General features: G+C 45.6%; 1 long non-coding RNA gene across 1 annotated transcript; it reads left to right on the forward strand.

The window, feature by feature from the left end:
• Positions 1 to 26419: 26419 nt before the first annotated feature.
• LOC308640185 lies at positions 26420 to 33079 on the forward strand. The gene is made up of 3 exons (XR_014020193.1): positions 26420 to 26535; positions 29703 to 29915; positions 32672 to 33079. It is a non-coding gene; the product is annotated as an uncharacterized lncRNA (long non-coding RNA).
• The last annotated feature ends 39010 nt before the right edge of the window (positions 33080 to 72089 follow it).

Below are 72089 nucleotides of genomic sequence, written 5' to 3' on the forward strand. Positions count from 1 at the left end.
GTAGGGATCGGACTTCACTGATTTGCATGTATATATCCAATTACCCCAGATCCAGTTGTTGAGAAGACTATCATTTTCCCAGTTAAATTGTGTTGGCCTGCTTGTTAAAATCAATTGAGCATAAGAGCTTGCTTCTGGGCTCTAATTCTGTTCTGTTGGTCTATGTGTCTACTCTGTGCCAGTACAGCACAAACGTGGTCGTTTGGATCTGAATTGCCTCCCAAAGCTCACATGTCAACGGCTTGGTCCCCAATGCAGCATGTTCAGAGGTGGGCCTTAGGGAAGTGATTGGATCCTGAGGTTTTAACTTAATCAGTGGATTAACCCATTGATGGAGCCAAAATTTAGTGGACTATTGGGAGGTAAGGGAAATTTAGGAGGTTGGCCTGGTTGGAGGGAGTGGTCCCTGGCAGCATGCCTTTATGGCCTATATTTTGTAGGGACAGCTTACTTTCTCTCTTGCTTTTTCTGCTTCCCAGCCACCATGAGGAGAGAAGCTTTGCTCCACCACGTGTTCCACTCCAGAAGATTCTGACTCACCAAGGCCCAGAAACAGTGGAGTCAAATAACCAGGGACCGAAACCTATGAAACAGGGAGTCAAAATAAACCTTCCTGCCTCTAAAATTGTTCATCTCATGTATTTTGTCATAGTAATGGAAAGCTGAGCACCGCTGTAGCTCTTTGAAGTAAGATTTGAAATCAGGATATGAGTCCTCCAACTTTGTTCCTTCAAATTATTATTATTTTTTGCTACTCTTGAGTTTCTTGCATTTCCATAGGAATCCAAGATTGTCTTACCAATTTTTGTTAAAAATAAAATAAAAGTAAAAAAGCAGCTGGTATTTTTTCAGAAATTACACTGAATTTGTAGATCACTTTGGATAGTATTGCCGTCTTCATGGCACTGTCTTCTAATCCATAAAACATGGGATGTCTTTCACTGATGGAACTTCTTTCCGCCATGTTTTGTGGTTTTTAACTTAAAAGTCTTACATTTCTTTTGTTGAACTTATCTCTAAATATTTTATTGATTTGGATGCTATCCAAAATGGAACGACATAAGCAGTTTTAAATGGAGTGATACTGCTAGGCATACATGGTAAATAGAATTAAAGTTTTAAAAGAAAACAAATAATTCCCTTAGGGTGGCAATCATTAAATCTTCCTCACAAACTTTTCCTGTGGGCTTTCCATCCCTTTGTTCTCCTTTCCCTTTCCTTTCTGTGCACAGCTTTGCCTGGACAGACTTACTTAATACGTGTAGGAACAAGCTCTATCAGCCTCTCCGAGGCGAACAAAAGAAAAGGGAAGCTGAGTCAAGAAGCAAGGAGACCAACTGATCTGTTTGTTGAAGGCTGGCTGGAGAGGCCTTTTCCACTGGAGTTCATGTATTTGAACCACCTAATATGTTATAACCCAAGTGTCTTCCTTGAAAAAGGGGGAAAATGCTTAATAGAAAAACCAACCTACAGAAAGGGTGTCCTGGGATTTGCCTTCATGCTAGATTATCCTGGTGCTTATTATGTCCAAGACTAACCTCAGGCATAAGCAGAAAATGCTCCCAGCTATGCAGCCTGCTTTCATGGATTTATGGGAACCTCCCAGCTCAATAATTACCTGAGAGAACTTGCTAACTACAGACCCCAACTTCTGGACTTAAAGGTTGATTCCTTTAGCTTGAGGAATAGCACTAAGAAGCACTTGCCTCTGGGATGGTTTGTGCAGGAAGGCTTGGAAGTCCTTTGTACCTGAGTGTATTTACCTCTCTGATCAGGTCTCTAGAGCATTATTTCATGGAGAAAAGGGCAGGAGGGTATCTGGCCAGGTGAGGGCACAAAGTGAGCCAGATAGAGCAAACTCCCCCACTGCACCTGAAGGCCCTGCTCATCAGATTGTAACTCCTGTGTCAGGAACAGGCTTGGGGAACAGAGCACAGGGTAAGGGATTGTTTTAAGGTATTAGACCCAACTTCCTCCTCCTCATATTCTCCTATGGATGAGTCACACTTCTAGCCTGAACTGACTTTCCACAATCCTGCCCTTCCTGGCCTCTGCATATGTTACATACAAAGAAACTACACACCAAACAAGAGAAAGAAGGGAAAAAAAGTTAGGAAAAAACTGTAACCTGGGCAACCTGTCTCCTGGTACATGAAGTCTAGCTGCTTGAAGAATCAGGACTGTGTTGTATTGGAGATTTCTCTTGGAATCCAGGTGTGTGGTGTTATCAAGAGAGCCACTTCTTAATCATATGTTAAACTATTCAGGATCACAAACCCCTAACTAATGTGCAACTTGGAATTAGTATCTAGACTTAACCCAGGCTGTCCCAAAGTGTCCTTCTTCTACTACCAAAATTCCAATACCCCAAATCGATCTCCAACCTGTAATAGAATTTTGGGGAAAGACCAAACACTTGTAAGTAAGGGAAATGCAAAAACTCCCTTAAAAATTACTGCAGGCTTGAATATTCAAGACTTCTTCTAGTATTGCACAGATGAGCTATACATGAGGCTAAGATGTCTGAGGCTGAATGAGATCTAGAATATTCCTGACACTCTCTTGGGACAAGCATATTTGAAGTTTTCATATCACCAGGTTGGGCTACAACTTCTTTGACAGACACATAAATAACATTTCTGTATGGCTGGTGGGAAAGCTATTTCTGGACTGCACTTTCTTTAACTGGACTATCCCAATTGATCCTGATGCCATCAAAGAAGAACTTGGATTTAAAATTAGACACACAGAGGCTCATACTTGATCCAAGGAAATAACCTCTCATATGCCTCACAGCTTGTGATTCACAGCTCCAGACTCCCTCCCTGGGGCCTGGGGGAGGAGCAGACCCCAGAGTGAAAGGCTGCCCTCTAAGGGATTGGGGAATTCCAAACAGTTCTGGACATATGGGGACTGAGATGAACTATGAGGTCTAGTTTTCCTCTTCAGATGTCCCCATTTTGACTGAAGCCATTATGACAGACTGCTGGCTGTCTATCAGGGGCTGGGCCTTCTCCCTCTCTGCACTCAAGGTTAAAGCACATTTCCCAGCCTCCCTTGGAGCCTGGAGTGGCCATAAGATCAAATGCTCAGTGGAAGGAAGGAAACATGATAATGCCCTTAGCAGTCCTGGGCTGTGAAGCCTCCTGGGAGCTCTTTTCTATGTCCTTGACCTCCTTCCTGACACCTAGGGTGGCCCCAAGTGGAGACTTTTGGGATGCCAGAGATGGGACACAGCAGACTGCCATGAGACTGGACCCCTGATTGGGTGTGTGGAGCAGAGACCTGCTGACCTGGAACCCCAACATGGGACTGTTACACATAGGTGTCTGTCCAGAGCTGTCACTTGTTAAGGTCTCCTTGTTATAGTGTTTGACTTGAGCACCTGTCCCTGTGTTTTTGTCCCATTAACTTTTTTATCCTCCTTGGTATTTCTTAACCTGCTCCCCTCTAACCCTCCATTGCCCCTGTTATTCAAGCCATTCACCATCTCAACAGCCCCCTAACTGGATGGCAGAGCCTGACCCCCTGGCATGGTGAGTAGGGCCACCCCCAGTACACCCTGCCCACCCCTACAGCCTCATCTCCCCATGCTCCCCCATCCTGGCTTCGTGTCACACTGAGAGACAGAGACCCACAGGCAATTCCCGGGCCCTCTCCGACTTTGTCACATTCACAGAGCGATTCCTCTCTCCCCAACCCTTTTCCTTCTCTACACCTGCTAAACTCCTACTCAGCTTCATGGGAAGATGCACCTGATATCCTCAACTGGACCATGTGGCTGTCTCTGTCCTGGGAGCCCTGCCCCTTCTGGTTTCCTCTCCAATGAAACAAGTTTCTTCTGTCAGCTTAAGTGCACAAATTTGCAAGGGACAAAATGATAGATACACATTAGGAGCTTCAAATGTAGAGTTATGAAGCCACTCAAGTTCCCCTAGTCAGAGTGACCTTTACTTCCCCCCTCAGTCTCAGTTCCTGTGGCCGGGCCAAAGGTCAGTGGGTCCTCACAGCAGGTCTAAAACTGTCTCTGGCAGAGGTGGGGCCTCCCACACTGAGCAGCATCAACCCTCAGGCGCAGCTCCCCATGGCAGGCCTGTGCTGAGCGGCTAGGTTGTGTGGCATAGGGACTCCATCAGCTAAGGGACTTGCCAAGGTGACCCACAGGCTTGGGGTGAACAGAGAGTGAAACTGAGGCCTGACCTCCAGCTGTCCTCATCCCCACACATGAGGCCCTTTCATGCCATAAAAGGGAAGAGGCCATGCTGCCGCGTGACGTGGGGATTGGGATAGAACAGCCTCATTCTGTCTTATTGAATGGGGACATTCCTGGCCACTGGAGCTCTTCCAGCATGGGCTCATCTGGGAGAGGAGCTGTATGCAGTTCAAGCTGCCCAAAGACAGAACTGAAGAGAAACAAGGAAATAGACGTGTCCTATGACAATGACCTACACATTGCAGCACCTCCTTCCCATGAGGAGGCCTTCTGTCTGAGTTCACACACCCTTTTTCTGTTTAACCATAACAAGATATTTTTCTGATGTGAAACGGCCCATAAGTTATTTTTGCCAGGTTTGGTGATTATATGGATGGAGAGTGGGTCATGACAAATAACCAGAAAGAAGTTCAACAAACAAAACTCACTGAGCATAAACCCTACCTTTATAGAAATACAGCAAAATTTAAGCACTATGTTTTAAAACTATTATTGTTCACAAATAATTTCAAAATGTTATCCACAACTTCAAGTCCTCATGTTCTATAGCACAGCAGGGTGACTGTAGTTTAAAACTATTTATTACATGTTTTAAAAAGAGACACCCCAAACAAAGGAAGGATAAATGTTTAAGGAGATGAAAAGGATAATTATTCTGATTTAATCGATACATATTGTATACATGTATCAAATTATCACACTGTACCTGAGAAGTATGTATGTTTATTAGGTGCTGATTAAAATTTTTAAAAATAAAATTCAAAAAAAAATTTTTTAAGAGAGAGTGAGAGAGGAGAGAGAGAGAGAGAGAGAGAGAGAGAGAGAGAGAGAGAGAGAATTTTTAATATTTATTTTCTAGTTCTCGGCAGACACAACATTTTTGTTGGTATGTGGTGCTGAGGATCGAACCCAGGCCGCATGCATGCCAGGCGAGCGCGCTACCGCTTGAGCCACATCCCCAGCCCCCAAAAAAATTTTAAATAAATATTATTCAGAATTTTAAAATGACTTCTAATTTTCCCCAATGAGTCAACTTCCATCTATGCAGTGGGTGGCCAGGGCAATGCTTACCCTTGGACTGGATATCAGGAAACAGGGGCTCCAGCTCAGCCCTATTGCTAATTTGGACTCGAAGGAATTCACAACCTCACTCAGGTTATTTATGTGTATCTGGGGCCTTTTGCAATTCTGTAGCTTGTATTTCTCCCACAAGGGAGGCTGGGGGCCTTCTCATAGAAGATGATGGACACTGTCCCAGTCCAGGCTGAATACACATAAGAGGATGCCTGACCCACAGTGATGTCATCCAATGTCATAAAATATCAAAGACCAAAGAGGGAGATCAGTTAAATTCTTTGGGGGAAAAATAATGCTAGATCCCAGTCTTCTGTACACTTTCTGATTTATTCTGAATGTAATCCTTGACCTCTTTTCCCCACCTCCTGACCTTGAAATATTTCCATGGTTACTGGAGCTCTCCCTTCCTCCAGAATGTCTCTTGAAATTCTTAAAAGTTGAATTTCATGGTCAGTCTAAGGTTAAATGTGGGATTATCTTACTGCCCTTCTTTCCCTACCTCCTCATTCCATTTCAGAGGAAAACTACACTTCCCTGATTCCCCCACCATCCACAGCCCAGAGGACAAAAAGACATTTGCATAATCATCAACTTTTAATGATTCTGCTGAAATTGGCCTCCTTGGAGGTCACTAATGGAGAATGTGTGTCTGCTTTGAGATTCATGGCCTGTCCCCAAGGCGGCTCAGGTTCTTACCTGGCCCCTTTATTAGATCTGGTCATCAGATCCCATCATTGGATTGATTTCAACTGGGGCTCTTTGGCAGAGGAAACAATCAGAACCGGTTAGCTGAGGTTTCAGGGTGCTGAGCTCTGGAATCTGGGAGAGAGGCTGGTTCAAAATTTATAGCAACACTGGATGTTACAAGTAAATGTTTGAGTCCACAAAAGAAATGTCATTGGCTCCAAAATAAAGAAGAGAAAAAAATGGCAAAAAGCAAATCAAGTTAATATTTATTTCTAATGTCAAAATATAAATTTATTATTATTTTTGGTACCAGAGATTGAACCCAGTGCTCAACCACTGAGCCATATCTCTAGCCCCTTTTATTTTTTATTTTGAGACAGGGTCTCACTAAGTTGTTTAGGGCCTCATTAAGTTGCTGAGGCTCGCCTTGAACTCGTGATTCTCCTGCCTCAGCCTCAGCCTCGTGAACAGCTAGGATTTTAGGCATACACCACTGTGCCCAGCAAAATCTTTTTAAACTTTTTAAAAAAAATTATGAAAAGTGTTTTGTGAGGACCATCAGCTACTTGAGTGTGCCCCATGTGCTCTGGCAGAGAGGGCCCTGGACCAGGAAGAGGGGAGAACTCCAGATCCTACAGAGGTGCCCAGGCTACTTTAAGCCTCTCATGGAGGCCTCAGCAGGCTGGATTAAGGTGTGGCTGGTGATACCCAGAACAGGTGTGGCCCTTCCCTTGCTCAAAATGTAGTGCCTTTTGCCAGGGTGCACCCTGGGCATACCCATCTCCAATCTGGGTCCAGCTTTGAGCTCTATGACATACCCATGGGACCCGTTAATTCTCTCACTTTGATTAATCCAGATTGAATTAGTTTTGTTACTTGTAAATAAAACTCTTAGGAAAGAATCCAGCCTTCTTGGTCACCCCCCCTTCCTGTTTCTATAACTGGTAAATCAGTTAGTTGGCTGAAATAAGAAGTAAAATATTGAAAGCATTCAAATCCACCTCCATAGTTGTAGATTGGTTTGGGGTATCTGGATAGGTACTTCTTTTGGAATTATCCAAATAAATAATTTGTTGCTTATTATATGTTTGCTTTTATTATGTTTATCATCTAGGGTTTTCCTCTGTCTGCTAGGTATGAGTTTTAGTCAAGGTGGGGATCTTTACTTTTTCACTGCTTTACCAAAGGCTTTATAAGTAGGTGCTTTATAAATGTGACTTAGAAGAAAGATAAGCAGTTTTGCCAGAAACACTCAAGCCTAATATTATTAATCTTATTACAGCATTGCTCCATTAACTATAGTTTCACTTTCCATAGTTTTAGTTACCCAAGGTCCAAAAATATTCAATGGAAAACTCCAGAAGTAAATAACTCATTATTATTATTATTATTATTATTATTATTATTATTATTATTATTATTATTCTGGTGCTGGGGATTGAACCCAGGGCCTTATGCATGCATGGAGCTATATCCCCAGCCCAACAACTCATAAATTTTTAAAAAATATATTTTGTAGATGTTGATAGACTGTTATTTTATTCATTTATTTATATGCAGTGCTGACAATCAAACCTAGTGCCTCACACATGCTAGACAAGTGCTCTACCACTGAGCCACAACTCCAGCCAACAACTCATAAATTTAAAGTAAATTTATTATAGTATGTTGTTATAATGATTTCATTTTCTTACTAATAATTGTAGTTAGTTTCTTTACTGTGGCTAATTCACAAACTTTATCATATGTATGAATACAAATTAAACTTTATCATAGGTATGAATACATGTATACAAAATGATAGTATGTATAGATCAGGTTGTTCTACCTGTAGTTTCAAGCATCATGGGGGTGTGTGGATTGTAATGTGTCCCCCAAGATAAGGGGGGGACTACTGTATTAGAAATAACCCTGTTAGGTTACTATCAAACTTTTTGTATCACTTTCAAAGAAATTGAGGAACAAAAGATTTTAAAAGGGGTAAATTTGATCTGTTCCCTTTATTTATATATTTGATACTGCGGATTGAAGTCAGAGCCTTTACCACTGAATTACATCCCAAGTCCTTTTTATTTTTTATTTTGAGACAGGTTTTTGCTAAGTTGCTGAGGCTGACTTTGAACTTGTGATCCTCTTGCCTCAGCCTCCCCATTGCTGAGATTACAAGTATGTATCACCACACCTGGTTGGTCCCTTTATTTTATAGATGAAGGAAAACAGTCTCAAAGAAGGGAAATGACTTGTCCAGCATCTCCCAGCCCTGAAGTGATAGTTGAAGACTATAGCTTACCTCTCCCACTCAGATATCTTCCTGTAATTCCACAAAATCTCTTATTCCTATTACTTATAGGAGAGTCATTGGGCAGGTTTTTTTTTTCTTCTGCTATGAGGTGACACATACACACCACTACAAGCTTGTAATTACTAGATGGTAGAGGATTTGGCTTTCCTGTCACCAAAGCACCAACAAAGCAGGAACATCCACCTGCAGGCTGTGGCAATAATATTCTTTCTACTCTGGCCAATAGACAGGTATTATTTCACTGGCCTGAAATTGTTCTGTACCTACTAAGAGCAGGGATCCCAGGCAAAGTCCAAAATGATCACACCTTTTTCTTAGCCCTGACTTTCCAGATTCTTCCATGAAGCAACCCTTCTCCCAATCACTTTGTCCCAGGCCAGGACCAATTTGGATCCCCTGCAGACAGGTAATAGAAGAAATTCCCATATATGTGCAATATTGTCCACTTTTGTATTCCTGAAACCTCCATGGTTCAGGATGGGGGATATAAGATGATTCCAGCAAGTCCTGATTGTTGAGCCCCTGAGCTTCCCCTAGATTACTAAGGTATCCAGGAATTGATGGAAATATCCAAATGATTGAATGATGTACTCCATTATCAAGTAAAAGTGCATCTATTCAAAATGTCCCTGCTGAGAAAGTTCAATGTGCTGTTAAATTGCGATCATTGTAGAGTATTTTCATTTTATTTGCCATCTACGATTTGTTAGATCAAAGAATAGTAATGTATATATAATGATCATGTCATAAAATGAAGTTAGAAATAAGATGTAGCAATAATGTGACAAATCTGATAATGTGGCATGAAACTAGTTCTATACATGAATTTCCCCCTCTTAATACATTTAGAAAAGAAACTAGACAAAGCTAGATACTCGGAATTTGGAGAACTCTGGGAATGGAAACCTGATCCTAGGCATTGGAATATGAACTATAACTCTAGAAATTAATTTATTCTTCATTTGGAGAGGTTTTGCCTGAAAAAAAAATCCTAATTTGTCACCATAAGAGAGTAAATTTTTCCAAGGCAAGGGTTGTGGCTCAGTGGCAGAGAGCTTGCCTCACACATGTGAGGCACTGGGTTCCATCCTCCGTACCACATAAAAATAAATAAACAAAATAAAGATATTATATTCATATATGACTAAAAAATAATTTTAAAAAGAGGGTGAATTTTCCTACAAAGGAGTCAGTTCCAGCTGAATGTGGTAGTGCACTCCTGTAATCCAGCAGCTTGGGAGGCCGAGGCAGGTGGATCATGAGCTCAGGGCCAGCCTCAGCAATTTAGTGGGACTCTGAGCAACAAAGAGAGACCCTGTCTCTAAATAAAACATAAAAAGGGCTGGGGATGTGGCTCAGTGGTTAAACACCCTTAGATTCAATCCCTGGTACCAAAAAAAAAAAAAAACAACAAAATCAGCTCCACAGTCCTTGTCTGAGACAGCTGGTCAAGACTGCTCTAACTGTGGGCCCCGGTGGCTGGTTAATTATTTGGCACCCACCCCTTCAAACTGACATTCTTTAAATATTTTTTTCAGCATTTTCTTAGTTGGGGTAGAAAGAACAGATTGTCTGCTAATAAAAACTGTATACCTCTTTCTGTACATTAAAAATAAAGGAGTTATTATATGCCTCTGAAAGAAAAAATGCACTGGAAATTAAGGAGCTGATTATTCAAACTGTTGCAAGAGAAAGAACGTTCGTGGATGAGGAACTCCTCAAGGTAAAGGAAGAGGACCTTTATTTATTGAAGCAGGTAGACCAAGAGCCAACCACAAGGCCAACAGCACTGGGAAAAAAATTGGGCAATAAGTCTCATCTAAGTCACTCAGGAAGGGGGAATATAATCAGTTAGCCTTTTTTTCCAGGACACAAAAGTTGGGGGGATTTCAGAAGACAGCAGGATGGTGAACTTCTTCATTATTGCCTTTTTCCATGAGCATGTGGCTCCATTAGATATTGTCAGGTCCTATATGGCAACATTCACAATTTTTTTTTGTGTGTGTATTTTATCAGAGATTGAACCCAGAGGAGCTCTACACTGAACTTCATCCCCAGTCTTTTTTTTTTCTTTTTTGTAACAGGGTTTTGCTAAGTTGTCAAGACTGGCCTTGAACTTGCTATCCTCTTGCCTCAGTCTCCCAAGTAGCTGGGATTAGAGGAGTGTGCCATCATGACTGGCCATTTGAATGTTTTAAGGGAGGTTTTGAGTGTGTCTGTGTGTGTGTGTGTGTGTGTGTGTGTGTGTATACATGAACCAGGTCCTTCTGAATGCTAAGCATGTGCTCTACCACTAAGCTACATCCCCCCCGACATTTAAATTTTTCTTTCATGTCACCATTTTTCTGCCATTTGTTGCTGGACAGCGTACATGGCATACACTTCCAAGGATATGCTCAAAACATATCTACATGTTCTTTCTTCCTGTTTCCATATGACAAATACTTCCCTACTTTTCTGTGGTTCTCGTTTTTCAGTTTTCATCTGTTAGTTTCTGAATTTGGCAATTTACTGTCAAAAATACTCAAGAGTTTACAGTTTACATAATAAAATAAATCACTCATCTCTATTATTAGCGCTAACCCAGGCAATGCTTTGTCTGACATTATCCTTGGGGGACTGTCAGCTGGTTGGTCTCAGACTCAGGGGTGTGTCCGAGGTTGCTCAGAACACTTGCTTGAATGCATAGAAGAAGACTGTTCAGTGGTAACACTAGTATTGTTGAGGAATGGTACATTTGTTGATTTTTTTCCCTTTGAGGACATTTTGCCAGTTGTTTGAAGATTCTTGTGTGGATGCTGGTGTTAGGGCACCCTACTTCCCATATATTCTAATGACTTTTTTAAAAATTAGCATCATCAAGACATAATTCTTATATCATAGAAATCACCCTTTTAAAAATGTACAAGTCAATGTTTTTGGTACATTCATAAAGTTGTCAAATCACCATTTCCTTCTAATTCTGGAATCTGTGTTGGCGGGGGAGGTGGTGCTGGGGATTGAACCCAGAAGTTCTCTAAAACCGAGGTATACTTCCTGTCCCTTTTTATTTTTTGAGACAGGCTTCCCCTAAGTTGCCCAGGCTGACCTTGAATTTGTGATCCTTCTGAATCCTGCAGCTTCCTGAGTTGCTGGGATCTTAAGCATGAGCCAGCATGCTTGGCTCTATTTCCAGAACACTTTGATCTTCCCACCAAAGAAGCCCTGAACCCATTAACAGCCACTCCCCACTCACCCCTTCCTCAGCTCCTGGCAACCATTAATTTATTTCTGTTTCTATAGATTTGCTGATCCTGAAAGTTTCATATAAATGGAAACATAACCAATATGGCTTCCTTTCATTTGTATCTGGTTTCTTTCACTTGGCATGTTTCTAAGATTCATCCATGTTGCAGCACAATCAACACTTCATTCCTTTTTATTGCCAAGTAACGTTTCATTGTTTTGCTTTTTTCACATTTTATTCCCTCATCAGTTGATGGACATTTGGGCTGTTTCCACTTTTTAGTTATTCTGAATAATTATGTTGGGAATGTTTCTATACAAGTTTTTGTGTAGACATGCTTTCATTTCTCTTGGTACCTAGGAGTAGAATTGCTGAGTCGTAAGGTAATTCTATGTTTTGCTTTTCGAAGAACTGATAACTCTTTCCAAAGGAGCTACCTCAATTTGCATTTTACATAGTGATGTATGAGAGTTCCAATTTCTTCATATCTTGTTCACTTTGCTACTGTCCATCTTTTTTAATATGGAAATCCTCGTAGTAGGTTTGATTTGCATTTTCCTAGTGACTAATGCCTTGAGAATATTTTCCGGTTCTTATTGTCACATGTATATCTTTGGAGGAAGAAGATTTGGGGTCATATTTCTGAGTTGTAAAAGTACTCTTTATATTCTGGATACTAGTCCCTTATCAGAGGTACAATTAGCAAATATTTCCTCCCATGCCTGGTTTGTCTTTTCACTTTTTTGACAGTGTCCTTTGAATCATAAACATTTCAAATGCTGACAAAGTCCAGTTTTTCTATTTCATTCTATGACTGCTTGTGCTTCCAATGTTTTAGTGCCACATAGAGCTTACGGCCCAGTTAGCCAGTGGCCTGACCCTTTCCTTGGTCTGGTCCAGGTGAGGCCCTTGAAAGCTTTGAAAATACTATTACACATGTGTTAAAAGAACAACTTTAGACAAAGTAAATTTATCAGAATTTATTTGAGCCAAGAATGATTCGTGAGCCAGGAAGCACTCAGAACAAGAGAGGCTAGAATGCTCTGCCTGGCAGTGTGAGCAGTGAGCTTCCATAGGCTGAGTGCAGAGCAGACTGTGTAGGACATCACCTGATTGGCTAATGCCTGGGCATTTGCCACTTGGGGGGAATAATTTGATCAGTTAGCTGCTTCCATTGGATGAATCTTGGGTGTTTGTGATTGGCTAAAATCGTTATTTGTTACAAAAAAGAAAGAAAGAAACAAGTAAGGTATCCAGGTCAAGTTAGATCGGGGTCCATTAAGTAGGAACTCAAGTATGGAGACAATCTCAGGCTAATGGCTTCCTACTTATTGCATTCAAGAACAATTTATTGCTGTGACTACACTTTTTCTCCTTCAAGACAGCAATAATGGCAGTGTCCCTGAGCATTGTCTCAGAAATACCAATGATATACTATGGAGCAAAGTGCTGACACCTTTTCCTATTCAGAAGAGTTTGAGCATTCTTCAAGCCTTTGATAAAGCATTTCCCTCTACTGCATTCCTTGGAATTTTCTTTCCATGAAAGAACAAAGGCCTTAGGTCAAATTTGAGTCTTCCACATTGCTCTAGAAGATTCACAAATAGATATTATAATAAGTTCTCTGAAAAGTTCTGTAATAAATAAACATGTTTAAACTAAAGCTGCACAAAATATTTCACCTTGAAACTATTCCAATAAGGACTTGATAGTTTTTCAACTAGTTCATGCTTGATTGAGGAGAAAGGATGGATGTCTTAGGACATAATCACAATTTATTTGAGATTCTCATCAGAGTCTGTGAGAGATGAATGGGCCTCCCCTCTCTTATAGCCACTCCCTCTGGGATATGTGGATTCTGAGTTATCAGGGAAAGGAGAGAAAAAATGGGTGGTCTCAGATGGAGAACTTAAGGACTAGACCTAGACATCACTCTCCATTACCCTCTGCTCATCCCATGCTCCTTTGGCCTGGACAGATGGTCCCCAGTTTTTGATGATCTAACTTGTGAAATTTTTACTGCTCCAGTAAAAACCATAGTTAATTTTTGGATTTGGGTCTTTTCCTGGACTGGTGATGTATGGTATGAACCTCTCTTGTTTTGCTGGGCAGCAGCAGCAGAAAGCCACAGCTGACAGTCAGCCCGTCAGTCATGAGGTGAAGCTACTAACACTCTATGGTGTGCTGCGTTGCTAAGCTAGGAAGCTCAGTAGGCCAGTGGACTGAATGTATTTTGGACTTAGGATATTTCATACTTAGCGATGGAGGTACATGGATATAACTCCATCATATGTTGAGGAGGAACAATTGTTATTTCTCTAGATGTAATGTGGTCTACCTGTGTGACTGAGGGAAAAGGGTTTTGACACCTAGTGTTGTATGGGCCACATACTTTTGGAAGCACTACTCAACAGGCTTATGTGCCTACAGAGTAAGTGCATGTATTGACTGATGTTATGGGAAGAAGCTTGGTGTCTTATGTGGCCTCCACTCCTGGATGCCTCCTGATGGTGATGCTCCCTCTGAAACCAGAGAGAACATTGCTTATTCTGACCTTGCACATATCTGTCAATAATGTATATTCCTACAATCAACAGAGAAACATTTGGGAAATTATATGTCAAACACTTTCACATTTATATTTAATCAGAGGCAAAATTGGAAAGAACAATTGAGAGCAGTACTTTAATTACACCACCAAAAACCAGGTGGGTGTGATTGCTAATGTAAGGATATGTCTCTGTGGACATGAAGACCAGACAGAATTCTGAAAAATGGAAATAGTTGATGCGTTTACATGGCCAGCCTTTATCTATTATTATTTAGTGTCTGGAGATGCAGTAAAAAAAAGAAAACAAATGACTAGTGCTAGTGGTAAATACTTGACATTTTCCCAGAAAGAAAAATAGATCTTTCTGTGGTTGGTACATCGGTAGATACCATATGCTGTGTTCTAGACAACCATAAATAGCCCTGAAAGACACGTTAATATTTTACACAAGAAAATCAATAACCCCCTACTGTATGCATATGATTGTTATTATGCCTCATTAAAGTGTATTTAAAGCCTTTTCCATATCAAGTGGGATTGGAAAAGCAATGAGAGTCCTTGAGCATGTGGTGTTGAAAAGGAAGAAGTGACACAAAGGCTTAGAAAAGGTCCTGTGAGTAGAAGTTGAGGGGCTTCGGAGTGTCCCCAGATGGGGCACAGGCCAGGAGCAGCTGGTCCCCGCTGGCCAGCCTACCTGACACTCTCAAGGCTCTCCAGCATTCCTCTGCCTTCCAGTCTGGGCTACTGCTGAGGCCAGCCTGTGTCCTTTCCTGCTGAAGGTGGCTGCCAAAGAGGACGCCCCAAGGTGATCTGTCCTCCAAGGTTCTCCAGGGACCAGTTCTCAGCATCTAGACAGAGGCAAATCTTGTTTTGGGTGCAGCCTGGAACAAAGGTAGAGTGCTGCTTCTGTTCAAGTCCCTGACCCTCCCAGCCAGGCCTGCTTCCTCCACAGTTCCCAGGGGCTGCCACTATGCCCCTCCCTCTTGGGACTACAGAGAGGCCTCCAAATACCAGTGAGCCCTGACGCCTCCATAGTTTTCAGGATAGTAGCCATCCCTGTTGCTGTTTGCTGGTATTTCGTTTTCCGTTTTAGCACCCCCACCCGCTTTCTGTACCCCAGAGCTACACCCTAGCCTGCCTCACTGTGATTGCTCCCTTTTACATGTGCTCCCTCCACTGTGATGTTGTCCACCACAAGTACTTAACTACAGTCTAGCTCTTAAGTGTCCCCAAAAGTCATGTGTTAAGGGTTTGTTCCATGTCCTATGGTGCTACTGAAAGGTAGCACCAGACCAAACCAAACCAATATGAATTCACTCATGTTAAATGCCACATTATACATCTGCAACTTAAAGGAAAAAGATTTCAAACAGACCAGATTCCCCCCCCCCAAAACAAAAACAAAAACAAAAACAAAAACAGGAAATTCCAGTTTACCCAAGTCAATCTAACAAGAAAGACTCTATGCTTTAACCATTAACAACAACAACAAAAAGGTAACCTGAAATAATCTGACACTAACTGATCACCTTTTTTTCCCTCTACTATTTGTTTTTCAAAACCCACAGTTTATAAAACCCACTGTTCTACCATTGCCTGGTAGGAGTGCTTATTCTATCCTATAAAATGAAGGCTTCCCAATTCATGAATTGCAAATACAGCTTCATTATTAGTCTATTTCTCATTGCCATAACAAAATAAATATCTGAGGCTGGATACATTATAAGGAAAACAGGTTTATTTGGTTCACATTGCTGGAGGGTCAAATTCATTGCTGCTGGCATTGGTTTGGCTCTGGTGAAGGCTTATACAGTCAGCTTATGTTAGTCATATAACAAATACCTGAAATAGTCAACTTGTAAGGAGACAAGCTTTGTTTTGGTTCATTTAGAAGTTTCAGTCCAAGATCAGAAAGTGCTCTCCTCACAGTCAGGAAGCCAAAAAGAGAGGCTGAGGAAGAGACTTGGGTCCCACAATCCCCTCTGAGGGCACATGCCCAGTGATTTGAAAGTCAAGCACTAGTCCCTACTTCTTAAAGGTTCTACCACCTCCTAGTAGCACCATGGAACATGGAACAAACCATTAATACATGACCTTTGGGGACACTTAAGAGCTAGACTGTAGTTAAGTCCTTGTGGTGGACAGCAACACAGTGGTGGGTGCACTGTAAAAGGGAGCAATCACAGTGAGGAAGGCTGGGGTGTATCTCTGGGGTACAGCACCTGCCTAATGCAAGAAAGGCCTTGTGTTCCATCCCCAGTCCCACAAAACAAACCAACCCCACACACGGAGACGTTGAGGCAGAGGAAGCAGGAGGTACTGGACTTGCTCCTTCGTAATAACTCTCTCGAGAACTAAATTAGGGTACCACAAGAACTACCTGAATCCCCTCCCAGGATGACCCCCGTGACCTAAGTTTTTTAGGTTAGAGTAATATTTACAGGCTGTTTGACTAATTTTCGAGAAAGAAAGGAAGAGAGGCAGGGATGGGAGGGTAGGAGAAGGTCAGAGAGATCCTGCTTCTGAGGTCTTTTTGATTTCCTGCTGTTCAAAGTACTCAGCATACTAAAGGAGGATATTTTGGAGATTCATTTTCTGAGCCCTAACACCCAAAATGAGAGACTCTATGGAAACTATTCATAACAGAAAAGAGAAGCGTCAAGAAGGCCCACCTCTTTCCCCACCCGGGGAGTCTCTGCTGCTTCCCCAAACTAACCTAACCACAGACGTTGCTGGGTTTCCCCATTTAGTCTGTTACCATTGGATCCTACCCTTTTATCCAATCCCATTCCAACACAGCTGCCCATGCTCACTGATCCTAAGGATAAAAAATGGGTCTTTTGGATTTTTATCTGAAGATTTCTGTGTAATATAAGACTTTAAGTAAATGTATTATGTCTTTCTTTTGTTAACCTGTCTTTTGTTATTGAAGCGTCAGTCATGAACCTATAAATCATCAGGATAGATCACACCTTCCTGGCCCTGTAGAAAACATATACTTGATTGCTCACTTACTAGAAGTTGAGAGGCCCTTCCAAAAAGTTAAAATAAATAGACACCATTTATAATAATAATAATAATAATAATAATAATAATAATAATAATAGCTTCTGAAGTATACTGAGTTTTAAATCTAGTTCTTCTGTTTTTAAGATTTGTGGCTTAATTTTTTTTAAATAATTGTTTTTTAGTTATAGGTGGACACAATATCTTTATTATAGTTTTATGTGGTGCTGAGGATCAAACCTAGTGCCTCACCCATGCTAGGCGAGTGCTCTACCTCTGAGTCACAACCCCAGCCCCAAGATCTGTGACTTTAAACAAGCTATATTACCTCTCTAAATTTAAGTGTCTCATTCTGTGAAAGAAATAGAAAAATTTTACATGCCAAATTTTTTTTTCTAATAATTAAACTAAGTAAAATAATTAACTTAGAGCTCATAGCACAGTGCCTAGGAAATATTACATGTTAACTTTTTAATCAGATGTAGTGACACACAATTTTAGTCCCAGTAACTCAGAGGAGTCTGAGGATTGCAAGGTCCCAGCTAGCATGGGCAACTAGGTGAAACCCTGTATAAAATAAAAATAAAAATGCGTGGGTATATAGTTCAGTAGTAGAGTTCCCATGGTTTCTATTCCTAGGACCACACACACACAAAAAAATGTCTTTTTTTCCCCCATCAAAACCAAGATCTTCTTAGAAGACTTCACTAGTATCAATAGTATCCATCCTTCCCTTTCTGTATTCTCAACTCCATTTTTGTTTCTAACCTAACCTCAGCTCCATGGTTTGTCCTTCAAAAGGTACCTCAATTGGCAGGCCAATCAGAATCACTTGTGATAATTCATCTCAAACCCTAAAATTCAGGAGGGCTTAGAATGATTTGTTTCAAGCCCTGCAAGAAAATAGCTGTTGACCAATATTGCTATGTTCAGCAAAGCTATCCTTCAGATTTAAAGAAGAAATAAAAACTTCCAAGATAAGCAGAAACTTAAAGAATTCATGAATGCTAAGTTGGCACTACAAAAATTACTTGAAGAAATAATATGCAAAAGAAGTCAAAATATGCAAAAGAAATCAAAACCAAACTCCAGAGCTCACAAATGGACAAATCTCATTGAAGAGTTGCTACACAAATGAGATACAGGACCAAATTAAATATTATGAATAAATCAAAATGGCAAAAATTAATAAACACCTCTTTTTAATAATACTGAATATTAATGCCCTCAACTCTCCAATTAAAAGACATAGGCTGCCAAAATGGATTAAAAAATAAGAGCCAACTCTATGTTGTTTGCAAGAAAATCACCTTAGAGGTAAAGACATCTAAAGGCTAAAAGTAAAAAATGAAAATTGATATACCAATCAAATGGAGCCCCAAACAAGCAGAACTAGCTACTCAAGGAGCCCACAAACAAGCAGAAATACAGATTCTCATATCCAAAAAAAGAGAACTTCAAGCCAAAATTAATTAGAAGAGACAAAAAAAGTCACTTCATACTGATAAAGGGAACAAACCGACAAGAAGATATAACAATAGTAAATATTTATGCTTCAAATGTTGATGCACTTAAACACATAAAGCAGACACTACTCAACTTAAAGAAGGCTTAGACCTCACTACAATACTGGGTGATTTCAACATACCCTGCTTTAATAGATAGGTCGTTCAGAAAGAAAATCAGGAAAGACCCTTCAGACCTAAAAAATTAAATGAAATGGACTTAACAGACATCTACAGAATATTTCATTCAACAATAGCTGAATTCACTTTCTTCTCAGATGCTCATGGAAACTTCTTCAAAAACAGGTTACAAAGTAACTCTAGTAAACACAAGAGAATTGATATAATTTCTTGCATCCCATCAGATCATAGTGGGATGAAATTAGAAATCAACACTCCCCCAAAACTACAGAAAGTATAAAAACACAGAAGATTGAACAATACACTTTGAATAACAAATGGAAATATTTTTAGAAATTGTAGTATAAAACAGTAATACTGATACACATTCCAGACCTCTAGGACACAATAAAGGTAGTCCTAAGAGTAAAGTTGATATCTATGAGTGACTACAGTAAAAAATCTGAAGATCAAGGCCTTAGAAAAATGATAACAAACCAATTTTAAAAAACAGTAGAAGTAATTAAAATCAGAGCCCCAAATTAATGAAATAGAAAATTTAATAAATTGTAAAAAATCAATGAAATAGTTAGTTCTTTTAACAGATAAGCAAGATAGATTAAAAACCCTTAGCCATATTAACAGAAAGAGAGAGAGAGAGAGAGAGAGAGAGAGAGAGAGAGAGAGAGAGAAATATCACAGTTATAAAAGTAGAGATGAAAAAGATGAAATCATGACAGATATCACAAGAATCCAGAGGATCATTAGGGACTATTTTGAAGATTTATACTCCAATGAGTTGGAAACGAAGAAGTAAACATGTTTGTAGACATATATGACCTGCCAAAAGTGAATCAAGAGGACATAGAAAACCTAACCAGACTAATATCTAGCAATGAGATGGAAATACTAATAAAAGCCTAACCAAGAAAAGCCCAGGTCCAGATGGATTTTCTGTTAAATTCTACCAGGACACATCAAGGAAAGAAAACTATAGGTCAATATCCTTGATGAAATTAAATGCAAAAATTCTTAATAAAATAGTAGCAAACCATATTCAATGACATATTAAGAAGACTGACCATCATGACCAAACTGATTTTATTCCAGGGATGTAAGGAAGGTTTATCATATGCAAATCAATAAATATATGACAGAAGATTATTATCCAGATACATAAAGAACTCAAAAATTTACCATCAAAAATCTAAATAACCAAATCAGTAAATGGGCAAATGAGTTATACAGAAACCTCTCAAAAGAATAAATACAAATGGCCAACAAATATATATACAAAATGTTCAACATGAGAAATTACATTTGATTTGCAGTTTGCAAAACAAGACTACATTGAGATTTCATCTTCATTTATTTAGAGTGGCAGTAATCACAATTACAAACAATAATAAATGCTGGAGAGGACGTTCAGAGAAAGAAACACTTTTACACTGTTGGTGCAATTGTTAATTAGTACAACTGCTATGGAAATCAGTATGGAAGTTACTCAAAAGACTAGGAATGAAACCACTAAGTGACCATTGGTATTTATTCTAAAGAATTAAAGTCAGCATACTGTATTATTACATGCATGCCATGTTTACAGCAGCACAGTTCCTACTAGCCAAATTATGGAATCTGCCTATGTAGCTATCAATGATAAGTAGATAAAGAAAATGCGGTATATATACCCAATGGAGTTTTATTCAGCCCTAAAGAAGAATGAAATGATGTCATTTGCAGGAAAATGAATAGAACTTGAAAGCATTGTTTAGCAAAGTAAGCCAGACTCAGAAAGTAAACACTCATATGTTTTCTGTCATATATTTCTCGTATATAGAAGCTAGAGAGAAAAAAATGAAAGAAAACATACAGAGGCAGGGGAATCTCATGAAAAAGAAAGGGAGACCAGTGGAGCAGAGGACAGGGACCAGGGGGAGGAACAGGGGAGGGAAAAGGGAAATACTGGGGAACAAAATTGACCAAATTACATTGTTATATAATGTGCATATATGAATATGTAACAATGAACACCACTACTATATACATATATACTTATACATTTATAACAATATAAATATATATGAATAATTATATACATAATTGTATATATATATATGTATAATTATAATCCACGAATTAAAATATGGGAAACCAAACAAACAAATCCAAAGATGAAAACAACAGCAAAAAAACACCCAACAACAACAAAGTTGACTCAGTCACCATGCTGGAAACTCATTCCTTTACCATTCTGTAGGCCCATTTTGGGAAACTCAAAAACTGCACAGTATCCTCCATGTCCCCTGGCCTTTCAGCTATTAAGACTTAAAAATTATGCTGTTGAGCCTAGGACTGTCTTCTATTTTCAGACAGAAAGTTTTTGCCTCTTTGTAGCCTTTTCATTTTTCATTCATTGACTCCCAAAACCATGATCAGTGGGGACTAGGAAGTCTGATGCAATCCGGCTGTCAAAAGTCAAGAGGTGGACCTTTGTGGGATTCACTGGAAATTTCCCTAAGCAATTATATAAAGCTGGAATACAGGGAGAGTGCACCATCCTTTTCCTAAGAGGACCCACTCTTTCCACTGAGAATATGCCCATTTTCTCTTCTTCTATCCCTGCTAAAAAACTTTTTTCTTTTACTAAGTCTCCTGTGTTGCCTGGAATCATCTTAAGCAAGAACCTAAGAATCTGGGACAGAAACATCCATATCTGGCATGCTCTGCCGCCACCTGCTGGTCTCCTCTGCAACACCAGCTGTGCATGCATGCAAACTGACTAGATTCTTGCTGCATGGGAATTTTGAAGAAGCCCCAGCATAGGAAGAAAGAAGTACAGCAACACAGATATGGCAACATGTTATCAGATTGTTCCTGAGAAGAGAGAGCCAAAGTCTGAGTGATACTGGGGGTTTCATGAGGGGCAGAGAAAATGTAAGGCAGAAGGGATTTGAGTGACGTCTGTCAAGAATTGAGGGTTTGAGATTTTTATCCTATTTACAAGTTAAGCAAGCTTGCCATAATCTCATGGATACTGGTAGAAGAGATCAGACTCTGGGACAGAGAATTTTTTAATTCATAAACATAGAAGTAGTCAGGGTAACAGCATTTCCCTAACAGCCAATTCCATGAAAAATGTGAAACTTAATTCTTTTTTTTTTTTTTTTTTTTTTTGGTATCAGGGATTGAACTCAGGGGAACTTAACCACTGAATCACATCCCCAGCCCTTTTAATATTTTATTTAGAGACATGATCTCACTAAGTTGCTTAGAGTCTTGTCAAATTGCTAATGCTGGTCTTTGAACCCTTGATCCTCCTGCCTCAGCCTCCCAAGGCTTTAAAGGCATGCACCAGCATACCAGATGTGAAGCTTAATTACAGTTACCTTCTTTTATGAGAGGTAGAACCATAGAAACTCAGAAAAAAATCACCCCATAACAGTATATAGGAAGTACCGTATAAAATTACTAAAACTTGAGTATGTACCCTAACTCCCCTATTTTGCCCTGGCATGAGATTTTGTTTCACTTACCTTTGATGCACCCAACACTAATCATAACTTTAATCCATGAATGGTGACACTTTACACACACACACACACACACACACACACACACACACACGCCCCTACCTTCCCTGTTCAAACTTATTTAATCTCAGGCTACACAGAAACAAGCAAGCTAGATGACAGACTCTGGGAGGCCAAGGCCCAGGTCTGTGCTGTATCCCAGAATATTGAACAGTACCTGCCACCTAGTAGGACCTCAACATATCTCTGTTCAGTGTATATATGACCAGAAATACCTGTCTGACTTCCCTGTAGAGCACAGTGTTCAGTAGGATGCACCATTTAAAAGTGAGATTTCCTGGGGCTGGGGCTGGGGCTCAGCGGTAGAGCACTCGCCTAGCACGGAGGAGGCTCTGGGTTCCATCCTCAGCACCAGATAAAAATAAATAAATAAAATAAAGCTATTGTGTCCAACTACAAATGAAAGAAGAAATATTTATTTTAAAAAGTGAGATTTCCAATCCATGAAACTACAAAAGGCCTGAAGGCTGACAGCTCGGGGAAAACGTCCTATAAGAAAGGGTGAGGGACAAAGGTTTGCAGCTTCACAGATGTGATGGTTTGTTGCTGTCCCTCAAAAGTTCCCGTGTGAGACAGTGCAAGTTAGGAGAGCCTTAACCTAATTAGTGCATTGAACCCCTGGGGGGGGACTAACTGGGTGGTAATGTATGCAGTAGGGTGTGGTTGGAGGAGGTAGGTCTCTAGGGACTACCCCTGGGGTTTCTTATTCTGTCCTGGTGAGAGGAGCTCTCTCTCTGCTTCCCAGGTGTCCTGTCCTGAGCTGCTTCCCTACTCCACACTCTTCTGCAGTGATGTTCTCAACCCTGATGAGTTGTTCAAAAATCAACTCAAATAGGCTATTGGTGGCTTACCTTATCTTTGGTCTGTGCATCTTGCTCAAGCAGTTGGTCACTAAATGTAGCTGTCCCCAAAAAGAGATCATCTCCTCTCAGATGCATCCTGGGTAATGATCAGGAAGACCAGTTTGGCAGTTTCTTAATAAAATCAAACACATACCCATCACAGAACCCAGCAAATCTCACTCCTAGCTATTTATCCTAGAGAAATAAGAACTTAGGCTCACACAAAAGCCTGTACATGAATGTTTAGATGACTGTCTTCATAATCACCCCAAACTGAAACGAATTCAAAAGTCCCTAAACTGTTGAATTGTGGGGAGCTACTCTGAATGATTCACACCTTCCATCCTGGAGTGGAAAGAATTTGACTGGTCACTACATCTTGTAGTGATCTGGACATTGCTCCGGTCCAGGAAGTTTGAGGGCGTGTCTTCAGACATAGGCATGTAGCCCCATGGATTGAGCTACATTCACCTATTCCTTCGTAATATTAACGCTTTGCCCTGTTTGGGACAGAATGTTCCATGTAAATGATTCTTTGTGTCCCCTTCTCTTGCTCGGTCTTTGGGTGTGGCCTTCCTAGATGTCAGTCAATCTCTGACAACAGACATCATGAAGCTAGACTCAACCTCCTGAAACCTGACCTCTTGCCTCATTTGAATGGCTTCTCCTTAATAAAAGGGTTCAGATCCTGCTCTCTCTCTCTCTCTCTCTCTCTCTCTCTCTCTCTCTCTTTCTCTCTCTCTCTTTCTGTGGACCCTTAAAGTCAGAAGAGCCATCACAGGACCCCGAAGAAAAAGGTACCTCTGTCTCTTGTGTGGTTATTTCGTGCAGCCCAGTTCCCCTGGAGTGACTCTGAGTGTTTTAATTGTGAGGAACACGACATTGAATGGATAAACAAATTGTGATGCATTCATACAATGACTAGTAGGCAGCAATAAAAAAGAACAAATTACTGATAAATGTAACATCTTGGATGAATCGAAAGGCATTATTCTGAGAAAAAGAACCCCGGCTCAAAAGTTTACATGCTGTTTTCCTTTATAAGATGTCTGTTCAAAACTATCATAATGAAGAATAAATCATGTTTGCCAGGGATTAGGCAGGGGACAGGAGTGTGGCTACCATGGCATAGGGTGGAGGAGTTTAGGCAATAACAACTTTCTCAATGTACGTTGAAATTCAAAGGACTGTAAGCCAAAAGGAAAGTTCATCTCATGGTAGGTCAACTGAAAAACAAAGGTGAGGAGGACTATAGCTTTCAAAAATGGTAATTTTATAAAAGACCTAGGAAGGCTGTGGAGATGTCCAAATAAAGGAGCCTGAAGAGACATGACTAATGCAATACACAAAACCCACAGTGAAGGGGAAGAAATGACAGAATATCCTATGTATTAATACATAGAAAAATATCCCTGAAGTTTCAGTTCTAACCTTTCTCAAATCCTGGAAAATGTTGATTAGTGCTCTTGAGTTCTATTCCTATTATCTTTTTTTTTATATACATATACATATTTAGTTGTATATGGACACAATATCTTTATTTAATTTTTATGTGGTGCTGAGGATCAAACCCAGGGCCTCAAACGTGCTGAGTGAGCACTCTACCGCTGAGCCACAAGCCCAGCCCCCTATTATCTTTTTCCACAGTAACTTATTGATTCAATTAAGTGTCCATGTATACATATAATATGTCCTGTTACATAAAAGGCAATGTATTTGTGGACATAAGACAGGAGAAATTCCTCTTTTCCTTTAAGACATTGAATATTGATGCCAAACCATTTATCCACTCTTCTTTAATACTATTTACTGTCATAAACATATGATAAAATTTTGATATCTCTTAGGAGTTAGTTTTCTAAATAATTGTTTGAGATTATTTTTCTAGTCCCATAGATAAGTGACTTATTGGATGCACCACATAATAGCAAGCCTTATGAACAGTTTTTCAAACTATCTCACTATTGAGAGATCATTGTTTTCCAAATTGGAAAACTCTTCTTCCCAAAACATTTTGTACATGGAAACAAATAACAGCAAATCCCAATGCTAACTGGCTTACTTACCAAAAGGAATTCATTGACTCACTGATCATAGATGGACCAGGACTGAACCTTCATGCCTCTGTGGTGGCTTGGGCCTACCTTATTTCTCTTAGCAATTTTGTCCTCAGACTGCATTCTACCATAGGGGTAAATGTCTGCCACTGCAATCAGAGCTGCTGTGTTTCTTCAATCATATCCCAAGGGTGGGGGCATTATATCTAAATCAAAACATTAACCGAAGTCTTGAATCTCAGTGACTGTACACCTTAGAGCATGTATTATCCCCGAACCAACCACAGCCAAACACTAGGGGTGCTACACACTGAAGAAGAGAAATAACACACAATATTAAGGAGGGCACCATCATATCTGCAGTGACAATTCTTTCACTTACTTGACACTTCCTTTACTTAATATAATCAGCTACCATCTATTTGATCCATACCTGTGCTGCCTCTTTGCATCCTTTTGGCCATTCCAAACAACAGGGAACTGAGTTCTCCTTCCAGGTTACCTTAGTTAATGGGAGTGCATGGAAACAGTAATGGAGTTCAGGGTGACAGCAAACGCTTCAGCAGTTAAGCAGGAAAGCTTCTAGGAGGAAGCACATCAGGGCACAGCCGCCCTGGGGACTCCAAGGCCCATCTCCTGGGCAGCCTGGGAAGCGAGGTTCCTGGGCTTTCTTTTGGTGTGGTTTCTCTTAGGTGCTTAGTCCCAACACCCTGGGAGACTGTTTTCTACCACATCGCTGACTGCACAGCACCACCACAGGGCAGTGCTACCCTGAGTGTCGTGCCTGCTTGAAGGAAGGTCCCACTTCCAGACCTGAGGCTGGGGCAGACTCACAACATATGCCCAGGAAAGCCCTGGCCAGCAGCTGTCAGTCCAGGAGGCCCTTGGAGGAGGTCCCCTAAAGCAAGGGGAGTGGCAGGCGCCTTTTCAGGAGCCCTGTCCTCCTGGGCAGCAGTCCCATCCCCCTGGCTGAGGCCCATTTCGCACGGGAAAGCCCAGCATCCAGGGCCGCGTCCACTCGGTCCCACGGCCACGAGGGGCAGCCGCAGACCTCACTCCTAGGAAGTTGGGGACAGGTGAGGACGCTAGTCAGTTGCTGTCCCACCCTAGCTCACCAGCTGAGGTGAGAGCGCGGCTGGCGGGGCGCCAAGGACCCCGCCCTCAGCACGCAGAGGTTGATGCAGAAGCCAAGTGGTGCCGTCGCCAGGGAGACGGGGGCGGGGCCTATGCCAGGGCGGGAACTTGGAGCCGGGGTCGTGCACAGCTCCGTGTGGGAGGAGCCCGGAAGTAGCGCCCTGGAGGAGGGGCTGCAGGTCCTGGTGTGATGGGTCCAGCTCCCGGGATCCAGGAGCGGAGGAGGTGAGCTGGCCAGGAGCCGCCCGGGTCTAGGCGCCCACGCGAGGGTGGGACCCGGGAGTACTCTGCCGCCGCCCTGGAGCCAGGGTCCCGGGCTGCCTGTCCCCTGGAGCCGCCGGGGCGGTCCCCACAGCGCCCACCACGGACCCCGCTGTCCCGGTTCTCACCTGAGGGCTCTCCTCAGCAGAGCTGCTGGTCACAGTGGGTGGATTTTGATTTGCAGGGTCCTGTTCAGGATGCGGTGGCCTCAGCCCGTGTGGCCTGCGCCCCGGACCTCAGAGGAGAAGAGGTGGCCTGACCCGCAAATCTCCTGGAGAGTGGGAAGGTGATGGAGGAACCCAGTGTGACCTGGGGAGCAGGAGGCCAGTTTAAAAGACAGACCCGCCCAGGTATTTCAGATCTCACTGACTCTGTGTCCTTTTGTTTTCCTGTGGCACCTGTGGATTCTGTTTTAAGTCCTCGCTTTAAAAACCCTCTCCTGTTCACTTCTGTGTACCTGACCCATCATTTTAAACCATGTTTCAAGGTCACTTTTTGGTGTATGTGTGGTTCTGGGGATTGAACCCAGGGCCTGAGCCTGTTAGGCAAGTGACCTACCTGAGCTCCACCCTCAGAGACCCCTGTAAACTTTTTCCCACTTGGCCACAAGGTCTAATTGCCAAGGCTGACCTCGAAGGTCAGCCTCCCTGGTGGCTGGCATGACAGGCATGCATCTGGGACTGTCACACTCTAGCCTGTGATGGGAAATCTCCTGCATCTGTCCAGGGCTGAGCATGGTTCTGCAGAGCTGTGCTCCAGGCTCCCTGCAGGGCTGTGGAGGCCTCTGCTGCCCAGCAGCCCTGGTGCCATCGCCAGTGTCCCTCCCAGCCTAGGGCAGGCAGCTGCCCATTCCTGTTGGCTTACCTTATTTTCTTCTTATGGCACTCGTACATTCTCTGGAATAAGTTGGATGGTTTGTCCATTAGGAGTCTAACAGGTCCTCTAGAACCTTCAAATAATTAGTAAAATTCCTTACACAGTAAGTGAGCATGCACAGAATTTGGGCTAATGGGAAGAATGATGTTGGATGATATTTTCATGGCTTGAATATATTATCCAACATGAAGTTACATTTTATTACTTACAAAATAATAAAATAATGAAGCAATACCATGGGCTGCGCCAAAATATATCCTCAGGATCTTAGGCATTCTGTAAGAAATTTGCATCATTTGAAGTATAGAGTTGATCATCTCTGGATAATGAAATGGAAGTAAATGTATCAAAGCCAATGATCATCTGCTTCCAATTTTCTGTGATTTGGTTCAAGTGGTAAAGTGGTGATATTTATTAATAATGGATCAAATAGGTTTATAATTGTTTTAGAGTACAATTAGATGCCTTTACCCTTTAGGCTATATGGGCACATTTGAGAACAGTTCCAGCCATTCTCTCATCCTTTGGGTCATTCCCCTCAGATGTCCTGTGAGACATTTTCTATGTGAGGCTTTAGGAAGAAGAAGAGAATATTCTGTAAAGAAAATCTTGTGATCTGTGCATTATAAAATTGAATGGGTTCATTCAGAAATCAGACTTTCTATTGAAAGATATTTGCATGAGCCAAATAAAACCTATTTCTAGGCGTCCTGGTGAAGGCAAGGTTTTATCTTTATATGTCTCATTGTTTCTGCCTTGCCACCAGATCGAGCTTCATGAAAGAAGGTTCAGTTCATAAGAAATTGCTAGTGAGTTTTAAATTAAAGAGACAAGACTCTCATTACCTTTCACACAGCGCCGAGACGGCTTCTCCTAGCTCCCACTTCTAGCCACCTAATGTGGTGGCGAGGTTTACACAAGAGACTAGGGAGAGAGGGAGAGCACGCAGGGAGTGAGCTTTTATTGGGGAATAAAAAAATTCAAGGGAAAATCCCATCCAGTGAAGGTTAAGGGGGGCAGCATCCCAAGGTCAAGGACAATGATTGGGTCTTCAGGTCAGTGGCCAGGCACACCTCTGCATGGACAAGCCCTCGGACCTGGGAAAGGGTGGGGAATGGCTCTGACACAACTGTGTTTGAGCGCCTCTCACCCAGCCAGGGAGGTAAGTCAAATCACGTGCGAGGATGGCCTCCCACAATTGTCTGGTTTTTCTTTTCTTGTTGTTATTGTTAAAATGAAATTCATAAGTTGGCAGACCATTTTTTCAGATGTGTAACTAGATGCCATTTAAATTACCCACCTTTAAATGGTAGACATTTTGTACATGAACACTGCCTGTCTGCACCTTTTTTAACAACCAGTCTGGGCTCAGGAGCCCAAATACCAATGTTAGCTGGAACATGTTCTTCAGTTTGGCCTATTTGCCAGTATCCCCTGAGGTCACCTGTTCAGCTTTGTTACTCCTGCTCCCTCACCAGCTTTCATAGAAACCATATGCTATGCATGAATCAGGGACACCAATCCCACACATTGCGTCCTTTGAGTACCCAAAGTCCCACTTTTTACTTTGCCATGTCTGGCATCAGCAGTAATATTTATCAGCAAATATGAGATTTTCAAAGATCCAATTCTATATGATCCTTTCCCAAAGAGCCTTAGGCAGGGCTATAGCATACATAAATATTAAGTAAAGGCCATAGTTTTTAAAATGTCATCCATTGATAGTTGACACATGTCTGAGATACTTTTTATTTTGGAGGAGGTATTGTTTAATCGGGAATTCCAACAGCTAGGTAATAGTGAAATGAGAAGACTTGCATCCATTTTATTTTTTTTCTGATGATTTTTATGACTAAGGATAAGATACTTTCTTGTTCCAATGCAGACGTTGTCCACTTCTGTGAATGGATGCGGGGGGTCACCTGCTACTTGGATGTCTGCATGTTCTGGTTGACAGTAATATCGTACTTGGTAGGTGGCAGAAAGTCAATACTGAAGTTAAGCTCTTGTGTTCTAGCAGCTGTGCTGAAGATCCTTGGTGTGCCACCTTCTGCAATCCATGCTGCTCTGTTCGAGTCCTTTAATGACTTCCTGGTGATGAGCATCATGGTCTCCTGGTCTTTGAAAATGGCCAAGCATTGCTCTGTGAATGTGGAAGATGGGCGTGTGGAAGGCTCCAGACAGGATGGATCATTGAACATGTACTCTAATCCATATGCCTCTTTAATGACCTGTTTTTCTTCTTGGGTTTTAAGGGAGACAGTGCCCTCAGACACTCTTTGCAGCTGGGAATGCAGGCTTCTGCTTCACCTCGAAGGAAGCATTAATGAATCCTTTCCAGAAGACATGAGAAGAGAGAAGTGAGCCTCTGGTATCATGCAGGTTCCTTGCATTTCCCATGGGCTAGAAGAGAGAAGAGTTGCTTCATGAGATTTGATCCCCTTTTTCCTGAAGAGTTCCACACAGAGGTGAGTCCCCAGAATGTTTAGACACCATTTCAGACCCCTTTGTTGACGGAATTGAATCAGAGCCCCAGATGATGTGGAAGAGCTAAAGATGGGTTTGCTATGAATTTTCTATTTCATTTCTCAGGGCCTGAGTCAAGCCAGCCACTGTGCTGTCAGCGCATGCGCTGCTGCTCAAATGTGAGGAAGTGGTCTTGCTTTATGAAAACACCACCCTGATTCAGTGAGCCAGAGGCAGCCTGCAGTCCCTGTTTTCCTAAAAGGCAGATTGCTGTGGATGCCCTCTGGCCTCATCATGCAGCCCTGCTCAGAGTAGGGGATTGAGGGTCCAGGCAGATCCCTAGTTCCTTTTGACCTTTATTGCCATTGGGCCACCCCAGGATCCTTGGACTCTACCTGGTCTTCTGGCCTGGGTCAGTGGATGTGAGGTTTGGAATCCCTCTCTGTGGCAGGATCCCAGTCACCCCCATCCCCCAGCCACTTGAGGGCAGGCACAGCCTTCCCTAATTGTGTTAGAGTTGGAGACTTTTCCCACCCATCCTAATCCATGCTGATTTCACATTTTGTAGCTTGACACCTGAGCACCTTTATTCATTGACTTAGTGGTTAGTCATGATGGTTGCTAAGACTAAGTGACTATTTCAAGTCACATCACTTGCATGGTAGGGCTAGAGCATGGATCTTCCTAATTGATTTCATGGGACTCTCTCATGGAGACTGTTACTGCTTCCTAAACACACACTCTACATTTGGAGTGTCAAAATTCTTGGCACTGCCTCCTTGGCAAGTGTAACTTGTCTTCTACGTGGGAATTTCACAAATATTTTCCTTTGGTTTTTGGAGGTCATGCAGAAGGGATTTCATTTGAAATGGCCCAAACAAGAAATACCAGTTGTCTTTTTCACACATGGATGTGTGTAGTGAACACCCCTTTCTGTGTGCTTGCATGAGTTGCTCCTTTGAATTTGTTGAAGAATGGTTGGCTGGGGAGCAAGGTGACGAGAGATGGATATCAATGCTTGTCCAGTATTCTGAAGTGAAGAATGTATTGAGGATGTGAAGGCTTTTCTAGCCAGTTCCTATGGCTCAGTCAGGGATCAGTCAGAGGATTCTGTCTGGTAGACTCTTTGGAACAGATGTCAAAGTGGCCTTGACTTACGCTGTCCAGGACTGAATGCTGAGCTTGAGTGGGAGCTTCTTGTCATTTCAAGCATTTCCATTAGTCTGTCCTCTGTTCTCTTGTATCCAAGTGGTTTCTAACAGGAAAGCAGAACAAAAATTGAAAGTATGGTGATTGATTATTTATACCAATGTTATTTCAATCAACTTTCTATAATACGAAATTAACTTTCTGCTAGTAAGATTTCATATGTGAGGAAATAATGAAAATATTGGGGTTAGGGGATGAGAATATGCAAATCAAACATTTTTGAGCACCAAGACCCGTTTTTTGTTTTTGTTTTTGTTTTTTTAACTTAAATAATAAAGTGCCAGAGGACTACACCTGCCATTCAGCCTTAACAACCTCCAGGTCCAGCCTCCAGGTGGCCCATTTCACCAGGGTGTGTGGGACCACACTGTGCTGGGATGAGAGAGCACTACCCACAGATGTTGTCATCTCACAGAGTAGATATTGCCAGAGGCAGTGGGAAGGTACTGGCACATGAGGAAGGGAAGAGCTCTCAGAATGGGAAGAGGGGGCCACTTCGAGACTCATTGGGCATGGCACGAGGCTGCTGGGTGTGGTGTTGGCCTGGGCCCACTGAGTGGGGCAGATCTGTGGTCTGTGTCCCTGTACCCTCCTCTGTAGCCTGTGTTGACAGCAGATCAGGGAATTGGGATCAGAAGTACTCCCAGTAACACAGGCACCAGCCCCCAGAGTGTGTGCCTAGCCGTTTCCACACCTGGCCTGACTTAGTGCTTATCTTGCCTCAGGGCTAAGACCCTACAGTCTCTGATGAGGGTGTCTGCGGTCCAGATCCAACCTGCATGGCCAGCATGCTCAGACCTTCAGCTGGGTCCTAGGCTGCTGCAACCAAACCCTGTTAACTGGGTGGCCGACAACAGAGAAAGTGTCTTCCGTTGAGCTCCAGAAGCTCAACACAGTAGGTGTTGGGCTGTCCCAGTGCCATAACCCCTCCCAGGTTTCAAGGGGACTGTCCCCCCAACTCTCCCAGCCCTTCCCACTCTCCTACTGCTGCCCACAATCTGTGGTTCCCATATGGGCATCCCCTCCTGACTCCATCCTCACTTAGGCTGTATCCCCAAGTCTCCCTGGTCTCTGGGTGCAGACTCCCCTCTTCCTACAAGAATATCAGATATTGGATTTGGTCCCAGTTGATGCTGTGTTCCATCATGTGAGCTCTTAGCTTCATCCCTGTGCAAAGACTCTTTTTCCACACAAGTTCGCATGACTTTTGGCTGGCTAAGAATTTTCAGCGGACATTTTTCTAATGAGTACACTTTCCTTTCTTCAGATTCTTCAGATCCCCCCCCCAGTGAGCATTCCTCGCACCCTTGTCCTAGTTCCTTTATGGCAGGTTCCCTCCTTATGGCTGAGAGGACCTAGTGACCCCTGGATTCACACATTCTCCTTAATCACCAACACACTGCAGAATTCTCCATGGGACTGCGGTGTTTTGCATTGGAACCCACCCCCTGACCTCTAAAAGTGGTCTGGACAATTGGGTTGGTTCCCTCCCTCCTGAACCTCTTTGATGCCCTTTGAAGTAAGTTATTCTTTTGGATTCCTTTCACAGTAGGCAAGTCCTTGGATCCCCTGCTAGAAAGTCTTCCAGCCTGAAGGTCAGATGTGTCCAGATGTTGACTTGAAGGATATCAGCTCCTAGAAGCCCTCATCCTGGCTGCAGTGTTTCCTCCCCTCAATGCAAAGCAAGAAAGTGCAGTTGGCCCTGCACCCATTCTTCTGCATCCATGATCCCCACCAGCTGGAAATCCAAACTATTAGGAAAGAAGTTGTGTCTCTCTGGACAGATACTTCTCTCCTCATTGTTTCCTGGATCTTGCAGTGTTACAGAGAATGACACTGCCCTTTCATTGTATTAGGTGTCAGAAGTCATCTAGAGATAATGGAAGTGCTACAGGAAGAAGATATGCAGCGTTTAGATGCAAATACTCGGGCAATTTTGTAAGAGACTTGAGCCTGTGTGGACTGGTGTTTTGGGCAGACTTTGAACAAATCTCCCTTGGATTTCTTGTAATGTTTCTGGTTTCTGGGCTTGGGAGTGTTCAGGACTTGTGTGTGAGTCGGCCTCATGGGGATGTGATGGGGGGCAGTCGGAGCTGTTGTGCAGAACCTCAGTGATGGCTTGTAAGGCCACATGCAACACTGCAAGCAGCAGCCGAGAAGGGAGCCCTCTCCCCATGTGTTCAGCTTAACTCTTGTCTTATCCAAAATCATGACTTGTGAAATGTTGCAGAAATGGACTCATGCCAAAAGTTGGGATGTTCTGGGGAGCATGGGCTGTCATTCTATTCTGTCTCTGCATTATGATGTGTTAGTGGGTGGGAACTTGAAGACGTGCTTAGGCCATGGATTCTCCTTCCCTGGGAAAGGGCTTCTAAAATCAGCCCTTGTCCCTGTTTCACCTGCTTCTCCAGGAGGACACAACAAGAACGTTCTTACAAGTTGGCCCCCGGTCTTGGTCTACCAGCCTCCCAAGTTTGAGAAATAAAATCTGTGCTATGAATTACCCAGTGTCTTGTATTCTGCCATCACAACACAAACTATGCTAAGATGAGTCAATCAGCAGTCTCCCAAGTGTTTACATTGTGGTAATTGACACCAAACATCCGTTTTGTAATTAAACCATTTTGGAGTACACAGTTGAGTGGCATTAAGCATGTTCATGTTGTTGTATAGGCGTCACCACCATGCATCTCCAGAACTAACGTGCCATCAATGCTGAATTCTAGTGCCCTTGAGGCCCAGGAAAAGAACATTGTATTTACTTTTTATGAACCTGATAATTGAGAATCTGAGATAAGTGAAGTCCTATAAAATTTGCCTTTCTCTGGACACGATCATTTTCAAGGGATGCAGATCACCCCCACTCGTGGGCATACCAGGTCCACTGCTAACTCTGCAGGTGTTTCAATTGCACTCTCAGTGACAGTGGTGACTGTGTGCACATGAGCTGTGTGTCCAGCTCAGATCCCAGGATCTAGGGTCTTTGGTTCCACGCAGCCTATAGGTTGCCTGCTCCTCCAGGTCTCTGCAGGCCAGTGGCATGAAGGCCCTGGGCCTGGTGGTTTCTTTAGGTGAGTGCAATACGTGTCCGCAGTGCCGTGGGTCATCATGGACTATAAATAGAAGCAATGCCTGGATACTCCTGGGATCTCAGTGGGCTCAGCCTGTGTGCTGAGAATTGTTGTGACTTCCTAATTAATGGGCCCCCAGAATCCCAGAGAAAAGGGCAAGTCCAGAGCCAGTAGAACCTCAGTGTCTCTGAGAGAACTTTTGGGGGTGGGGGGCCGGGATACATTGATGTGATGACTCTAATGCAGAGTCACGTTTTTCGAATCCAGGTAGAGGTGCTCAGGAACAGCCTGGGCTGGCACGTGGGTTCCCCACCTCCACACCTGTGGAACATCTTGGGGCTCTGAGAAGCACAGCAGCCTGACCACGTGAGGGCATCTGCTGTCTGCATACAGTGAGCTGGGTTTTCTTCACATCTCTCAACAATTCCACATAACACCAGCTCTGAACCCAGAGTCCTGGGCACTTAGTTGAGGCTCAGTCAGCTCCCACCTCTCTCTACCTGACAGAGCCCTCCTGGCTCCCTCTGCACTCATTACATTGAAGATGAAAACCTGGAGGGTGGGACTTCCCGTCATCCAGAAGTTCCCAAACACATTCCACTGTGTCATTTGTTCCTGGAACCCAAATGGTTGGGGTGGGCCACAAGTACCCTGGCATCCATGTGTGGGAACCATGGTAGTATAATCAAGAAACAGGAAGGAGAGGGGTTGGACTGATCAGTACAGATGGCGGGGCATAGTACAGAGTGGAATGGAGAGTTCTCAACTGGGGTGATTGTTGTGATGTGCATAAATGCTCTGCTGGTGCTGGGGTGCCCTCATGGTTTCTGGGGTCTTGAAAGGCTACAGATGCCCACAGAGTGTTCTCAGATGCACATAGTGGGAGGCCCATTGCAATATGTACATGTGGAAGAAGTAGGAGACCCCCTTAGTGTGGAGGTGCCATCTAGAAGGCAGCCTCACTTCTCTGAAAAACTTGATTGGAAAAAAAGGGTATGGGCCTGTGCCCAAAAGGCCATATATGCTCCTGGAAGTTGGTGGTGGAAATAGTTCTCCATCCATTAATCACTCCCTCACTCACTAATGTCCTTGTGTCCTTGAGAAAGGCTCTCCCTTTCCTGGTTTTCCTGAATAGAAATCCTCTTGCATCTTGGGTGAATAGGGTTATGCATTGTGCAGAGGATGTTGGTACACTGAGCATCTTAGAGACTGTCCTTTATGGAGCCTAATGATCCTCATCGAGGAATGAGGCCAGGGTCCTAACTGTGGTTAGTGTGAGGACACCATGGGTTCAGAGAGGGAAAGAAGGACAAGGGAAACTCAGATGTCCCTTCATGGCCCCTGGAGTTAGAGACTTACCCCTTTGCACCTGGGATCAGGAGACCTCATTTCCTCGAGGACACGCATACTCAGACGTAAATTTTGAGTGTGGGTTCCTTTCTGGGGTCCAGGGCTGTTGTTAGCCACCAGGAATGACAGTGCTCTCCATGCTGAGTGGAGCCATTTTTGCCAGGAAAGAGAGCCCATGGTCACGCCTTGTCCAAAGCATCCCACGCCAAGAGCTCCCATCCCTACATTCCTGTCCTGAAAAGAAGCCACTCAGAGGCAAGGTGGGTCCAACTACCTCCCATGTGTTCACTCATCACTGTGTTCCAGCAGTCACCTCAGTTAAGAGTCCTGATGGGATTGGATGTGGCTCAGAATGTCACCCTCATGAGCTCTACCCTGCTACAGCTGCAGTTCTGCAATGGGAGAAACTCAAAACCTCAAAACACATGCACATGAAAGAAAAGAGCAAGAGCAAGAGCCCAAACAGGCCAGGTGTGGCAAAGGCAGCTGGAGTGTCTAGGTGGGGACTCAGAATTATGTCAGTGGGGTGGAATGGCTGTTGGCACCAGCATGATAACAGAGAGCCAGCCCTGCTCATTTTGGGGAGCAGTGTGTTGGGGAAGGCAGCAGAAATTGAGAGGCAGGATTGAGTTTGGCCCTAGGAGGAGGTTGGGTAAAAGGCCAGTGTGAGTTGGAGGGCCTGGGCAGATAGAGAGAGGCCAGTGCACACACCAAAGCCTGGAGATTGCACTTGATGTCCAGGGTTGTGGAACACCATCTCCCCTCTTCCTCACTACTGAGAGCAAGGGGCATTGATAAGTTCAGGTTGTGTGTGGCTGCATCCAAGGTGGCTCGGCTAGGCACCTCTGTTTCCTTTACTCAGGAGGCTGGGAGTCCAGGCTCCACTGAGGCTTGGCTGGGAGGATCGGAGTCTGAGTTTATGCCTGTGTTCCTGGTAGGATCCATGTTGGCTGAGCCTCAAGGCTTTTGTAATGCGAGGATGGGTAACTGTCATGTCTTTATCCCAGGACACACTTGCTAAACGGACTTGTTTGCTCCGAGGAGGAAAGAGAGAGGGGGGAGTGGTGCTGGAGACAGGGATGCAGACAGGGGTCATGGTCTTGGCATAACTCAGTCTTGGAGATGATATCCCATCACCTGTACCCAATTCAATTCCCATGAATCCAGAGGCTGAGCCCCCTTGAGGTGAGGGGTAAACTGGTTCTGGGCGGCAGGATGCTGTGGTACCTTGGAGACTCTGTGAGACCCCGACACAAGACACACTTGGCCCTTTTGAAATCTTAGGAGAAGCCTTGGGAAGTTGTATGGCGGAGGGGAGCAGCCTCTGCATCTCAGTCACCTCCAGCTTGCCATGGTATAGAGTGGGAACTGCAGCCACGATGGGACGGACATTGGCCACGTCCCTGTGTGGGACACAGGCTTGATTGAGTTAGGGTGCATTCTTTGTCTCTCCCCTTCTTGTGATTGTCCCATCTCTACATTTGCGCTTTAGCCACCTGTGAGTCCCATATCTAGTTTCAGAGAGAATAGAGGGTGTTATGGGCCAATAGACACAATAAACCCTAGATATTAGATGCTACCCTACTTTCCAGAAATGACTGGGCACACCATGAGTTGCACAATGATGGGACCAGGGTCCAAAAGCTGCTGAGAGGGAAGGACTGGTTGTGAATGCATTTTTGAAGGCTCCAAGCTGAAACTCTAGTGGCACCAAGCAGGGCAGATGCTGGTGGGGGTATTTGGGTAGTTGTTGGTGAACACCTGCGCACCGAGATGGGTAGGCATGGAGGAGAAATCAGCGGCCCATAGGGCTTTTGAAAGTGGTCTTATGTGAAAAGAGGCTCAGGTATGGGCTCAGGAAATGACATCATTGCCTTGACAATGGATCAAACAGAACATGGAACCCTGGTATCCAGGCACCCACTTCACTGACCAAGCCATCCGAGCTCATTTGGTTGAAGACACTGGAGTGAGAAGGATGTTCCCCTGTGGTTGCAAACAATGCCGAGCCTCAGGCTCCCAGGAATCTCAGTGGGGCCAACTAGCCCTTTTGTGGATACACCGTGTGAGGCTTCATCTTAGACGCCAGAGCCTCTGGCGATTGTCGCAGAGGAGCTCAAGAGTAACAGTGAGTAGCACAGGGCAGGTGAGCCCAGCAGGCCCTCTAGTCTGATCCCTGATTAATGGCCCAGGACTCCTATTCTGACTGTGTGTGTGTGTGTGTGTGTGTGTGTGTGTGTGTGTGTGTGTGTGTTTGTACTGATGGGAACTGTCCCATTGTGCTTTGACTCTAGTGTATTGGCACAAGTCATTTTTCTGTTTGTCACCATTTCCATTTTGAACACACCATTCTTGGTCCCAACCCAGGGTGAAAATGATCAGAACACGGAGGAGCCCTTCAGGGTACAGAGCCTTAAACCTTACAGGCAGGACCAGCTTAGGAATGAGCTCCTGCCTGTCATTTGTGGGAGGAACCTACATTTCAGCAGCAACATGGGGTTAATCTCCTGGGATTCCATCCCCACCCAGCAGGTGCTGGATCTCTTGATCCAAAGTTAAGCGCCAGACCACCAAGCCCAAGTGTGTAGCCCCCTCATGCCTGGGTCTTGGGGCTGCCATGTACCTCTCAGGGACCCAAAGGTTTGTGATACCTAATGAGATAGAGGACCACACTCATAGTGGAATGTCAGCCCCGAATGGTACAAGTCCTGGAGGTGCCTTCCACAGCCTTGCAAGGGGAGTGAACTTCCCCTCTCAGGCAGAGAAACCATCCTGACTCCAGCTGATCCGCAGAGGTCCGTGGAGCAGTCCCCACACACTGGGCACCACAGCTCAATGGTGTGCGCTGAGCTCATTCCCAGGTGGACTCAGTGAGGCCAGGTGGTCTTTCTGGTTGATGTTGGCTTTGTGAAGAAAGTAGATCTGTGCCAGAGGCGTCTCAAAACTCGGTCCTTGGGAAAAGCACTTTTGGGGTAATAAAGACATGTTAGTTTCCATAGTGGGACAGAGCGTCCTAGCTGGGACATAGCTGGACAGGGGCTTTGGACATGGCAGCTCCCACACCCAAAAATATGTGGGAATCAGCAGTTTGGGCTCATTCACTGATGAACATGGAGAAAGCACCCACTGTGTGAAGACACGTTTCCAGTCACGTTTCATAATTCAGTGAAAAATGGGGTGCAAATACTGCCATTGTGTCCCTTTTCATGGGGGTCAGCCTAAAACCGCAGGTGCCATGAGTACATATCCTACATGTGACTGCATCCCTGACTCCATGAGGCATAACTGCATGTTGTCCTCTTCCGTGACTATGGTGGAAACCTGGACCAACTTCAACATAGAATGGGCTTTGGGTCAAGAGGGTGGGCTCCTGTTTCCAGAATAGGGACCTTCAAGGTGATTTGACTTGGGAAGGCTGAGGAAAGACTGCTCTCCCCAATTCTGTTTTCTGCCTGCAATGTAAGGTGTGGGGCTTCAACAGTAGGAGGGGTAAGGCAGGGAGTTGTAGGTGGAGTCATGGTCCTCTGGGGAAGCCCCTGGGATAATGGATCCCCCCACACTACACCTCCCTCTCTTCCCCCAGGGCCACAGAGATGTGGTCTGCACTCATGGGAAAAGAGAGGTCCACAGCTACTCAGGGAAACTTAGTGAGAGCTCACAGAGAATGAGGTAGCATTGCAGCCCACACCAGGGGAGGAGGTGTCTCTTGAGCCCTAGGAAGAGTGGGTAGGAGGACAGACACTCCTGGAAGGTGCATTCCAGGTTGGAGAGCACGTAGCCAAGGGGAAGAATAGTGTCAGGCCTGCCCAGAGGAGGGAAGAGCTAGGCATACCATGGATCTAACGCTCCTATGTTGAAGGTTCTTTGCATGTGGCGACCTGTCCTGTTCCTGCCTGTACCGCCACTGTGACTTGTCTGAGGTGGACTGGTGTGTTCAGAACCAGGGATGGTTCAGAAGTGTAGGTTCAGAGGTTTGCTCTGGGGGCCGTGGCAAAGGCAAGGCCAGGGTTTTGCTGACTCCACACCTGCCTCCCCACAGTGCCTCACCTTCCTTCCTGGGGACCTGGGTGAACTTCTACACCGAGGCTTCCCATCAGCCTCCAGGCTCTCTGAGTCTGCAGATGCTGCTGCTGTACATGGGGCTCTTGCTGGTTGGCTTGTACCTGGAGCACCAAGCACACCACCTCCTGGCCCCAACTGAAGATGGCATATAAAGCCAGGCAGAGCCTGAGAGCCAGGCGGACTGGGGTGAGGACCTAAGGGTATATGAGGAAAGGTCCGACTGTTGTCCCACTGCAGGGAGTCTGTATGCCTGGTGTTGGGCTGGAAATTAGGATAAGGCTTTGTCCATTCAGGAAGTGACCCCAGTCTGCAAAGAGGTCCTGTGTGGGCTAAGGGCCTGAGTTCTTCCTGGCAGCAGGGGTATTGTGTGTCTGTGCGAAGGTCAGGGCAAGGCAGTCATGTTGGCATCTTTTCTCCTCTAGCAACAAGCTCAGTTCCTGTCACGGCTCCTAAGCCAACCCCAGAGCCCGAGCCTTCTCCCTGGGAAGGGGCAGAGCTGGAGTCCAGGACATCAGGGGTCTCCACTAGGTACTCCCCACGGCCCCAATATAACAAGCGGATGAGAGGCAGGTGCCTCATTCACGTCTACCTGGAAAACGAAAGGACAACACAGTACAAGAGCATCCTGGTGAGTCTTCGAGCAGGGGAGTCTCCTGGGAGCCCACACTGGGGAAGACCGAGTCCACAGCAAACACTTTGGACTAGGCCTGTCTTCTTGAACTGGAGCTTCTGGAAGGTCAGGAAGGAGAGCATAAAATGAGGAAGAGAGAGGCGGGAGAGTAGCAGCATGCCAGGTCTGGGTGCGAGTGGGCCTGCGTGTTTTGGGGTGTGCCGGTCAGATGTGCAGGAGTGAGTGCTGGGTTCAGAGGAGGTCAGAGAAATATCAAGGGTACAGGCCATCCTCTACGGATTTGGATATTGAGGAAGAGTATATTGAACCATGGATGTTGAAGCAGAGGAGTTGGCAGTCATTTTCTTGTGTGTGGGAGGGGATATGTTGCTGGTTGAAGGGAAGGGAGCCATTTTAGCATGATTAGGGTGCGTAGGTGTGGATACAAGACAATTGGGGCCTTGGAGGGGCCCATTAGTGTCCTAGTTTGCATGTATGTGAATAGAGAGTTAGCGGCTCTCTCTGCAGAATTTTCTTGGGTGTGGAGTATCCATCATGAGACTCTGGTGTCCACCTCCAGGGAAGCCATGTTGAACCACTGCACCTGCTGGGTCCAAACCTCCTGACACCCCAGCAAGCACTGACACTCTCGAGCCCAGCAACTTCCATGCCTATCATTAAAGAGTCCTAGTGTGTTCTGTGCCCTGGCTGTCATGACCAAAGCACCTAGGGTTTGTGCCTGGTCCACACAAAAATGCAGCTGCATTCCAGACCAGAGCAGGGATATGGAAGTCCACTGGACCATTCCTCCCATCTTGATGGTACTAGAGTGTGTATGCACAAAGGCTTTTGGTCCTTATTCTCTTGTCCCTGTAGGGCATTGCAGGTAAAAGCAAACTCTTGTACCAAGATTGGACTAGAGGCTCATAGGAAGACCCCACATGATCACATGAAGGCCTCAGGTAGCAGGGTAACAAGATGGTGCCCTTGTGTTGAGAGCTCTCTTGTCTCTGGTTGTCCTAGAGCACTGTCCTCTGGGTAGCTACTCCCAAATTTCCTGTCTGATGAGCTTTCTTCAACCCTGCTCAGGTGACCTGCCAGGACAGCACTCCAGTCATCATCCGCAGGGCCTTAGATGCACACTTGCTCCAGCAGGAGGATCCAGAAAACTACGAACTTCTACAAATTGTCGCGAACCATCAGAGTAAGTGGAACCATCAAAGGGTAGGGAGCAGTGAGTCACAGTGGGCTCATGAGAACTGGGAGCCAAAACACAGTGTGCATTGACCCAATGCCCAGGAAGAGTCTGGTGGGACTTGTGCAAAAAACAAAGTGTAATGATGGGGCATAAATCTGCAGGTTCTTCATGTTGCCCAGGGGCTGTGGACCTGCCTATCATGTTTTCTTTCCTTGGCCTGAGGAGGCATTGCAAAGCTATTATTCACAAGGGGCCAAGAAGAGAGGCTTCTATGTCTTCTGTCAAAGAAGACAGACAACCACAGGGTGCCTATTTTGGCAGCCTTTCCTGACCTAGACGAGTACATGAGAAAAGCAGTTCAATGAATAATCATTTCTGGCTTCCAATCTTTCTATTCATTGCAAACTGAGTCCACTTAGGACCAGAGGCCATTTCTAGAGAGAAGTATGTGGTAGAATAGAGCCTTTTACAGCTTGTAAACACTTCTTGGAGAGAGAGAGAGAGAGAGAGAGAGAGAGAGAGAGAGAGAGAGAGAGAGAGAGAGAGAAAGAGGAAGAAGAAGAAGAAGAAGAAGAAGAAGAAGAAGAAGAAGAAGAAGGAGGAGGAGGAGGAGGAGGAGGAGGAGGAGGAGGAGGAGGAGAAGGGGGCGGAGGAGGAGGAGGAGGAGGAGGATTACAAGGAGGAGGATAAGAAGGAGGAGGAGGAGGACGAGGAGAAGGATTAGGAGGAGGAGGACGAGGAGGAGAAGAAGGAGGAGTAGAAAAATGAAAATAATTTGAAGGAGGAGACCATGAATAAGAAGGTCAAGATGACTATAAGAAGAAGCATGAGGAGAAGATGAAGAAGAACAAGAACAAGGAGAAACACAAGGCGAACAAGAAGTATAACAATAAATTGATTGAAAATGTGAATGAGAATTATACTCATGAGGAGGAAATGCAGAAGTAGGGAACTCAAGAGAAACATATTGCTCTGGATGGCACAGGCCTGCTGTGGACATCCTTCTCCCACGCTCAACACACCTCCAAATTATATCCCTCAAATTAGTGTAGCCCTGTATGAGTGGATGAATCCACTGGCAAGGTGGAGGCACCCACCATCAAGTGCTATTCCCCAAACTCACCTGTGATCATTGCTACAGTGGGGAGAAAACCTTCAACACATGAATCTTTGGGGACCAATTCAGATACAAAGTCTAGCTATTTCTCTTTGGTGGGTCCAACGTGAACTAAGAGGTTCTGGGGTACAAGGGGCTATTTCCTTGAAAGTTGTTCCTCTAGTGGACCTCCTGTGCATAGATGGTCCTCAGGGAGGAATCAGTGGGGAGTCTTTAGTGGAACAGGAGCTGGATTCCGGGACTCTCAGGTCTGTGTGTGAGACCTGAGCTGGCAGAGGCTCTCAGTTGTGGGGGATGTTGGGTAGTGAATTCCTTGAGTGTCACCTACCACGCCTCTGCCCCTGCCTCTCCAGAGCTGAGGATCACTGCTGATGGGAAAGTATATTACGACCTGGATGGAGGAGTGGCTTACAACTTTCTTCTTTGGGAAACAGCTGCCAGCAAGTCGTTGAAGGTCAAGCCAAAGGAGGTAAACAGCCACCTTCTTCACTCTTTACTCCTGGTGCCACTCCACATCCTCCAAGGGGTCAAGAACCTCAGGTTCTGGATGGATGTTGTAGACTGCCCACAGAGCCAACTGCCAGGCTGGGTGGGGTGCAGTTGCTGGGCTTTGCTGATGTTGTCATCCCCCACAGTTCTTGCAGCCTTCTGTGGCAGTGGCATCCAGGATCCCAGCAGCTGTGAGCAGCAGCTCTGCAGTGGCTGCAGGATCATTGCCCCAGACCACCCAAAGCAATGAGTGGTGCATGAGAAAAGTCACCATTAGCAGCTTCTCACTGCTTCCCTCCAGAGAGCTGGTGGAAGACAGCCGCTTTGTTCACGTTCTCCTAGAGGGACAGAGCCTGAGGGAGACAAAGTGCATCCTGGTAAGCCCGACAGCAGGGCTGCCTCCTGGGTGTCCACACAGTGGAAGGCAGGAGACACAGCCAACCCCGGGGCTGTGGTGGGAAATAAAGAAGAGAGAGGTCCGTGTTAAAGGCTTGACCTGAGGAGGGAGAGCATCAGCATGCCCAGGGCCAGCAGTGAGTGGGCCTGTGTATTGTGGGTTTTGCAGGCCAGAAGTGCAGACGGAAGTACTGTGGACAGATGAAGTCAGAGATATGTCCAGGGTGCAGGATGCAGTGCCTAGAACTTGGTATTCTCAATGAGTGAGGTTGGAGCAGAGGAGGTGGCAGTGACTTGCCCCATGTGTAGGAGGGGATGTGTTCCTGGTGGCAGGGAAGGGAACCTCCTTAGCATGACTAGGTGTGGGAATTTGTGGTCGGGATCCCCTGGGGATCATGCCAAAGCTTCGGAATGTTAGCCTCTGCATGTATGTAAATATGGAGCTAAAGGGGTTCTTGTCAGTATTTCTATGGATGTGCAGTAGACATGCTAATGCTGCAGGTGTCCAGCTGAAGAGGAGACATGTTCAGTGACTGCCAGTGCTGAGTCAAGTACCTCATTCTAACCAGACTCGCACTGAGCTTCCAGAGGCCAGGGCCTCTCAAGGCTATCATGAAGAACTCAAGTCCACACTCTTGTATCTGAGTCTGTTTTGTGTAGTGGCAGTCATGACCAAAATTTTCAGTGCATGTACCTCTTCCACCCACAAAGGCAGCCTGCATCCCAGAGCACACTTGGTGCGCAGGTCCCTGGCCCATTGCTGTCATCTCAGTAAGATGAGAGTGTGTCTGTGCATAGGCAGTTTGGTCCTTTGAGCTGAGTGGAATGTGGCTCCCCAGTGGGAGGGGGATGGCAGGTACAGGCAGATATTTGTACCAGGATTGTTGTAGTAGGACATTGCAAGAACCCAGGGGGTATATGGAGGCCACACTCAGGTAGCAGGATAACAAGCTTGTGCCCTTGTATATGTAGCTGAGGTTTCTCCCGAATGTTTGACCACAGTCTTCTGGGTAGCTCCTCTAAAAGCCATTCTCGATGACATTTGTCCCACCCTGATCCAGGTGACCCGTCAGGAGACAGTGACAAGCCTCATCCGCAGGGCCTTGGACTAAAATTTGTTGCAGCATGAGGATGTGGACAACTTTGAGCTGCTGAGATTGATGTCTGAGAATCAGAGTAAGTAGGACAATCAGACAGTGGGGAGACGTGATCCACAGTGGGCTCAGGATAACTCACAGCCAAGAGAAAGTGGGCCTTGGCCCCAAAACACCAAAGTGTGGTGGTCCTGGCGGAGACTCTCAGGGGTTGTGGGTGTTTTGTGGTATAATCCTTGAGTGCCACATAACAATTCTCTCCACTTCGCTCTGCAGAAATCAAGGTCTCTGACCACTCACTCGTGTGTCTGTCCATGAATCAGGGAATAAAATATTTCATCATGAGGAAATGCCTCCAGGTCAAGGGAAAAGAGGTAAACACCTACCTTATTCAAGCTGTACTTGTGCTGCCATTCCACTTCCTCCTGGGGAAATAAGAAGCCTCATCACCTGGACACATGTCCTAGAAGCCCAGAGAGCCAACTGACAGGCTGGAGTGGCTTTCTGTTTCTGGGTTTGCTGATGTTCCATCCCCCATAGTTCTCAGAATCAACCTGCAAGTCGTCCAGGCCGCTTTCCAACAAGCAGGTGGGAGACACCTGCTTCATCCGTGTGCACTTAGAAACACAAAGTCCAAAGATGGCCAAGACTGTCCTGGTAAGCCTGGGAGCAGGGGTGTCCCCTGGTGCTTACACCTGGGTGGGGAGCAGACACTGGTCCAATACCATGGACTACTCATGCCCTCTTGCATTGGAGCTTCTGGATGATCAGGAGGATAGATGGGAATCAAGAAGGGAGAGGTCAGTGTGAAGGGCTGGAGCTGAGATGAGGGATAGCAGCAGCTTGTCCACCGCCATGTCTGAGGGAGTCTGTGTGTCAGGTGGCAGCATGCAGTCCAGAAGAGCAGGGGCAGGTATGGGTGACAGATGAGAATAGGACAGGTCCTAGGTTGCAGGTTCCCCTGTATCAGATGCTGACGTCTATGGAGGAGGACAGCAGTGTGAGGTTCTGCATGTTCCTTGAAAAAGGAGCTGAGAGTGTCTCTCTGCAGAGTCGATATGAATGTGGAGCAAGCACACTAAATATCCAGGTAACCCAATGACCACCCTTGCCAGATGAGGTGCCCTCCTACACCCCAGCCAGCACTGAGCCTCTGGAGGCCAGGAGCTCTTGTGGCTATCTTTCAGCACTCCTGTGTGTGGTCATGTTCCTGGGTCTGTTTTTGGCCCTGGCGATCCAGACCAAAGCCTCTAGGTTTTGTGCCTAGGCCATTCCAAATACCGCCTGCATCCTCAGGCAGACGTGGGATCTTGGAGGCTATTGTCCCATTCCTCCCAACTTGTGGGATGAGATTGCATCTGTATGCAGGTAGTGGGGTCCTTTCACTTCGAGAGAACTGCAGCTCCACAAAGAGCAATGGCAGACCCAGGAAGTCCCATGTACAAGGATTGGGCTAGTAGCCTGTGGGAAGAGCCCATGCGAAGAGCAAGAGGCCCGCCTCAGGTGGTAGGGTCATGGATGTTGCCCTGTATTTAGAGTGGAGGTGCCTCCAGAATGCCCCTGCCCACTGTGCTTGAGTAGTCACTTCAAGGCCCATTTCCTGAAGGCCTGTCTCCCATGCTGCTCCAGGTGACCTGCCAGGATAGGGCTCCTGACGTCATCCGCAGTGCCGTCGAGCTACACTTGCTTACTCAGGAGAAGCCAGAGGAATATGAGCTGGGCCAAATCATCTCTCACCATCAGAGTAAGTGAGACAATCAGATGGCAGAGAGCAAGGATCAGGATGTGGACTCAGGTCAACTCTTAGCACCAAAGAGTAGTCTCTGTCCCCCAAGAACACTCCAACAGGGTGTGTTGGGTTCGTGCACAAAGACAACTGCACTTCTGCTGGTGGAAGGTCTCGAGGTTCAATGGTACACCACAGTGGATATTGTGGCTCCCCACCAGGTGCCTCCCCTGGACATGAACAGACATACAAAGCTGACATCATTGAGGAGTGAGGCGGAAAGCCTCTTTCCAGGAGCAGTATGCTTTCATGGTCTGGGATAGGAGTGGTTTCAGAGCAACATGGGAATGTATGGGCTAAAGATGGAACTGGCATTTTGTGGACTGAAGCAGTACGATTGAAAGCCTTCTGTGTGACCAGAAAACCACTGCCTGGTCAGAGCATTGCCAGGATTCTAGCAAGCAGTAACAGGATGAAATTTTGAAGAAAACATAGCCTGGGAGACAGCCTGAATCATTTGTTTTTGCATAAATTCCATGGTCTTCCGCACCTGAGTCCACTTGCCAAGGAGTGATCACAATAGCCAGGTTATGTTCCCTAAGTAAAGTCAGTTGAGGGCTTCCTGAGCATGTCGGCCACAGAGCTCATCTGATAATAATGCCAGTGCTTTTTCGTTGGTTGGTTGGTTGGATTTTGTGAGCCAAACACCACAGCAGCCATTATCCCAGCCTATATCGCTGAAGACCACAATCCCTATGAGTTCTAGAATCACTTGTCTCCTATCTTAACCAACTGTTATGTTAGTAGAGTCTATGGAAGAGGAAGTCTGTGTGGGTCCTTGGTAGCCTAAGAAATTCATAGCAGAGATACCCACATCCAACCCAGAAGGGATGGAGAACAGGCTCTAGGTTAGAGGGGGGCAACAGGAAACAGGTGTTCAGAGGAAGGAGAAGCAGGCTGTTGTATTCCCCCACTCGGGGTCATGGCACCACTGGGCCATACACCATGTTGGAGGGAAGCATTCCCTTTGTTGGTCTTTGGAACCATTGTTCTCAGTAGGGCAGCATTTGGAATATGGCCTCCATTCTCAGAAGCCTGGTTCACATGGAGGCAGGCACCACCAACGCAGAAGCATGGCTCTATTGTGGTATCCATGTTAGTCAGCCTGTCCTCACTGTGGCCATACTTGAGGAAAATAACTCAGAGGAGTAATCCTAGTCCTTTTCTCTGGGTTTCATAGCTTTCTCTTTGGTTTTGCACTGAGGCTGTCCATAAAGCTCTAGTGTGTGGCAGTGGAGAGCTCCTCAGCCCTTGCCACAAAGGCATAGACTGGGAGAGAGAGAACGAGGCTGGCAGAGAGGGAGAGAGAGAAATATGGAGAGGAGAAGGAGGACCTCTACTTGGAGAATGAGGATTCAGTGGAGCCAACAGGAACAAGGTACTGTTGCCCAGGGCGCAACCCTGTTTAGGTCTTCCTCTAACCATGCTCAACTTTTCTTCCAGTCCCTCCCACCTCTCAGTAGTGTATTCATCTTGAATGAAAATTTCATGTTGACATTAGAGCACTCACCATCCAATGCTTCCCTCCAAACCCACCTATGAAGATGACTCATGTGGGGACTGAATCTTCGGCACAGGAGCCTTTTGTGGTAGATTTCAGATGTAAATCTAGTGGTGTGCTTTGGCAGATGCAAGAGGACCTGAGATGTTCTGGAGTCCAAAGCCTTTGGTAGGAACAGACATTAGGTCTGCTGGAGTGCTCTGCCTAATTTTTCCTCAGGGAGGACTGTGGAGGCTGTCTTTGTTGGTATTGGTACTGAATTGGGGAGCTCTCAGGTGTGTGGCTCTGGCCTTTTCTGGCACAGGCTCTCAGGTGTTGGGGTGTCCTAGAGAGCACCTCCTGAGTGCCACCTTCTTTTTGTACACCCCTCTCTACCCAGAGCTGAGGATTCCAGCACAGGCCAACGTATTTTATGCCAAGAATCCTCACAAAAAATCCAACTGTGTGCTGAGGAAAAGGAGCCTCTCCCAAAAGAATGATGAATGGATCCAGCCTCAACCTCCCTCTGGTCCTGCAAAGAAGGCTCCAGCCCTCCTGAGGATGCTTGCAAAACCATTCTGCTGCTGTGTGCCTGGGCAGGGCTGAGGCAGCCCAGGAATATTTACATTGATTACTATTTGCTTCAAAGTTTGAATCTATAGTTTGCCATTGTCCTTGACCTTGTTTAGTAACACAGTTGTTACTCTATCCTATATTTTTTGTTTCCATTAATATATTATTATTTTAAAATATATATGTTTTTGTTACCTGATCTACTCTGATGATTTGAGTATACTAAATGTAGCAGTGATTCCTAAAGGACACATCCAAACCAACAGGAAGGAATGTTTCCTTGTATCAGCAAGAACTTTGGTTTTTACGAGTTTGGCAGAGGGCATTATCTGAGTCAGTTTTCCAATGGGGACAATGAAGTATCAGCTATCATGGTACAAACACAAACAAAGACACACAAACGCACGCACACACACACACACACACACACACACACACACTAGAGTACACACACTCACTGAGAGATAGATACACAGATGGAGTTGGTCTCTTCTGAAATACTTTGGAGACGTGGTTCTGATTTCTCCCATTTTGGAGTATTTTCAATTGTATCAGGTGTCCTGCAAATGAATCCCATGTCTGAAGAAGACATGCATGTGTACTTCACATGCCACTTTCCACATAACCAGAAGGTCATGACATGTAATATTTTTCATGCAGCTGTGTTTTGACTGTGAACCATCCCATGAGGTCAGCTGTGGAATTTTCCACTGGTAGCATCACAAAGGGGATCCACTCTTTGCATTTGGGGATATTTCTGATTTTTTTTTTCATTCAGATTGGAATGATCTATCTACCTATCTATCTATCTATCTATATACATATATGATTTTTGATCAAAATTGTGCATTTGATGATAATGAATGCCATGCATCTAGGAATCTGTAGACTCTAGACAATGAATGAATGTCTACTGTTGCCTGGACTATTCTGCAAAATCTTGTAGCATTTGAGCATGTATGAGGGCTTCATAGGGCTTGAAAAATGTCCAGGTCAGATGGTCCTGCATGAAGCTGAGTTCCTTGTGGTCTCCTCCACAGCATAAGGGCCAAGAAGAAACCCACTTCCACACAGAAGATGGGAAGCTACCTTATGAAGGTGATTGTAGGTGTGAGATCCTTTTGCTAGGACCCTTTTTCTATTGGGCCAGAACTGTGCTCTGAATGTGCTTGTTGAGAAGAGCTTGGAATTTCCTGACTGAAGCAGTTTGTGCAATCTGCTTCCACTTGCAGGTACAAAGTTTGTTGTCTTTGAGCACTTTGGTTTGTCCCTGGTTGAACTAGAGTGTGTCAGAAGCACTTGTAATGAATGACATTCTTGGTTTCACATTGAAGCCTTTGTGCCATCTGTCAACCACTGATGGCTGCAGGTGAGGCCCCTGCATTTCAATGAGTTTTATGAAAAAAATAGGAGTTTTGGATTTCAATGATCCTTTGGAAACTGATCTTCTCAGCATTCCCCTTGCCTCCCCAAGTTGGGTGATGTCAATTATACAGGCTTCCTTGGAAGCACACATTTTATATTGGGCTGGAATTGGACTCTGGATGTGATTGCTGAAAATAGCTGGGGAGTGGGAGAATGGAAGCCGTTAGCTGCAAGCAGTTTCAATTTGCTATGTTGATTAACTTTCTTGTAAGTGGGCACATGCTATTTTTTTTTCTGTGTGACCTAGAAGAAATCAAAACTGCTTCTTACAGGTGACAGGCATGCTTTCACATTGAAGCGTCTGTGCCATTGATCAAAAACAGTTCACTCATGTGGGCACCTGCACTTCAATTGTATGTTGTAAACAAGTGTGACAAATGGATGTCAATGAGACTTTGGAGAACTGATCTTCTCAGCTGGTCCTCTTTTCCCCTGCAAGTTGGTGATGCTAGATTCAAGAGATCTCTTTCTGGCACCCTTTGTGTTTCATGCCTGAACTGTGCTCTAAAAGGGCTTGAGGAGAACAGCGTAGAAGTGCATAAGTGAAGCTGTTTGTGGTAGCAGCTTCGAGTGGCACAAGCTAACTTATTCTCAGTGAGCACATGGGGACTTTTCCCTGGTTGAAGCAGTGTGAATGAGAATGGCTTCTCAGAGCTGGTAGGCATGTTTGCATTTGACGAACTTTGCCATCTGTCACCCAGTGTTCCTTGCATGAAACCTGCATTTCCAGTGTTTTCAGAAACGTCTGATAAGTGGGATTCCATGGAATTTTTGGAATTGTTCTTTTCAGCAGTCCTCATTGCCTTCTCAAAATTGATGATCCTGGGTGCAAGGACTCTCTTGTCAGCCCACATTGTATTTTGGGCCTGACCTTGGCTCTGAATGTTCTTGCTGAGAGTAGTTTGGGAGTACAAAACTAAAGAAGTCTCTCAGCAGCTTCAACATTCAGGAGCTCATTTTGCTCTTAGTGAGCACATTGAGGTTTGTCACTACTTAAACTAGCATGAAGAACCACAGCTTCTCAGAGGTGGCAGTTTCCCTCTGAAGCATCTGTACAATTGGTCAATGCGAGTTCAATGCAGGCAGGCACTTGGATTTCAAGTGAATTCTGTAACAAAAAATTGAGCAATGGATTTCAATCCACCTTGGGGAATTGCTCTTCCCAGTGGGCCCACAGTTCTCCTCCAGTTGCTGAACCTAAGTCCAAGGGCTCTCTTGCTAACACTCTTTGCATATGGGCTGAAACTGTGCTCTGAGTGTGCTTCCCAAAAATATTTTGGAAGTGCAGCACAGAAGAACTTTGGCAAGCAGCTCCCACATTAGGAAATGACATTTTTTCTCATCATGCCCATTGAGCTTTGTACCTGGCTGAAGTAGCCTTAGGTCCAATGGCTTCTGAGAGCTAGCAGGCACAGTTTCTATTGGAAACAGCTGTGTTCTTGGTCAATTGTAAGTTGGGTGCTGTCAGGCACTTGCAGTTTCAATGAGTTTTTAGAAGAAGGAGACCAAGGGAATACAATGAAACCTTGTGCAATTCATTTCCTAATTAATGTTGGTGATGCGAGACCAGAGTGGACTTTTGCAATGATACTTTGTCATGATTTTGCAGGAAATGTGTTCTGAATGTACATCCTGAGATGCATTTGTAGGGGCCAAACAGAAAAAGCTTGTGCACAAAGTAGCTTTGTTTTCAGTGCACACGTGGCGGTTTTTCCCTGGTTGAACACACAGGAAGCAGAACCTCTTGTCACAGCTGATGGCACTGTTTCACTTGGAACCATTTATGCACTCAATAAAGCACAGATCATTGCAGACAGGCTCATGCAATTTCAAGATAGTTTTCAGAATCTGCTTGAGGAATGGATTCCAAAGAATCTTTGAGGAATTGATCCACCCAGCAGTCCCATCGCTTCCTATCTGAGCAAGTGCTCTGAGGTACAAGGGCTCTCCAGCTAGCACACTTCGGATATTGAGCCTGCACTGCTCTCTGAATGTGCTCGGTGAGAAGAGTGTGAAGTGCAGAAGAGAAGCAGGGTGTGCAACAGCTTCAATTGCAGGATGTAAAAGTGTTTCTAGAGAGCATATTGGGATTTGGGCTTGGTTGAACTAGTAGGAATTGGAACCCCTTCTCAGAGCCAGCAGTCACGGGCTTTACTTAGAAGTTTCTGTGTCTTGTATAAAGCAGAGTTTGTTTCTCATGGGCACCTTCATTTCCAGTGAGTTTTCAGAAAAAAAAATTGAGAAAAATATTTCAATGAAACTCTGGGCCATTAATCTTGTCAACCGTCCAATGTTCCACGTGAATATTGGTGATGTCCCAGGGGATCTCTGGGTAGCACAATTTGCACTTTGGGTGTAAACGTCGTCTGAACGTGCTGGCTGAGAGGAGCTTGGAAGTGCAGAACAGAAGCATTTTGTGCAGGCCACTTCCAATTGAAGGAACGGTCTTATTCTCTGTAAGCACATTGAGGTTTGTTTCTGGTTGAAGCTGCATGAAGTGGAACCACTTCTCAGAGCCGGCACTCTCAGTTTCTCTCTGAAGCACTGTTCCACTGGAAATTCAGATTCCCTTCATGAAGGCTCCTGCATTTCCAGTTTGTTTTCTGAGTAAGGGGGAACCATTGATTTCAGTGAAACATTGGCAAATGGATTTTCTTCAAAGAGCAGCTTTCCTCTTTAAAGTTGGTGATCGGAGCTACAAGGGTTCTCTTATAGGTACACTTTTCCTATTCGGCCTGAAGTGGGTTCTGAATGTGCTTGCTCAGGAGAGCTTAGAAGTTCAGAAGTGAAGTGGGTTCATCCAGCAGCTTCTACTTGTGGCAGTGTGTTCCCACTGAGCAATTTGTGGCTGTCCCTGTCTGAACTAGAGTGCCGCAGAATGACTTGTAATAACGGGCAGACAGAGTTTCACTTTGAAGCCTTTGTGCCATCAGTAAACCTGTTTGTTGCATGTGGGTCCCTGCATGTCCTTTATCACTCAACACATCCAAGTCCTGCATGGTAGTGATTCCCGGAATCAAAAAAAAAAAAAAAAAGAATTGTAAAGTGTCTATTGAACACAAAGCTCCCGCATAGGCAAGGAAGGCTGTGCTTGAAAACTCCTCAGGCCCGCACGGGTGTCTTCAGCTGAGAGTCTGTAGCAGTTCCTCCTGGGGCCTCTTTTCCAGTGATGTTGCTGCCCTGCCCTCACCAGCTTCCCTCCCTTTCCCATTTTCCTCTCTCTGGTCCACTCCTCAGATCCCATCCTCCCTTCAATAGGGCCTCATCCAGGCCTCCCCATTCTCCACATTGATGTCTCTCAGCAGGGAGGACTCCTCCATGCTTGGATGGCAGGGCTGTGATCACCTGGAAGGTGGAAATAGGAGGCTTCCAGGGGGCTGGTGGTGTGCCTAGCCAGGGTGCTGGTCACTGCAGTGCTTTTAATCTATGGATCTCAAGGAGCCTTATGCTGCAGATTTGTGTACTTCTGCATCTGTATGCACACAGTTCTTCATGTGGAGGAAAAAGCAGTGTTCTCAAAGTTTGCTTTATATTATACTCAACTGGTAATTTATAAACCTCAGTGTCCCATTTTAGCCCAGAGCCATTCCATCAGCCCAGGGCCAGTGGGTGGTCCAGCGATCAGTACTATGCACAGCTCCCAGGTGGCTCCAGTGTGCAGCTGAATTTGAGAGCTAGTGTACCATAGGATTTGCCCTTGAGGTTAGAATTCATTGACTTCCTCTTCTGTCATTTGACTGGTCAGGAAGTCTTATTAACTATCTGTGATATCTTCAAGTTAGCCATCTCTGATCATTTCTACCCCTGATGGCACCTAGTTCAACAGCTTGTTGTTGGGTGGAGTCAGTCATGGGCAGTCCTGTGTCACAGAGAAGGACAGGAAGACCATAATGTGGAATGGTGGTGTAGAGAGTAAGGGGTGGGGCCAGAGCCCACACTGTGGTTAGGGTAGGGAAGGGATCTGAAGAGACTACCTTGAAAGCGAGCTCTGGCTGCATTAACCAGGAATCAGGGCCTGGAAATGGAATCCATGACAGGGCTTCTGACTAGAAAGGACACATATTTCTGGGCTCAGTTGGAGGTCCATCGAGGCAGAGGTAAACAGAGAGGATGCAGGACAGGGGGATGGTCTAGATCACAGAGCAGCTCCGTCATCATATCTTAGAGAATGCATTTTTTTTCTTCCAGTTGTTGGTAAATGCTAATTCATTCACGTGTTACATTCAGATCCACCTGGTCCGTTGCAAAGGCCGCTCAACCACCACAGGCAGTCATATCTTGGTGGATGTGTGCATTCTAAAAGGAGGTGAGGTTGGCGCCAATAGAGTATGTGGGCACTCAGGCATTGGCAAGCTTGCTTTGAAGAGTGAATCTTCTAAATGTTATTGGGCTGGGTTTTGAGAGCTCCTGTGGTTTGGCTAGATGTAGAATTCTTCCACACAACTAAGCCTGATGTACATTTTAGAGAGTATTTTCACTGAGGTGAAGGTTGGGGGTGTGGAGCCATGAGCAGTAACATCTATCATGTTTCTCACCTGGACTTGGCTACCTACAACTGGTGACAGTGTTTTGCTACTGCTGAGCAATACTGAACAAGTCTCTGGGCCAGTAATCCATTGCTGAACTACATCACCAACAAAAAGACATTGAGTGAAGGTGAGGACCAGAAGAGCCCGGGAACCACCTGACAGCAGTCCTGAAGTCCTGAGCTGTGGCACATCATATGTCAACTCAACTGTGTATCAACCTCTTCCTGGGCTCATTAGAAATGTGTACCAACAGGTGTCCTCAACATTCAGAAGCAAATGCAGAATGATAGAATCTTCTCTGAGGACACTTTTGAAAGTTTTATTTGCAGCACATCTTCTAAGTCTTATTTGCAGCACGTCTTCACTGGAATGAGTAGGCATTCGGCATTCTGTTGTACTTAAAATTCATTCTACCCCTACTTGGTAGGTTGTGTGAAAGAGACTTGGCCTGAATGCATTTTACATGCCAAAATATGGCTTGTCTTTTCTCCTAAACCTATCAGGGCAGTCAGAGCAGCCAAGGAGAACTAAAAACAGGCGTAAAATGGCCAGACTTGGATCATTGCACACCTTTCTAGAACCTTCTGTCTTGCTCTGGCTTTCCTGAGGTAAAGTGTGGGGACTCTGTGATCCAGATTTGTTAGCAAGTAGTTTTCTTGGGAGGCGATGCTAGAAAACTCCAGGTGGGAACAGGAAGTGATTAGGAACTGGAAGACAGGGTGTACCAGCCAGTTGTTGTCACTAAGTGACTGAGCACAGTCCTTATAAGGAGTGCTGGGGGTCCATGTAGATCATGCTACTAATAGAAGCCCCCTTACAGGGTGAGAGAGCTGGGGTGTTCTCCACCCACTCCTGCAAGCCATGGTGGGAAGCTGCTGCTGGCCTGCACTGTAGGTAAATGGGCCATGGTGCTGGGGGCTGGAGGTCAGCTGGGGTGAGAAGAAATGGCACAGTGCTGGACAATGTCATCCAGCTTTGAAACCCCAGACTGGGATCTTTAGCAGGACAAGGACAGAGACTGTGCTCAGTGCAGCGTCTACTTCTCAGCATACTGCCAGGCACACCGCAGACCTTCATCAATACCCGTGGAATGCGCTGGCTCGCCTCAGCCCTGCTCCCGGTCTCTTGGCTACACTCACTCTGCAAGTCTATTCTAGTGTATGCAACTCAACTATTCTAGTGTATTCAACTCTTGCTTCTATGTTTTTCACTTTCCCGAATTTTGTCCTCTCTCTCCACACTCCTATGGTCACTCTGCCTTCTTCCCAGAGGGCTGTCTGGTGGGGCTGTGGCAGAGAGATCTCATTACTACCAGAGATGGAGTTTTTAAACCAAATAAGACACGTGCTCTGCTGCTTAGGATTGTCTTCAGCATAACCTGAGGTAGAAGGTTTGAAATTAGGATTGTCCTCCCAATCTTAAGGCATGTCATCCCTGTGTGCACACCAGGAAGTACCCTGGGAAGAAAGGCAGATGTGGGTTTGGAATCAGAGACCAGCATGAGAAGAACACTTTCACTGCTTACTAGACAACGACCTTGGGCATGTTCTGTAACCTCTTGTGGCCTCAGTGTTTCCATATCTGAAATGGGGATAATTGTATGCCTGTCTTCAGGAGGGGAATAGAAAGAATCCTATAAATAGATGAAGACACCTGGCATCTGTGAAGCACCCCGCCCCCATCATTAGTCTTTCCATGATTTTCTAAGTGTATGTTTATTGGATGTTGGTTACAACATGCCTGCAGATCTACCTGAGGTCCTGTCTAATCCAGAAGGACGGAGAAGCTCACTTTTGCCCAGTTGCCACATTTGCAAGGACACCTTCTAATAGAATTGGATCTAGGAAGCTGGTGTCCCTTTGCAGAACATACAGGATCCACAGCAAATTCAAGCCCCTGTGACAGAGGGCTTCCGCTAGTGTCCTCATGTCCTCATGGGCACTGCAATGCCTTTCTCCACCAATGTTCATTGAGAGCCTGGTCCAGGCTAGGCCAGGGTTCCCTGCTGAGGATGTGGCAGAGAATGAAGCAAATGCCTGGCTGGCTTGTAGAGGACTCAACAATCGGGGGCAAGACAGGCCAGTGATGAAGACAAGACCAGTTAGTTGACTTGTCCGAAGGTCTTGGAGCCAAGCACTCTTCTAAGCACCTTATCATAAAAGCTTCCTCATCCCTCAATAGTTGCAGGAGGAACAGTGCTTTGGTTGTCCCCATTTTCCATAGGTGACAACTGAGGCACTGAAAGATCAGGTCACTTGGCCAAGGTCATGGGGATAGCACTGGGGGAATTGTTGGCTGCAAACCCTCCCAGGTGGCTACAGCTTTGGTCTCTTTATCCCCCATGGCCTGCAACCTCTTGGTCATGCTATGGCCCCTGTGACTTGTCTACAACCAAATAGTGATTGACTGCAGGGCCTTTCCTGAGTCCTCTTCCTCCTCAGAGTGCCTCTGTCTCACAGAGAGTTAACCAGTTTCCTGGGCCCCACTGGAGCTCCTGGTTTTGCCAATCTGGGGTGGAGTCTGAGAATGTGTGTTTGTAACAAGGTCCCAGGTAACCCTGAAGGTGATGGGTCTCAACACAGGTCACTTTCCCCCTCCCCTGGGGTCATTTGACAATGCCTGGAGACCTTTGAACTTATCACAAGTCAGGGGTGCTGGTGCACAACTCAGGTAGAGGCCATGGGTGCTGCTGAATGTCTACACTGCACGGGGAAGACCTCTACAGACTAAGAAGGATTTGGCCTGATGGGCCATGGGTGCCAAGGTGAGGAACCCAGTGTGGAGTACAAGCACATGAACTTGGGTGTGTGAAGGTATGGCCTTGGGGCTTGTTACAAACGTGGCTTCTGTCAGTGCAAAACCTCAGCACCTCTGAGTGGCAGCATTCCTAACAAGCTCTGAGCAGGGATGCTGGTGCTGCTGACCAAGCGACCCCACTTTGAGTAGCCAAAGTGAAGTGGAGTTCTTAGGACACCATTAACTCCTCAGAAATTCAATGTGGACATCTCCTGTGTTAGATCAGAAGGAAAGAAACTCTGAGTTGGAATAATCCCCTTTCAACTCACCTAGTTGCAAGTTTGCCCCTAAAGCAGCGCTGAGACAGCGGGGCCAGGTGGGGAGGAAAGCTCCACTCCTCTCCTAGCCGCAGGCAGAGGCCTGGTGAAAATGAGGAGGGTGCAGAGGTGGGTGAGAACTACCTTGCTTCAGTCCCCAAGCACCCAGTCAAGTCTATTGTCACCTGGAGTGGTGGCTTTTTTTCCAGGGCCCATGCTAGCATTGGGGTTTGCATCTGCCTGACTTTCAGTTCTGTGAATGGAAGGTGGGAACTGGCTGCTTGAGACACGGTTGCTCTCTTGGGAGAGGGTATGGGAGAATTGACAGGACGCCCAGCCCTCCAGAGCCCGCACCCCTGCCCCTGTAATAAAAGGCAGCATTAACAAGGTTTGCTTGAGAGGGTCCCCACAGATTTGTGACTTCCCATGTCCACCAGCAGATGTCACTATGGCTGGCAGAACAGAAGGCCTTTCAAGAGTGAGCTGGGGTGCGGGGAGCAGAGGGGGAAAAATGGCATCAAATAGAAGGCAGAAGCCAAAACTACCCTTGGCCCAACGGGATATGGTCCATACTATCATTTTAGGAATGGGGGACATTCTCCCATAAACCCACTATCTGGTCATGTCATTGAGGTCCAGCTTCTGAGATTTAGGCAGAAACTCTGCAATGAAACACAAAGTTCCTGGCTTCTCTCAACTAAAAAAGTCTCCAGGTTTAGGCTCCTGGCCTATATGGATCATGAAACATTTTCTTGAAGGAAACAAACACTTTGCACTGAATAAACATATATTTGATGTACCTTACCCAGAGACGTCATATTGATGGGTTGTACATTGCTGGTCGGACTGCAAATTGGTGTAGCCAATTTGGAAAGCAGTATGGAGATATCTTGGAAAGCTGGGAATGGAACCACCATTTGACCCAGCTATTCCCCTTCTCGGTCTATTCCCTAAAGACCTAAAAAGAGCATGTTACAGGGACACTGCTACATCGATGTTCATAGCAGCACAATTCACAATAGCAAGACTGTGGAACCAACCTAGATGCCCTTCAATAGACGAATGGATAAAAAAAAAAAAATGTGGCATTTATTCACAATGGAGTATTACTCTGCATTAAAAAATGACAAAATCATAGAATTTGCAGGGAAATGGATGGCATTAGAACAGATTATGCTAAGTGAAGCTAGCCAATCCCTAAAAAACAAATGCCAAATGTTTTCTTTGAGAGTAACTAATAACAGAGTTGGGAGGAAGAGCATGAGAGGAAGATTAACATTAAACAGGGGTGAGAGGTGGGAGGGAAAAGGAAAGAGAAGGGAAATCGCATGGAAATGGAAGGAGACCCTCATGGTTATACAAAATTACATACAAGAGGAAGTGAGGGGAAAGGGAAAAATAATACAAGGGGGAGAAATGAATTACAGTAGAGTGGGTAGAGAGAGAAGAGGGGAGAGGAGGAGATGGGGGATAGTAGAGGATAGGAAAGGCAGCAGAATACAACAGACACTAGTATAGCAATTTGTAAAACAGTGGATGTGTAACCAATGTGATGCTGCAATCTGTATACGGGGTAAAAATGGGAGTTCATAACCCACTTGAATCAAAGTGTGAAATATGATATGTCAAGAGCTTTGTAATGTTTTGAACAACCAAAAATAAAAATTAAAGAGAAAAAAATATTGATTCATTTTAGAAATTCAGCAGCGTACTCTGAAATTCCTTTGTATACATATAATTTTACCCATTTTTCACAATTATTTGATAGGTGTCATGGATGTTTTAATTGTTAGAATTTGTGTGTGGGGTGTGTGTGTGTGTGTGTGTGTGTGTGTGTATGAGGTTTGGAAACAGGGCATAAATTTGGCCTTCTTCATGGGCCATGTTAGTATACACAACTGCTAACACATGCTTAGCAGTAATTATAAGTCACATTTCCTTCCTTTAATCTTTTCCTGAAGATGTGTCTTCCATGTGTAAAGACAAGTGTTTTCAAAATTGACTCTCTGGACAGATCTTTGTGCTCAGGTGTCAGTGTTCCAAACTGTGCCAGAAAACACCAAATCTGATTTCACAGGCTGGGCTGTCCTTAGTTCTGGCCTCCCAATTTATTCCCCTTCCTGGCTGCACAACCCATGAGACTTGCCAGAAAGGAAGAGCCATGGAAGACTTTAAGGAGGACAGCCACAGGATCCTCTTTGCTCCTAGCCTCTTGAGAAAATAATAAAAACAATAACATCAAGCAAACACATGGACTAGAACCTTCTTCTGTAAATAATTAGTATTTACCATATTGATATGTGTGCCGTGGTCCAAATTTTATTTGGGTGTGTGTATGTGTGTGTGTGAGTGTGTGTGTGTGTGTGTGTGTGTGTGTGTGTGTGTGTGTGTGTGTGTGTGTTTGATTCTGAAGAATCAAAGCCAGAGAACAGAGACAATTCTATGAGCTGCATCTGGACAGCACTTGGCTTCCTTTCCTGGCAGGGAAGGACCTGAGGTCAAGGGCAGAGCTTGTCCGTGGTGTAGCCAAGTGTCTCTGCAGCATTTTTCGAGGCTAGAGCACTGGTTCTGAGAATTTTAGTATAGCACCTAATTTTTTTATCTTTGCAGCAACTTGCAAATGTGGGTGTTGAATGAGGGGTATCCATCAGAGGAGAAATGTTATTGTTTTGGAGAAGTGGAATGTCTAAAGTCTTGTTGGAATGAGTGGAATGAGGGCACTTAAGACTTCAAGGAGAGACAGAAAACAGGGGTGTGGGTGGATATACAACAAACCTCAGAGATGTTCCTTCCATCTCAGGAGGTAGCAGGACATTGGAGCAATGCCTCTGCATCCACTGCTCAGTTCCATCTTGGGGGTAGACCCAGCACTGCAAGCTGATGAGAGACAGGACATATGAAAGCCATTTTTTCTGCAGATGCCACAACTGAGCCTCTGGGTCATCCCAGAGGATGGGAGGAGGCAGATGCAAGCCAGGCTTGGAGGAACCCATGGAGTACCACCAGGTGACCAACAGCCAGTTCAAAACTCTATTGTTCCTTAGAAAACTTGGAATGGAACCACCATTTGGCCAAGTGACCCCACTCCTCTGTCTATACCCAAAGGACTCAATATCAGCATACTGTAGTAATGCAGCCACACCAATGTTTATAGCAACTCAATTCACTATAGCTAAACTCTGGAAGCAACCTAGATGTTATGCTGTGGATACAAAAACATTATCCTATATAAACACAATGGATTAATACTTAGCATTAAAAGAAAATATAATGATAGCATTTGCAGGTAAATGGATATAGTTGGAGACCATCATGCTAAGTGAAGTAAACCAATCCCATAAACCCAGAGGCTGAATGTTCTCTCTTAAGAACTGGATGCTGATCCCAAATGGGGGGAATGTAAGAAATGGAGAAATTTTGACCAAATGGGAGGGAGGGGAGGGGAGGACGTATAGGGCAGGAAAGATGGTGGAATGAGATGGACATTATTCCCCCAGGTACATGGATGAGTAACATAGGGTGCAATGCTACATCATGTCCAATTAGGTAAATGAAAAGTTGTGTTGCAATAGTGTACAATGAATCCAAATGCATTCTGCTGTCACATATACTGAATTTAAAAAATCAATTAACAAAAAAACCCCTATGGTAAGAGAGCTTCCAGTCCTGGAGCCCAAAGAGTACCAGGGGCCTCTGGGATGAGAGACAGAAGCAAGACAGAAGGACACGTGCCTGTGACCTTACTCATGGGGAATGGAATACAGTCCCATAATAGAGGTAGAAAAATGGTTGTGAGCAATATTTTCCTAATGACTATTAATGCAGATGGCAATTGGTTGTTGGTGTCCTGACCCACAGCAGTCATTTTACAAGTAATGCCCATCCAGCGCTCTGTGTGGACCTTGCTCTGGGCCACCATTCTCCCTGCCTGGCCTATGTGACAGAGTCCCCTTGCAAGCAAGAGGAGTGGCAGGGCCTTTTCAGGGGCTCTGTCCTCCTGGGCAGCAGTCCCATCCCCCTGGCTGAGGAGCATTTCCCATGGGAAAGCCCAGCATCCAGGGCCTCGTCCACAGGGTCCCACAGTTACAAGGGGCAGCCGCAGGCCTCACCTGTAGGAAGTCGGGGACAGGTGAGGAGGCTAGTTAGTTGCTGTCTCATGTTAGGTCAGCAGCCTATCTGACAGCCAGGCAGTGGGGGCGCCAAGAGCCCCGCCCTCAGCACTCAGAGTTGGTCACAGAAGTGTGGTGGGGCTGTCGTCATGGAGACGGGGCGGGGCCTATGCCAGGGTGGCAACTTGGAGCCTGGTCGCCAGGAGCTTGGAGGAGGAGAGGCGAGGCTGTGGTTCCCAGGTGGCGGGTCCATCTCGCGGGGTCCAAGACAGGAGAAGGTGAGCTGGCTGGGAGCGGCCCAGGTCTAGGCGACCACAGGAGCAGGGACCCGGGAGGACTCTGCCGCCGCCCTGGAGCCTTGGTTCTGGGCTTCCTGTCCCCTGGAGCCACCAGGGCTGTCCCCTCAGTGCCCAGTGTGGACCCAGCTGTCCTGGTTCTCACCTGAGGGCTCTCCTCAGCAGAGCTGCTGGTCACAGCGGGTGGATTTTGATTTGCAGAGTCCTGTTCAGGATGTGGTGGCCTCAGCAGTGTGGCTTGCGCGGTGGACCTCAGAGGAGAAGAGGTGGCCTGACCCGCAGGTCCCCTGGAGAGGGGAGGGCGACTGAGGAGCCCAGTGTGACCTGGGGAGCAGGAGGCCAGTTTAAAAGACAGACCCGCCCAGGTGTGTCAGGTCTCACTGACTCTGTGTCCTTTTGTTTTCCTGTGGCACCTGTGGATTCTGTTTTAAGTCCTCGCTTTAAAAACCCTCTCCTGTTCACTTCTGTGTAGGTGACCCATCATTTTAAACCATGTTCCAAGGTCACTTTTTGGTGTATGTGTGGTTCTGGGGATTGAACCCAGGGCCTGAGCCTGTTAGGCAATGACCTACCTGAGCTCCACCCTCAGAGACCCCTGTAAACTTTTTTCCCCTCTGCCACAGGGACAAGTTGCCAAGGCTGACCTCAAATGTTCCTCTTCCTCAGCCTCCCTGGTGACTGGCATGACAGGCATGCACCTGGGACTGTCACACTCTAGCCTGTGATGGGAACGCATGTGCATCTGTCCAGGGTGAGCATGGTTCTGCAGAGCTGTGCTCCAGGCTCCCTGCAGGGCTGTGGAGGCCTCTGCTGCCCAGCAGCCCTGGTGCCATGGCCAGGGCTCCTCCCAGCCAAGGGCAGGCAGCTGCCCATTGCTGTAGGCTGACCTTATTTTCTTATGGCACCCTTACATACCCTGGAGTACATTGGATTGTTTGTCCATTAGGAGTCCAACAGGTCCTCTAGAACCTTCAAACAATTAGTACAATTCCTGAACAGTAAGTGAGGAAGCACAGAAATTGGGCTATTGTTTTGGGAAGAACAATTTTGGATGAGTATATGATATATTCATATATTCAAACCATGAATATATCATCCAACATGAAATTACATTTTATTACTTACAAAATCATAAAATAATGAAGCAATACCATGGGCTGAGCTAAAATAGATCCTTAGGATCTTAGGCATTCTGTAATAAATCTTCATCACTTGAAGTATAGAGTTGATCATCTCTGGGTAATGAAATGGAAGTAATGGTATCAAAGCCAGTGATCATGTGTTTCCAATTTTCTGTGATTTGGCTTAAATGGTAAAGTGGTGATATTTATTAATTATTGGATCAAATAGGTTTATAATTGTTTTAGAGTACAATTAGGTGCCTTCAAACTTCAGGGTATATGTGCTCATTTGAGAACGGTTCCAGCCATTCTCTCATCCTTTGGGTCATTCCCCTCAGATGTCCTGTGAGACATTTTCTATGTGAGGCTTTAAGAAGAGAGTATTCTATTAAGAAAGCCTTGTGATCTGTACAGTATAATATTGAATAAGGTCATTCAGGTATCAGAAATTGTATTGAAAGATATTTGCATCTAAGCCAAATAAAACATATTTCTAGAGGTCCTGATAAAGACAAGGTTTTATCTTTGTATGTATCATGTTTTTTTTGTTAGAATGGTCTGCCAATTTATGAATTTCATTGTATAAGATGTGTAACTAGATGCCATTGAAATTACTTTTAAACGGTAGACATTTTGTATATGAAGACTGCCTGTCTGCACCTTTTTAAAAAACAGGTCTGGGCTCAGGAGCCCAAATACCAATGTTAGCTGGAACATGTTCTTCAGTTTGGCCTATTTGCCAGTATCCCCTGAGGTCACCTGTTCAGCTTTGTTACTCCTGCTCCCTCACCAGCTTTCATAGAAACCATATGCTATGCATGAATCAGGGACACCAATCCCACACATTGCGTCCTTTGAGTACCCAAAGTCCCACTTTTTACTTTGCCATGTCTGGCATCAGCAGTAATATTTATCAGCAAATATGAGATTTTCAAAGATCCAATTCTATATGATCCTTTCCCAAAGAGCCTTAGGCAGGGCTATAGCATACATAAATATTAAGTAAAGGCCATAGTTTTTAAAATGTCATCCATTGATAGTTGACACATGTCTGAGATACTTTTTATTTTGGAGGAGGTATTGTTTAATCGGGAATTCCAACAGCTAGGTAATAGTGAAATGAGAAGACTTGCATCCATTTTATTTTTTTTCTGATGATTTTTATGACTAAGGATAAGATACTTTCTTGTTCCAATGCAGACGTTGTCCACTTCTGTGAATGGATGCGGGGGGTCACCTGCTACTTGGATGTCTGCATGTTCTGGTTGACAGTAATATCGTACTTGGTAGGTGGCAGAAAGTCAATACTGAAGTTAAGCTCTTGTGTTCTAGCAGCTGTGCTGAAGATCCTTGGTGTGCCACCTTCTGCAATCCATGCTGCTCTGTTCGAGTCCTTTAATGACTTCCTGGTGATGAGCATCATGGTCTCCTGGTCTTTGAAAATGGCCAAGCATTGCTCTGTGAATGTGGAAGATGGGCGTGTGGAAGGCTCCAGACAGGATGGATCATTGAACATGTACTCTAATCCATATGCCTCTTTAATGACCTGTTTTTCTTCTTGGGTTTTAAGGGAGACAGTGCCCTCAGATGCATCTGTGCAGCTGGGAATGCAGGCTTCTGTTTCACCTTGAAGGAAGCATTAATGATTCATTTCCAGAAGACATGAGAAGAGAGAAGTGAGCCTCTGGTATCATGCAGGTTCCTTGCATTTCCCATGGGCTAGAAGAGAGAAGAGTTGCTTCATGAGATTTGATCCCTTTTTCCTGAAGAGTTCCTCACAGAGGTAAGTCCCCAGCATGTTTAGACACCATTTCAGACCCCTTTGTTGACGGAAATTAATCATACCCCCCTGATGATGTGGAAGAGCTAAAGATGGGTTTGCTATGAATTTTCTATTTCATTTCTCAGGGCCTGAGTCAAACCAGCCACTGTGCTGTCAGCGCATGAGCTGCTGGTCAAATGTGAGGAAGTGGTCTTGCTTTATGAAAACACCACCCTGATTCAGTGAGCCAAAGGCAGCCTGCAGTCCCTGTTTTCCTTAAAGGCAGATTGCTGTGGATGCCCTCTGGTCTCGTCATGCAGCCCTGCTCAGAGTAGGGGATTGAGGGTCCAGGCAGCCAACTAGTTCCTTTTGACCTTTTTTGCCATTGGGCTGCCCCAGGGTCCTTGGACTCTACCTGGTCTTCTGGCCTGTGTCAGGGGATGTGAGGTTTGGAATCCCCCCTCTGTGGCAGGATCCCAGGCCCCTCAGCCACTTGAGGGCAGCACATCCTTCCCTAATTGTGTTGGAGAGGGAGAATTCTCCCACCCATCCTCATCCTTGCTCATCCCGCATTTTGTCACTTGACACCTGAGGACCTTTATTCATTGACTTAGTGGTTAGTAATGATGGTTGCTAAGACTAAGTGACTCTTTCAAGGTAGGGCTAGAGCATTGATCTTTGTAATTGATTTCATGGGACTTTCTCGTGGAAATTGTGACTGATGTTGGTGTATTAGGGGGGGAGAAATTGGCTTTTGGAAGTCGTCTCATGAATAGGAGACTCAGAAATGGACATCACAACTAATGACATCATCGCCTTGATGGATCAAACAGAACATGGAACCCTGGTAACCAGACACATACTTCACCAAGGAAGCCATCCCAGCTCACTTCGTTTCAGACTCTGGAGTGAGAAGGATATTCTCCTGTGGCCCCCAGGAGTCTCCAAGGTAGATTGTGCAGCCTTTCCTTTGTGGGGGAAGACTGGGAGAGGATTCATGTTAGATGCTAGAGCCTCTGGCAATGATCTCAGAGAAACTCAAGAGTAGCACAGGGCAGGTAGGCCCAGCAGGCCCTTTTGTCTGAATGGCCCAGGACTGAGTGTGTGTGTGTCTGTGTGTGTGTGTGTGTGTGTGTATAAAATGATGTGAACTGTCCCATTGTGCTTTTTCTTCACAGTATTGAAATAAGTCCTTTTCCTGTTTGCTACTATTTCCCATTTGAACCCATCATTTTTTATACCAGTGCAAAAATGAGCTAGATCAGAACATGGATGAGCCCTGCAGGGTAGAGACTCTTGAAGCTTATAAGCAGAACCAGTTCATGAATCAGCTTGTGCACATCGTTTGTGGCAGGAACTCAAATTTTGGCAACACGTTTGGGTCCATCTACTCTGATTTCATCCCCACCCAGCAGGTCCTGGACCTGCTGTTCCCAAGGTAAGCACCATGCCACCAAGCCCAAGTGTGCATCCCCCTCATGCCTGGGTCTTGGGGCTGCCATGTACCTCTCAGAGACCCAAATGCTTTGTGATATCTAGGAAGATAGAGGACCACACACATAGGGAAGTGTGAGCACCAAGTGGGATGAGTCCTGGAAGTGTCTGCCCCAATCTTGCAATGGGAGTGAAGTCCCCTTCTTGGGCCAACTAATCCATCCTGTGTCCATCTGCTCCTCACACACAGGGCATTGCTGCTCAATGGTGTGCTCTGAGCTCACTCCCAGGTGGACTCAGGGAGGCCTGGGGGTTATTTGGTGTGATGTTTTCTTCATGAAGAAAGAAGTTCTGTGCCAGGGGCATCTCATAATTCAGGCCTTGGGCAAAGCACGTTTGTGTTAATAAAAGACGTCAGGTTCCATAGTGGGACAGAGCTTCCTATATGAGATATAGCTGGACAGCGGCTTTAGAGATGGCAGCTCCCATGTCCAGAGATATGTGGGAATCATCAGTTTGGGCTCATTCACTGATGAACATGGAGAAAGCACCCAGTGTGTGAAGACACGTTTCCAGGCACATTACATAATTCAATGAAAAATGGGATACAAATGACTGTCATTGTGTCCCTTTTAATGGGGGTCAGCCTGAAACTGCAGGTGCAAAGGGCTTGGGGTCAAGAGGGTGGGCTCCTGTTTCTAGAATAGGAACCTGCAAGGTGATTTGACTTGGGAAGGCTGAGAAAAGACTGTTCTCCCGAATTCTGTTTCCTGCATGCGGTGTAAGCTGTGGGGCTTCAACTGTAGGAAGGGTAGGGAGAGCTGTAGGTAGAGTCATGGTCCTCTGGGGAAGCTCTTGGGACAATGGATCCCACCACACTACACCTCCCTGTCCTCCCCCAGGGCCACAGATATGTGGTCTGCACTCATGGGAAAAGAGAGGTCCATTGCTATTCAGGGGGACTCAGAGCTCACAGAGAATGAGGTAGCATTGCAGCCCACGCCAGGGGAGGAGGTGTCTCTTGAGCCCTGAGAAGAGTGGGCAGGAGGACAGACACTCCTGAAAGGTGCATTCCAAGTCAGAGAGCACGTAGCCAAGGGGAAGAAGAGTGTCAGGCCTGCCCAGAGGAGGGGAGAGCTGGTCAAACCATGGATCTAGCACTCCTTGATTCAAGGTTCCTTGCCTTGTGACCTGTCTTTTTCCTGCCTGTACAGCCACTGTGACTTGTCTGGGGTGGACTGGTGTGTGCAGAGCCAAGGAAGGTTTAGGAGTATAGGGTTGGAGGTTTGCTACTGGACGCTGTGGCGAAGGCGAGGTCAGGGTTTTGCTGACTCTGCACCTGCCTCCCCACAATGCCTCACCTTCCTTCTCTGTATTTGGGTGGTCTTGTACACTGAGGCCTTCCATCAGCCTCCAGGCTCTCTGATTCTCCAGATGCTGCTGCCATACATGCACCTGCTCCTGGGTGGCTTGAACATGGAGCACCAAACACACCACCTGCTGTCCCAGATTGAAGATGGGAAGTCAAGTGAGGCAGAGCCTGATTACCAGGCGGACTGGAGTGTGTATCTAAGGGTATGTGAGGAAAGGTTGTCCCACTGCGGGGAGTCTGTATGGATGGTGTTGGGCTGGGAAAAAGGATTAGGCTTTGTCCACTCAGGTGATGGCTGCTGTGTGTAAGAGGTCCTGTGTGGGCTCAGGGGCTGAGGTCTTCCTGGCAGACAGGGGTATTGTCTGTTTGTATGAAGCTCAGGGCAAGGCAGTCATGTTGGCATCTTTTCTCCTCTAGCTACAAGCTCAGTTCCAATGAAGGCTCCTAAGCCAACCCCAGAGCTAGAGCCTTCTCCAGGAATGGCTCCGGTGCCCTGGGAAGGAGCAGCAACAGCATGTCATCCAGAGCTGGAGTCCAGGAGACCAGGTGTATCCACTAGGTACTCCTCACGGCCCCTGTACAATAAGTGGGTGGGAGGCAGCTGCCTCATTCACGTCCTCCTGGAAAACCAAAGGACAACAAAGTACAAGAGCATCCTGGTGAGTCTTCGAGCAGGGGAGTCTCCTGGGAGCCCACAGTGGGGAAGACCGAGTCCACTGCAAACATCTTGGGCTAGGCATGTTTTTTTGAATTAGAGCTGCTGTAAGGTCAATAAGGAGAGCAGAAAATGAGGAAGAGAGAGGCCAGAGCTTGACCTTAGAGGTGGGAGAGCAGCAGCATGCCAGGTCTGGGTGGGAGTGGGCCTGCATGTTTTGGGGTGTGTAGGCCAAAAGTGCAGAAGCAAGTGCTGAGTTCAGAGGAGGTCAGAGAAATAACTAGGGTACAGGCTGTCCTCTATTGGCCTTGGTATTGTTGATGAGTGTGTTGGACCTAGGAGGTTGGAGCAGAGGAGGTGGCAGTCATTTATCTTGTGTGTGGGAGAGGATATGTTTCTGGTTTAGGGAAATGAGCCTTCTTAGCATGATTTGATTAGGTAGCTGTGGGTCACAGAAAACTGGGAGCCTCATACAAGGCCACTAGTTTCAAAGATTGCATGTACATATATGGGGAGATAGAGGCTCTCTTGCAGAATATTTGTGGGTGTGGATTATCCACAGTGGGCTCCAGGTTTCCAGCTACAGAGGAGCCATGTTCAAACACTGCCCCTGCTGGGTCTGTACCTTCTTATATCCCAGCACACACTGAGACTCTAGAGGCCAGCATCTCTCATGGCTATCATTAAAGAGTCACGAGCAAGCTCTGGTTTAGGTTTGTGCCTGATCTGCACACAAATGCAGCCGCATCCCAGACCAGAGCAGGGATATAGGAGACCAAGGATCATTCCTCCCTTCTTGATGGGAGTAGAGTGTGTCTGTGCAAAGCCTGTTTGGTCCTTGTTCCCTTCTCCCTGTAGGAAATAGCAGGTTCAAGCAGACTCTTGTACCAAGGTTGGGCTAGAAGCACATAGGAAGGCCCCACATAGTCACATGAAGTTCTCAGGTAGCAGGGTAACAAGATGGTGCCCTTGTGTTGAGAGCTCAGTTGTCTCTGATTGTTCTTGAGCAAACTCTTTCTCTGATGAGCTTTCTCCAATCCTGCTTGGGTGACATGCCAGGACAGGGCTCTGACCATCATCTGCAGGGCTTTAGATGAACACTTGCTCCAGCAGGAGGATCCAGAAAACTTTGAGCTTCTCTATATTGGCTCAAGCCCCAAAGTAAGTTGGACAATCAAATGGTGGGAAGCAATGAGTCACAGTGGGCTCAGAATAACTTGCAGCTCAAACAGTGTGCCTAGGAACAAAAAACAGGCAGGATGTTTTGGGCCTGGTGTACAAAACAAACTGCAACAATGGGGACATAAATCTGCAGGTTCTTAATGTTGCACCAGGAGCTGCTGGACCTTCCTAATGTGTGTCCTCGCCTCGACCTGATCAGGCATAGCAAAGTTAATGTCCATGGGGGGCAGATTAGAGAGGCTTCGGTGTGTTCTGTCGAAGTACAGACAACCAGAGGTGTCTATTTTGGCAGCCTATCATGCCTGAGACAAGTACATGAGAAAAGCAGTTCAATGAAGAATCATTCCTTTAGGCACCTGGTTTCCAACAACTTTCCCTTCATTGCAAACTGACTCCATTTAGGAGTAGAGGCCACATCTAGGGAGAAGTGTGTGGTGGAGTAGAACCACTCATAGCTTAGTGAGCTGGTCTTGGATAGGAAAATAAGAAGGGGGGAGGAAGAGGAGGAGAAGGAGAAGAAAATGGAAAATGAATTCAGGGAAGAGATGATGAATATGAACCTAAAGAAGACTAGAAGAAGAAGACTTAGGAGAAGATGAGGAAGAACTAGAAGAAAAAAACAAGAACTGGAAGAAAAAGAAAAAAAGGAGAAACAGAAGAAGAAAAAGAAGTATAAGAATGAGCAGATTAAAAATGTGAATCACAATTATAATGCGGAGGAGGAAATGGAGATCGTAGGTAACTAAAAGAAAATATATTGTTCTTGAAGACACAGCCCCGCCATGGACATCTCAGGTGCTCTTTTGGTTTAGATGCTGTGCATCATCTTATCCAGGGAAGAATCATTGAGGGAGTCTTTGGTGGCACTGTAGCTGGATCGGAGGGCTCTCAAGTGTGTGGGTAGGCCTGCCCTGGTGGAGACTCTCAGGGGTTGGGGGTTTCTTGTGGAATAATCCTTGAGTGTCACCTAACAATCCTCTCTACCTCTCTCTACAGAAGTAAAGGTCCCTGGCCATGGAATCATCTATTTTTCCATGTATTAGAAAATGAACCACCAACAAGTGGGCCCAGGTCACGGAAAAGGATGTAAAACCCCACCTTATGCATGCTTCACTCCTGCTGCCATTCCAGAAACACACAAGGAGGCAAGAAGCCTCATCACCGGGACATATGTTCTAGAATGCCCAGAGAGCCAACTGCCAGGCTGGGTGACTTTCTTTTTCTAGGCTTTGCTGATATTCCATCCCCAATAGTTCTCAGAATCAACTTCCAATTCCTCAAGGCCACTGTTCAACAAGGAGGTGGGTGAAACCTGATTGATTCGCTCCTGGTTAGAGAAGCAGATCAAAAAGAAGGCCAAGGCTGTCCTGGTAAGCCTGGGAGCAGGGGTGTACCCTGGTGCTTATACCTGGGTGGGGAATAGACACTAGTCCAATTCCATGGATTGCTCATGCCTTCTTGAATTGGAGCTTCTGGATGATCAGGGGGCTAGATGGGAATCAAGAAGGAAGAGGTCAGTGTGAAGAGCTTGATCTGAGATGAGGGAGAGCAGCAGCATGTCCACCGCCATGTATGAAGGAGTCTGTATGTCGGGTGGCAGGTATTGGTGGCTGATGAGAACAGGACAGTATCTAGGTTGCCGGTTCCTTGTATGAGATGGAGGATGCTGGCGTCCATGGAGGAGGATAGCAGTATGAGGTTCTGCATGTTTCTTGAACAAGGAGCTAAGAGGGTCTCTCTGCAGAGTCGATTGGATGTGGAGCAAGCACACCAAATGTCCAGGTAACCCAATGACCACCCTTGGCAATGGGGTCTCCTCCTACACCCCAGCTAGCACTGAGCCTCTGGAGGCCAGGAGCTCTCGTGGCTATCTTTCAGCACTCCTGTGTGTGGTCATGTTCCTGGGTCTGTTTTTGGCCCTGGCGATCCAGACCAAAGCCTCTAGGTTTTGTGCCTGGGCCATTCCCAATGCTGCCTGCATCCTCGGGCAGACCTGGGATCTTGGAGGCTACTGTCCCATTCCTCCCATCTTGGTGGGATGAGATTATGTCTGTCTACAGATTGTGTGGTCCTTTCATCTTGAGTGAAATATGGCCCCACAGAAAGATCAATGGTAGGTCCAGGCAGTCCTTTGTCCAAGGATTGGGCTAGCATCCCATTGGTCAAGTTCACACTATTACCAGGAGGCCAACCTCAGGACGTAGATCATGGATATTCCCCTTGTATTTAGAGCTGAGGTGCCTCCTGAGTGTCTCTGTCCACTATCCTTGAGTAGCCACTTCAAAACCAGTTTCCAGCATGCCTATCTCCCATGCTGCTCCAGGTAGCCTGCCAGGAGCAGGGCCCACGAGCTGAACTTCCTAAATCATCTCCAACTATTGTTGTAAGTGGGACAATCAGCAGGGAGCAAAGATCAGGATGTGAACTTATGTCGACTCTTATCCCCAAAGAGTAGTCTCTGACCCCAAGAACACTCCAACAGGGTGTGTTGGGGCTCATGCACAAAGCAAACTGCACTTCTGCTGGTGTAAGGTCTCGAGGTTCTATGGTATGCTCCAGTGGCTAGTGTGGCTCCTCACCAGGTGCCTTCTCCTGGACATGAACATGCATACAAAGGTGACATCATTGAGGAGTAAGGAGGAAAGCCTCTTTCCAGGAGCAGTATGGCTCCATGGTCTGGGATAGGAGTGGTTTCAGAGGAACATGGGAATGTGTGGGCTAAAGATGGAACTGGCATTTTGTGGACTGAAGCAGTACGAATGAAAGCCTTCTGTGTGACCAGAAAACCACTGCCTGGGCAGAG

This window comes from Spermophilus citellus (assembly GCF_964194105.1).
Source record: "Spermophilus citellus genome assembly, contig: SCAFFOLD_36, whole genome shotgun sequence".
Classification (NCBI taxonomy): Eukaryota; Metazoa; Chordata; class Mammalia; order Rodentia; family Sciuridae; genus Spermophilus; species Spermophilus citellus.